Source organism: Mytilus edulis, chromosome 6, assembly GCF_963676685.1.
Source record: "Mytilus edulis chromosome 6, xbMytEdul2.2, whole genome shotgun sequence".
NCBI classification, from domain to species: Eukaryota; Metazoa; Mollusca; class Bivalvia; order Mytilida; family Mytilidae; genus Mytilus; species Mytilus edulis.
Genome location: NC_092349.1, coordinates 52,290,963 through 52,363,051, shown reverse-complemented (window position 1 = coordinate 52,363,051; position 72,089 = coordinate 52,290,963). Strand labels below are relative to the sequence as shown.

Here is a 72,089-nt window from a genome sequence, read left to right as displayed (position 1 = left end):
GTCAGACAGTTTCTGCACCCTACCCATTTTTGATTTTTGATGGTGGATTTTCAGTAATAGATTATAAATGTCAATGTACTTTTTTTTTATTATGTTTCATAAATTGTGCATTTTGTATAAATGAAAGACTAAGCTGAAACTGTAAACTTGTTTCAATTATAAATGATGTAAAACTTCCAAGTTATTTATCTTCAAATTGAACTAGGTATGAGTTTCATAATGACCGGATTTTTATGTAAATTGTTTTTTGTTTTTGTTTTATTGAATATCTTGCGAATATATATATTAAAAAAAAAAAATCATAATTAGCCCAAATGTAAGCTTAGGTTTACGTAGGTTCAGTATTAAAGACTCCAATTTGGCCCCAAAATATAGCAGTTTTGCAAAATTGTGAAAGTGTAATCTTTAAGCTATTTACTGAAAAGTAGAATGCTTCTGTTACATAAATATGGGCTGTTTTTGACAATACAATGCACAAATATCGGGTACTAGCATCCTTGCTAAATTACTGAAATCTTCACAATCTTAGCATTTTTGTTACTTTTTAGACGGTTCCGTCTTAAATGAAAGTGGCCGCATTCGTGTATATTCATTAAACTGAAATGTTAGTTGTATTTGATGATAATACATAACATATATAAAGGTTGAGGATGAACACGGATGCGGCCACTTGCATTTTTGACAAAAAACATCTGAAAAGTGACGTTTTTTGGCATATTTGATAGATGTTGCATATTTAAGCTTGAATCGGAGCGTTTTTAATGACTAAATCAGTTACAATCTTTCATAAAAACGATTTGAATCAATTGAACTAGACACTTAAGTGTTTAAAGTGTCCAAAATCTTTCGTTAGATGAACCTGAATTTTGAGGCCAAAATCGGCTCTTACCTGACCTACTCTTTTGCTTTTTTTAAACTTTATTTTTGATTTGACGCTTGATAAAAACCTTTTCAGATGGCCTGTACAAACTGCGGATTCAAAGCCAAGTTTTGTACAGAATGTGGTACTAAGCTAGAAATTCCCTTTGAAAAAGGTAAGCAAATTCAATTAAGACGGCTCGGGCCTATTCAACTTTTATGTCAGAATTGCCGTATGTTTTGTTATTTTAATCTTTACAGAGAGTTAATCAAATTGGTCGAAATATTACTTTTCAACAGGTCTGTAAAAGGGACCATTTTCCAATGAAATGAAAACGAATTTTTCATCACTTGCCGTCCGTCGTCCGTCGTCGTCGTCGTCGTCTGTTGACATTTACAAATCTACTGAACCAAATTTGACCAAACTTGGCCACAATCATCACCAGGGTATCTAGTTTAAAAAAATGTGTCCAATGACACCCTGCCAACCAACATGGCCGACATGGCTAAGAAAAGAACATAGTGGTAAAATGCAGTTTTGACTTATATCTCTGAAACTAAAGCATTTATAGCAAATCTGACACGCGGTAAAAATGTTCACGAGGTTCATATCTATCCGCCTTAAATCCGCAAGGAAATTTAGCATTTTTTGGTTATTATCTTGTATCTTGTATATTATTATAGATGGAGATAAACTGCAATTATAATGTTCTGCAAAGTAAGATCTACAAATAAGTCAACATGGCTAAAATTGTCCGTGAACCCTTTAAGAAGTTTTTGTCCTTTAAAGTCAATTGTTAACAATTTTTGTAACCTTTTACAAAAATCGTCTCTGTAACTACTGAGACAAATTTAACCAAACTTGGCCATACTCATCATTAGGGTATCTGGTTTAAATAATGTGTCCGATGATCCTGCCTGCCAACCAACATGGACGGACATGGTTAAAAATAGAACATAGGGGTAAAATGCAGTTAAACTAATGCATTTAGAGCAAACCTGACAGATGGCATAAATGTTCATCAGATTTTGATTTATCTGCCCTGAAATTTTCAGACAAATCCGACATCACGTTGTTGGGTTGCTGCCCCTGAGTTAGTAATTTTACGGTAATTTTACAGTTTTTTCTCATTATCTTAGGTATCATTATAGCATCTAATAATATCTAATATCTAGTACTATTACTTTTGTTTTAACCTTATTTTACATGATTTCCATAGCACCAGTAAATACTCTCTTGAGAGCCTCTAGTGTTATTAATTTTTTTTCTATTTTTTGAATGGAGGCGATGAGCATGATGAGGGATAAGGGATAACTAGCTTCCCTGAATTTGTAAGTTTTGCTTAATTACTACGAAAGCTGTATACTGAATAAATGTTAACTTTCATATGATTTAAATTGATAAACATTTATGTTTTGAGCTATGCAATTTCGGTTACAATGAAATCAATTACATTGCAGAATTGTCCAAAGACCACACGGAACCTGATTTAAGTTCAGCAGTTGGTAAGTTTGAGGGATTTTTTTGTTTGTTTGTTTGTTTGTTTGTTTGTTGATTGTTTGTTTTTTCGGGGTAAAGTAGTTTTCCAACAGTTGCAAATGATAAAAAGCTTAACTGAGAGGGTAAACATTCCTAACGACGTCATTAGTGTACTATTTGGTTCATTTACTCCCGTTTATGTTTGAACTTTTTAGCTAATACATGAAACTTTTAGGGAAACAATCACAAAGAAATGTAAGAAATGTAATACTTTATCAGTTTTTGAATATAGCTAAATTCTAATGAATTATCACTAAAAAGATACATGACTGCAAATAAGTTTCCATAAATCCTTTCGAAAATTTAAGTTGACGACGCGCTTCGGAAAAAGACTAGTAATGACTTCCTTTTTTTTCCCAAAAGTTTGTCATAAGTGCCTCAAATATGTTTTATTTACTTATTACTGTAAATTATTTAAAGATTTACGTTGGAAAAATTTACTCCCGTAGCCGAAGATAGGAAATTTGACGAAATAGATAGTGTCGTAAAACTTATTTTTCCCCAACCTTTCTTACTTTCAATATTTTGAATGGAGGCGATGAGGGATACGGGATAACTACATGTAGCTTCCCTGAATTTGTAAGTTTTTGCTTAATTTCTACGAAAGCTGTATATTGAACAAATGTGAACTTTCCTATGATTTAAATTTATAAACATTTATGTTTTAAGCTATGCAATTTCGGTTACAATGAAATCATTTACATTGCAGAATTGTCCAAAGACCACAAGGAACCTGATTTAAATCCAGCTCTTGGTAGGAGTGATTTACATAGGGATTGTTTCGTTTGTTTGTTTGTTGATTGTTTTTTACGGGGTTAAGTAGTTTTCCAGCAGTTGAAAATGATAAAAAGATTAACTGAGGGGGTAAACATTTCTTACGACGTCATTGGACTTTCAATAATAAGGTACTATTTGGTCCATTTACTCCCCTTAAAATTTTGACGTTTTAGACAACTTGGGTGCCGAGACACCATTACGTAGTTGAAATTGGTGGCTCTTTATAACATATGATATCTCCAAATTGCGGAATGCAGTTTAAATGTTCGCGCCTTCGTCCCAGTCAACCTTTATTGTATCTTAATTCTGATGGTATAATGAGATTAAAAAACCTTTTACCTAATAATATAAAATGTTGGACTGTAATCATAAAAAAAAGAAATATTACTGTGTACATTATAGCTGAATATCTCCAGTATATTGGAATGTTTACATTTTAGCTGTACACAGTTAATAAAAAGAATAGTTATAATTGAGACTCTGATAATCTGTATATATTTTGAAGGTTCTTATCTCATTTCCGTCAAACTCAACAAAAAATCTAATTATGAAAAGGGAAGCAGGCTAGAATTTTTTTTATGTCAATTTATTCAATTTTCATGATATCTTATAAACTTAATAAGATATCTTATTTGATTTATAAGATATCTTATTTGATTTATAAGACTCATGATATCATTTTCTTTATAAGATATTTTCATATAATTTGATTTATAAGATATTTTCATATAATTTTCTTTATAAGATATTTTCATATAATTTTCTTTATAAGATATTTTCATATAATTTTTTTTATTAGATATTTACATATAATTTCTTTATAAGATATTTTCATATAATTTTCTTTATAAGATATTTTCATATAATTTTCTTTATAAGATATTTTCATATAATTTTCTTTATAAGTTATTTTCATATAATTTTTTTTATAAGATATTTTCATATAATTTCTTTATAAGATATTTTCATATAATTTTCTTTATAAGATATTTTCTTATAATTTTTTTTATTAGATATTTTCATTTAATTTCTTTATAAAATATTTTCATATAATTTCGTTTATAAGATATCTTATATAAACTATATGAAAGATCATAAAAACCCTATAAGATATCTTATAAATTATACGAAATATCTTAAAAAGCATATAAGCTATCTTATATACACAGTTTTTGGTGGAAGAGGAAGTCCAAGTCTTCTGAAGTCCTATACTGCCGGACATAGCAGGCTGTGTTTGTTGGGACTGCTTTTATTGTAATTCAAGTTACCTTTTATCCAACTTCTTCCACATCAAAGCAATCAGCTCGTTGATAATAAGATATCGAATCAATTATATGAGATAACTTATACACGACATGATTTATTTTATAGACTATATAAAATATCTCACATAATATACAAGAAATATTATATCTAGATTTTATTTGATATTCTATGAACTTTATAAAATGTTTCATATACTTATTAGAATAAAAAGTAAAACGGCTTGTCATATATTTCAGAGCCTCCTGTTTGTTGTTTATGAAAATATACAAACTATACTAGTATCTGCTATTTTTAATATAGGTTTAGAAGAATACAAACTGATAGTTTATGGTTTGACTGGTTCTGGAGTGAGTTCTACTGTCAACACACTTCTTGGAACAGAACAAATGGAAACAAAATTATCCTTTGATCCAATAACCAAGACATGTTGTCTCCAAAAATGCGAACGCCAGGGTTATCAATTAAAGGTCGTAGATGTTCCGGGATTTAATGCAGAAACAAGCAGCAATCCAGAAATTGACAGATTTGGGGGTTTAAAGAATGGTATAGAACTACTAACCCCAGGACCGAACGTACTCATCCTTGTTACTCCGGTCGATCGATATAATGCAGAAACACACTTCTTAGTTAGTTGTCTCCAATGCTTAGAAGGAATTGCAAAGTATACCATTATTGTTTTTACAAAAGTGGATAAGACCGAGAATCCAATCACAAGAGAAGAGATAACTATGAGTGAAAATTTGCAAGATATATTAGCTTTGTCAGAAGGAAGATTTCAACTTTTTGACAACACAAGCAAAGATGACAAACAAGTGCAAGCTTTAATGGATTTGGTCAAGCAAATAACAAATTCCAACGAAAACAAATACTTCGATAACTCTATTTTCTGTACAGGTTACGAAGAGAAACTGCATAGAGTAGTTGCACAACGCGAACATGAAAGAAAAGACGTTTCTGAGGAGACATGCATGCATTTCTAATATTGTTCATATATGCAAACATCTAAAATTGATACAGAACAAGACATAAGATGTTGAACAGCATTGTAGATGATTTGACGTTTAAAACAAATGTTTTATAGCCTATTTTTACAAAATATATAATTTCAAATGTAGCATATGCAATTAAAACACAATTCATTGAGCTTTTACTTTTTGTTTAATTAACTTTGAACTTGCCATGAACACCACGACGGGTGGCAGCAGTGGATAATGTCTGATACTTATCCCTTTTGAAAACATTGAATAAACGTTTGATAGGGTTCGTGATTGAAAGTAGTTTTGCAGACTATTTTATTGGTCTTTTGTGCGTTTTTTGTGCTATGCCATTCATTGTATGAACTTCTCCGACTGTACCTATCATCTCGTATACCTCAGCACACATTTTGCAAAGTAATGCATTGAAGTATAATACATTATATTTGTAAAAATAATCATCAATTGGAAAGAAAAACAGAACGGAACATTTTGAAAAACATGAAGTAACTAGATTTGCCATTGCAAGCAATAGCGGATGTCACCCTTCCCCCATTGCCACTAAGCCGCACCAATTTCACAACAATTTAACAGTGAATGCGGATCTATGAATTGCGTTATATCTTTCTGTGAATTCTCAGTACATTTAGAGCATTGTTAAAAATTTCACATTTCTGCTGTTTCCATGGCAACGGCAGCCATTTTGAAAATTCCAAAGTCAAACGTCTCATCTATACATGCCAGTTAACAACTAGATTTGTAATTGCTAGCAATAACGGATGGCACCCTTCCCCCATTGCCAGGTGAGCGGCAGCCATTTTGAAAAAATACGAAGTCACAGATAACATATACACATGCCAATTAACATTTTTGTAAAGTTTCCTCAATTTTAGAGCATTTTGAAATTTTTGAAATATTTGCTATTTCCATGGTAACGGTTACCATTTCCAAAATTCCAAAGACAGGTGCCACTTTGGGACATGCCATGTATTATATTCATTAAGTTGTAAAAGGTTTGATCTAATATTCTTGCAGGAAATTGAGCTTCAATATGTTTTCCCATAGGGCCAATGTTAAACTTTCGCCCTGTTTCCATGACAATGGCAGCCATTTTAGAATTTCCTGATATTGTCACAACATCTAGGCATACCAAGGAACATTACCACAAAGTTTCATCCAGCTAGGTCTTAAAATGAAAGATTTAGAAATTGCATTTTTTTTCACATTTTATCAGTTTCCATGGCAACGGCAGCCATCTTGATGATGCCATACCCCGTTTGCACAATTTCATATAGTGGTCAACATTATGGTATAGTTCCATCAATATTGTTCAAGCCAATTCTGAGAAATAGCATGGACAAAATGTGTGGAAGAATAAATAAAATAATAACTAGATTTGCCATTGCAAGCAATAGCGGATGGCACCCTTTCCCCATTGCCAGGCCAGCGGCAGCCATTTAGAAAATTTTTGCTGTTTCCATGGCAACGGCGGCCATTTTGAAAATTCGAAACTCAAAAGTTAAGTCTACATAAGCTAGGCAACATTTGTTATAAGTTTCATTAAATTTAAAGCATTTTGAAGTTTTTCATAATTTTGCTGTTCCCATGGTAACGGCTGCCATTTTGAATATTTCAAAATCAAACCCCCGCTGCATTTTTTTCCCTCCATAATCATATATACCATCATATACCATTTAATGTCTCTAGAATAAATTTAACATTGATGTTCTGGAATGTTCTGTGAAAATTCAAAGTTTTGACCTTTTTGCATTGTTTCCATGGTAACAACAGATATTTTGGAAATTCCAACGCCAAATTCCACATCTTCCAATGTTGCTCATCGTTACTGTGAAGTTTCGTGAAGTTTGGAGCATTTTGAAATTTTTGAAATTTTTGGAGTAGTTTCCATGGCAACATAGTAGTTCAAATGAGTGCCAAAATCATCCAACACCTGTATATAGTGGGCACCTACATTGTATTAAAATATGATGATTCTGAGTTCAAGCATATCCAAACAGTTCACCAAAACAAAACACTGGATTTTTTCACATTTGTTTCGTTTTCATGGTAACAGCGGACATCTTGAAAGTGCCAACCCCAAAAAGCAAATCTTCACATGGTGGTTAACATTATGGTATAGTTCCATCTTCTTTGGTCCATTTATATTAGAGTTCCAGACTGGACAAAAAAGTGTGGAAGAAAAATAATAAAGATAAAAAAAACAAAAAGAAACGTAGAATAACAATATGTCACCCAAACTCCGTTTAGGGTGCCATAATAAGAAAAAAAGAAACGTAGAATAACAATATGTCACCCAAACTCCGTTTAGGGTGCCATAATAATATTAAGTTTCATTAAGTTTGGAGCATTTTGAAAATATTTGACATTTTTGCAGTTTCCATGGCAACGGTGGCCATTTTGGAAATTCCAACTTCAAAAGTCTCATTCAGGCTTGTCAGTCAACAATCTTAATAAGTTTCATCAATTTTGAAGCATTATGAAATTTTTGAAATTTTTGACATTCTTGCTGGTTTCTATGGTAACAGAGACAATTCCAAAATTTTAATGACAGATGTCACATTGGTATATTGGAGGGAACATACCATCAAAGATTCAATGGATTTGACCTACCATTCTAAGTGAGTAAATGCTACTTTTAAGAATTTCCCATAGGGCCTAATGGTAAATGTGTATCCAGTTTCCATGGTAATGGCAGCCATTTTGGAATTTATAAATATGGTCAACACATCTTGGCATGCCAGGCAACATTCCAATAAAGTTTCATCAAGCTGGTTCTTATAATGAAAGATTGAATGGATTTGCAATTTTGATTTTTTTTCCACATTTTTGCTGTTTCCATGGTAACGGCTGCCATTTTATAGTTCCAAAGTTGCACTGCAACTCTAAAGTCAGTGGTCCTTGTTATAGTGAACTATCATCAAGATTGGTTCCATTGGATCTGAGCAAACTGCCGGACAAAAGTAGGTGGAAGGAAAATAATAATAAGAATAGGGAAAAAGAAACAGAGGAAAAGCAATATATCACCCGACATTGTCGATCGGGTGACATAATAAAAGATTCATAGACTAGAATACGCAGTAAGTTTACTCAATGACATCATGATGAATGAATATTTATGACTATCCGACTGCCTCATAGAACCTATCAAAGTTGATTGCTGTCTAGTTTATGGTGAACCACTAGTAGTAGGTCAAAGATATTTGGTATGCAGTTGTATTATCATAGGTACATCTCATTACAATGGAGATTATTTGGCCTCGCCCCCTCAGTTATGGTCTATTGACTTTGAAACTTTTGCTTAGTTTTCTTGTATTAGTTTGTGAAAAGGTCAGTTTACTGGGAATCACTGGTAAGTTAAAAATAATTCATATGCAGTTGTAGAAGCATTTGCATTTCTCATTTCCATGAAAATGTTTTGGCCCCGCCTCCTCGGTCATGGTCTATTGACTTTGAAATTTGTGCTTAGTTTTCATGTATTAGTTTGTGATTAGGTAAGTTTAAAGGGAACCACAAGTGGTAAGTTAATGATATTTGGTATGCAGTTGTATAAGCATTAGCATATCTCTTTCCATGGCGATTATTTGGCCCTTAACCCTCACTCATGATCTTCTGACTTTAAAACTTTTCCTTAGTTTTCATGTTATAGTTTGTGATGAGATCAGTTTTATGGCAAACCACTAGTGGTAGGTCAATGATATTTGTTATGCCGTTGTATAAGCATTTGCATATCTCATTACCATGGAGATTATTTGACTCTGCCCCCTCAGTTATGGTTTATTGAGTTTGAAATTTTGCTTAGTTTACATGTATTAGTTTGGGTTTAGGTTTTTTTTAAAGGGAACAACTTATGTTTAGTCAATGGTATCTGGGATGCAGCCGATTAGCTTTGGCACATCTCATTTCCATCAAGATTGTTTAGCCATGTACCTTCAGTGATGGTTCATTGACTTTGATAATTTGTAAAACTACATGTTATAGTGTTGCTATTTTAATTTCAACATTTGCATTATCAAAATTAATTAATAAGCGAGACATATCTTTGTGATAACAGCTTATTTTTATTTCATTCAAAATATTTACAAAAATTTTCTTTTCTAAATAAGTCTAATCATATAATAAAATGAGAGCTCAAAACTTTTCAAATATCTTTTTATGCAGAAAATATAAAATAAAATGAAATAAAAAAAATCATTTTGCTATACAGTGTTGTTTTATTCATTTAGTACGGAAGCGTATAGGTATCTTTTTTTGCTGTTGTTGCTATTGACTAGTTGCGTTATATTATTCTTATCGATACATTTTGTGTCGACTTGTGTGGCAATACCGCAATAAGTTATGAAAAATATTGCGATAAAGTGTGTTATATCACAATAATCCGATATACAAAATATTGACTTGAAGTAAAGGTTAACTTATTTATGTCGATACAAATTATAATCGATTAAAAATGACAATTTTACAGGGTTGCGTTCAATATCGTAGCGGCTACGTAGTGCTACGTAGATTTTTGTCTACTGAACGAGTAGCTAGCCTAGCTGCTATCAACATTTATGTAGCAGCTAGGCTAGCTTCACGTTCAATAGTCATAAATCTACGTAGCCCTTTGTAGCCGATACGATATTGAACGCAACCCCGCTATATGTTTTTTTTTATATTAAGGTATATTGATATACTAAATATGATTTGTTGCATTATTTCGACAAATATCGATTTTAATATATAGGATCATTGACACCAGCGTGCTTGATACGGTGCTTTGGGGGCGGGATCCTTTTTTATTGTAAGTAGTTGCTTTCAATCTCACTAAAGCAGAAAACCTTACATCGTAATTAGCGAATTAGTTCGAAGTCACAGTTTTAAGCCAACCTAGGAGACAGAGCCTCTAAATAGTCATCTAATAAGTGTTAGTAGTATAACGGTATCGAAAATACCAAACTTTAAATTGCTCATCAGTTAAAGAGTTTTGACCAAGACACAGGAGGCAAGGCTTCAAGATAGGCAAACTGATATGTACAGATATTTATTTATTTTTATATCAAATGACAATAATATACCACAAGTAGATAATATGCAACTAACTAAAGCAGAAAAAACAATTGTCGTTGCTTTTAGCGACTTTCTTTGCAGGCGAGACAAAGCCATATCGAAAGATAGCGACACGGTATGTTCATCCCCATGTTTCGCATTATGTAGCTTTCAGCTCAGGCGATTTTTTCCATACAAAGATATAATCAATAATGACATTATAACGATCGTCAAAAGATTCGCCAATACTTCTTTATAACCGTAGCAGACCATTAACAAAGCATGCTTAGCGGTAAATTAAGAACAAATTGATCAGACTTATAAAAAAACAGATACTCCAAATGCGACTCAATTATAGAGAGCAATAAGGTTTGTATTTATTTCAAATATGTCATTTAGTTACGAAACTACAAACATATGAAAATTTTAAAATAGGCATAATGCAGAATCATTTGACAAACAGCAAATCGAATAAAATGCAAAAGTCTCGGACTAAAAGCAAAACGGACCGGAAGTAAAGGACAAAAAGCAAAAGTGTCGGAAGAAAGGCAAAAGTATATGACAAAAAGCAAAACGGACCAAAAGCAACGGACAAAAATCAAAATGATCGGACAAAAGGCGAAAGCTGAAAAAAGCAAATCCCGGACCAAAAGCACCGTACCAAGCGCGCCGGTGTCAATCATTCTATATATAAAATCGATATTTTTCGAAATAACGCATTTTCTAGTATATCAATATAACGTAATATAAGAAACATATAAAGGTAATTTTATCGAAATATTTTGATAATATATTTACAAAGCTGACAATCACTTTTAATCGATATAATTAAATTCGATTATAATTTGTATCGATATAACATTTTTTCCAAAGTTGTGCATAATGATATGATTAAATTTCCTTTAAAATATCAGTTTCTTACATTATGTCTGATAAGGTAATTTAACTGATGTTATTATTTATTAAGTATTTATTTTCATGTTAATATCTGTTATACAAACCAATATACATTATATAGACCTGGTATCTATGATGATTTTATCCATCAATAAGGCTGAAACGTATTTTCATTTTCAAGCTTTCATATATTTGAAAGATCGCATATTTAAGAAATAGTTTTATTTTCAAATGGACTGGGTATAGATATATAAGATGCATATACTATGGACACTTTGGCACCCCACCATACTTAAAGGTGCCATAGGGAACTCTTTACGATACTTTTTACATCAGTTCAATCAGTTACACTCACATCAGTTTTTGTTGCTCAATATTTAGTTTTTGATGGCTTTTATTTGTTGATTGTTACATGTCTTTTCGTTATTTATCGTTACTATGATTTGGTCTTTTTTTTGTACTGTATAGAAAATACCCTACTTGAGTTGTAAAATTACCTAAAATTGACCAATTTGAATACCACATACAGAGTGTGGCCATAAATATTTTCATTTTGTCACACGATAAATACAAATATTATTTTCTGTTTAGAAATTCGCTATATATTCAACCAAATTAAATTATGAAAATTTATTGTATGTGTTCACATCAAGGGAAAACACAAACACCTGAAGACAACTTTAATCAAATAAACAAACATACTGTAGACAATTCTACATCTTTTAAAGCCTTGTCGATAAAAATCCAACCATAAATGCCCTCAAAATATTTGTTTGAAAAAAATGTGTTTTTGCGTGTAAAAAAGTATTAAAGTATTCTTAAAATGAAAACACGTCAGATAAGTTGCGTAGTATGTTCTTAAATATTTGATGGTTTATATAAAAGAAATTTACATGAAAATAAATGCTAAATAAATAATAACATGAGTTAAATTGCCTTATCAGACATAATGTGAGAAACTGCTATTTTGAAGCATTGTATTATATCCTTATGAACAACTTTGGGAAAAATATACCCAACCGTATGATATCAGTGAATTATACATCTCAATCAGACAATATTTATTTAAGATTTTTTTTGTTGTTGTCATTTTTTATATACAATAGCCTAGCATGATGAACAATGAGTTTCAACTGTTAAGTCTTATATAGCCATAAAACGCGCGTCTGGTGAACCAAACGACAAGCCTGTGTTTTTGATTGACAGTTTTTAACTGAGTTATTCTTGCTGCACGTTTTTCATAGTACTGTAACGCAGAATTATATAGAATACACATTATCACAAATTTTGAAGTCTACACTTATTCTATTGATTTAACTTATGCCACAATCTTAATAAATAGTTTTGTTAAAAAAAAGATGTACTTTGTAATCGTTCACTTCTGTTTTTTGTTATTGATTTACAATACGTTGTTGATTCAGATGAATTCTAGTAGTCAAACTTGTAAGGTTTATTAGGTCTGTTTATTCATTTAATCAGTAAAAGACGCATGCTTGGGATCTTTAAAGTCTACCTACACAACATATTTTAAGATAATACAAAAATAGAACAGATTTCTGCAATAAAATCTTTTCTAGGTAAAACATTTTTACATGAAGCTGAGCGTGTTAGTTCGATTAGGGAAAGAAACCACATCGCTCATTATTGTAAACTAAAAAGTTATGACACTGTAAAAAATAGAAAAAAAACGGGTTTTAATATTCAGAATGTATGACAGATGTTTTGAAAGAGAAATAGTATACAATGAACTTTTCAATTTTTTAATTCTGAAAATACTTTAGTTCGTATAAAATTGTCATAGTTCAACTAGTTCTTTTCATAACACAAGTATAAACCCAAAGTGAACCAACGGAATGCCACAGCTTCGTCTCACCATGTAAGATGTATCAAATATCAGCTTCAATAGTAGCACATTCTACCAACTATATGTAAGGAAGATACATAAGGGTTTGTGCTCTATCTCTATTAAAGTAATTGATCTGTTATCGAAACTCAGAAGTTCTCTGACTCTTGTTTACCCAGCTTCATCAACAGATAAAATTGACCGCAAAAGTTAACACAAATAGTGCTGAAAAGGTATAAAATATTTGCCACTGAACGTTCAAGGACCAACAATAAACCAATTAATAAAATCAACAAAACTATACAAGTGTATAGTACAACAACAATATATACGTATGCAACTGGAATAAAATTGCACATTTTCAATTAAATCTAATAAAATCGATTAATCTCAAGAAATTAATCCGTAATAACTACGAAAGGCTCATCATATATGGTGATACACAGTAAAAGAAATAAGGAATTATTGTATGGTTTTATTTCATATTATAAAAATTATAACTGAAATACTCTTATCAGTTTCTTGGATTTATTGAATTTATGACATTTGAACATCAGTAAACATCTGTTGCCTGTATGTGCACGCCAAAAGTGACATTGGTTGTTAAGTTAATTTTTCTCAGAACCGATCGACATTTTTATCGTGTTTCTTAATATGACTAAGATGAAAATATAACACGTTCCAAGGAAACTTGATTGAAAGGATGCACTTTTATAATATATTACCAAGTGTCATAATTTAGAAGAGAATAAGTAAAAAATGTATTGATGGAAACTGTAAAATCCATATTACCAACAAGACACTTATTGTTTCAATGGAAACAGAAGAACGACAGAAATATCATTAATTAGAAAATTCAAGGAGTGATTTAAGTTTATTAAGGATTAGTCCCTTTTGTACAACTGACATCAACCATATTTGAGAAATAAGAGAGTAATTCAGAATAAAACAGAATTATGCAGATTATCCGTTCGACCAATGTTTGCGAATTTATATTTCACTGTCCTTATCTAATAAAAAATATATTAAGATTGAACAAAAAAAAAATATGTCTAAAATAAAGATTTAAATCTTGATTTTTCTAGATAAACAATACATCCCCCTATTTACCATCTTATCAATTACAAGCATTAGTCTTGATTTTTTTTTAAGATAAACGAAAACACCAGACACCACAGCAATTTCAAAACTTGTCATGCTTTTTAATTTTAAGATATATAATTATGTACACTGTTGGATTTCTACATATACACTTTATCATTATTTTGTTTTCTCAATTCCGTGTGACGTCAGTTTTAATTTTCCTGATGTCGTGGTACACCTATCGCTACTAGTGTCTTGAGAGCAGGTGTTGACAAAAACCGTAGGGCATGTATCTGTTGGGCGTGATTGGTCTTAAATTAAATTGTTTTAATCATTTTTTAAATTGTTTTCGGTTATGATATCATAAATTTAATCATGTCTTGGCTTTTCTAAAAAAAATATGACACTCTATTTACGTGAAATGTCTTCAAGAACATGGAAGATTTATAATTTGATCGGTATTTGTATTATTTTCTTCAATTGTCCCTAAGTATTATTTGAAAAGTGAAAGTTGGTTAAGAAATGATATCGGTGATATTATTTTTCTATTATCATAGTTGATAACATATATTAATACCAGTCATGTGAAAGTTGATTCATGGTTACATAGTACCCAGTTTCATGAATGTTTATTATTTGGTATACTATTGTTAAAAATGAATCAATCCAAAATTTAACTGAAAATGTTACAAAGATCTACGACTGTTTGTAGCTACTCAAAAGAATTCAATTGTTATATATTATCTCTTTAATGTTATTTGTGCAAGTATAACTTATAATTCAATAGAATTCAAATGACGAAGTTTTAATCGAGTACAGATCACCGTACGGGTTTCAACATGAAAAAACACCTGATGCCATACAGTCAAGAAAAATGTGAAAAAAAATCGTTCAAGATAACTAACCACCTAGTTTAAAACCATCCATATACGAAAAAAGTACATGAAAAAAGCTATTTTGTTTTTATGCTTTCAAATACAGTGTAATTGGTATTGAAAATTCTTGGTTAATGTTATCCAGAAAGAAGTTTGATCGCCACAAAAAGTTGTTGCATTTTATTTTTAAATTTACAAATATATTTATAAATAAATAAATTACATAATTATATATAAATAATAACTGTCTTCAAGTGCATTTTGAAATATTACTAAACGAAATCCTTAAAAAAAATCATCTGAAAAAAACAAACAAAACTATCATTCCAGTATTTTGCACTTTAATATTGTACAAATGCATTTGAATGGTATTCAAAAAACATCTTTTTTACAGCTCCGTGTATATTTTGTCGAACCCGACACAGAATTAAATTCTACAGTTTTTTGTTATAACAGATTTATAACCAGATCCAGGAAATCAAACTATGTCATGGACTTCTACAAATACATATGACAACTTTGAATTTTTTTCTGATATGTACATTAATTAAAGGAATTATGACGCAAATTTATTTTTATAAAGTCTTGCATTTGCATCTGCCTTTTAATTCGAATAATGTCAAAGAAGTAATATACACCTTTTATATTCAAAACTGAAACTTTATATATACTAGTAAAATGATAAATATTTAATATAATAATAACAGAAATTGAAATGTGTATTATTTGTATGAACTATAACTTATTCGGATTATATACAATAATGTTACTGACACATTCAATAAAATTGAGAATGGAAATGGGGAATGTGCCAAAGAGACAACAACCCGACCATAGAAAAAAAAACACAACAGCAGAAGGTCACCAACCGGTCTTCAATGTAGCGAGAAATTCCCGCACCCGGAGGCGTCCTTTAACTGGCCCCTAAACAAATATATACTAGTTCAGTGATAATGAACGCCATACTAATTTCCAAATTGTACACAAGAAACTAAAATTAAAATAATACAAGACTAACAAAGACCAGAGGCTCCTGACTTGGGACAGGCGCAAAAATGCGGCGGGGTTAAACATGTTTGTGAGATCTCAACCCTCCCCCTATACCTCTAGCCAATGTAGAAAAGTAAACGCATAACAATACGCACATTAAAATTCAGTTCAAGAGAAGTCCGAGTCTGATGTCAAAAGATGTAACCAAAGAAAATAAACAAAATGACAATAATACATAAATAACAACAGACTACTAGCAGTTAACTGACATGCCAGCTCCAGACTTCAATCAAACTGACTGAAAGATTATGATTTCATCATATGAACATCAGGCACAATCCTTCCCGTTAGGGGTTTAGTATGATAAAATTTAGTAAATGTTTTGACTAGTTTGTGATATCGGAAACCTTGGTGTAATAATTTTTCAGTAATACATAAATTTCTCTCGTTAAAATCTAAAACATTGTTACATACACGAGAGAATCGTACAAGTTGAGATATATAAACACCGTAAGATGGTGACAAGGGAACGTCACCATCTAAAATGGATAATTAACGATGGGAAATGAAAAATCATCTCTTTTATCATAAATTTTAGTATTCAGCTTTCCGTTAGTGATATAGATATCAAGATCGAGGAAAGGACAGTGGTCATTGTTAGTATTAGCTTTATTTAAAGTAAGTTCAACAGGATAAATTTCTTTAATATATATACTGAAGTCGTCATTATTGAGAGCCAAAATATCATCCAAATATCTAAAAGTATTATTAAATTTGTTTATCAGATGCTGTTTCGATGGGTCTTTGCTTATTTTTGTCATAAATTGTAACTCATAGCAATACAAAAACAGGTCCGCAATAAGTGGTGCACAGTTAGTCCCCATTGGAATTCCGATAATCTGACGATATATGGAATCCCCAAAGCGAACAATCTAGTAAAAATTCAAGGGCATATATAGTATCAAAGCATGTCCAATTGACATAATTTTTTTGTTTATTGCTACTAAAAAATGACCTAAAAGAGTTTGAACATATATATACACATTCTGACTTTTTAAATGCCCATTTAATTAGGTGTGTGAATTTTTTCTTAATGAGAATGTGAGGCAATGTGGTATACAGGGTAGAAAAATCAAAACTTTGAACAGATTTAAAATCACCAATATAAGCATGCAATTTATCAAGTACTTCCAACGAGTTCTTGACACTCCTAAAGTAATAAATTCCACTATTTTCGAAGGCCTTATTTGAACAATTTATTATCAGGTTTTTAATTGTACCAAGTGTGCTGGTAAGAAGAATAGACAATTTAGTAGTGGAACAATGGCTTGAAGACGAAATAAATCTATATTTGTAAGGTGTTTTATGTAGCTTCGGAAGCCAGTACATAGTTGGGACTTTCATTGTATTTGGCTCTGCTTGTAAAGCGGTAGCTAAAAGTTTATGTTTGTTACAGATGTCGTTTTCTGTAGATTACATTTCTTCAATTTGTTTTGTATAAATAAAAGTCTAAAATAACAAAAATACAAAACACACAGCTTGTCATACTTTGTTTGTGTTAAATGATGTATCTATTTAACGACGAAATATAAATTGTTACCAAAAAAACCTATTTTCTTTTGAATAAAGTATGTTATGAAGTCAACTGTTAAATCGAAGTATACGTAATTGCACGAATTTGGAATACAAACCGTGCGTCAGCGTTGTTAGTTACGCAAGTTATCTCCCATACGACAAGAACGGGAAATCGGCACATAAAAGAAACATCATCAGTTTAATGACTTCGTGCGGTCACGAACTTGAAAAAGTATTCCTCTGTTATCTCAAAATTTCAGAGAAATTATCAGAATGACTCCAATTAGAAATCTGAGTATCCTATTGTGTGTTAGTCTGCATCTTTTGCCACTTTTTTTTGTTTTACTTTTAGATATGCAGGACCGGATACATAATACCCCTCGTATTTATTACAACAGGAATTATAAATTAACAAATAAAACCAGTGACAATTCTGCTTCTAGTCGTGTTATAGTCGTTAAAATCAAATTAACCCCACAATGTTATTTTCAAAAATCATAGTTTTGAATGAAATTCAGTGTCAGTGTAGCGTAAATAAAGGTAACAGTAGTATACTGCTGTTCGAAAGTCATAAATAAATTGAGAGAGAAAACAAATCTGGGGTAAACTTGAATGTAGCGAATAATTACCGGTAAATTGCATATAAATGTGTGTGAAGATGTAGAATCCTGTCCAATCAATAAAAGATGGTGTTTAAGTCTGTACGGTAACTTTCTTTCACTTGCAGTATATTTATTTGCCAATTTGCAATTTTTTGGCAGCAGACATATCTTTATATATTTTTCGGTTTGTTTCCGTATCAATCGATTACGTTTTTATTATTTAGCATTTCCAATACTTAGGAAAATGTTAAACATACTCACGGTTTGAATAACGAAACTGTAAGGTACAATTGGTAAGTCGGTATAATAGCGTTATAGAGTATAATTTGCAGTAACTTTACAGTAGACATTAATAACGTCGCCGATCTGGCGTTTTCATTTATGATTTTCCTCATACATCATTTGTATTGGTTGCGTATAATGCTGTAAGCTTCAACAGTTCGTATCTAAAAACGAAAACGGTAACCCCCTTTTTTATTTAATATTCTGATGTTATTTTAAAAAGCAGCATCCAAATGTAAAATTAGAAAAAAAATCTGTGGAGTAGTAAATTACGTTCACTTCGCCTTTTAAGTCCATAAATAAATGTTAAGTTAATAAGTTTTTATATTTTTGAGCCAAACAAAATAATTGACATTGCGCCATTAATTTGTTTGATTAAAGTCTATTCTGTGTTAAACGTGTGTTAAACTATACGTCTAAAAGGTAAATGACAATTTAGCGAAATCATCCTTTACAGACAGCAAGGTCACATTTCGGGAACTATATATGTTTTGCCTGAATCTCGAATATAGTGAAACGACTACTAGTATATATTTCGTGTTTTTTTTTTCTAACGAATTCTTATGATAACTAGTCTTGTAAAAAACATTAGTCGAGTTATGATGTTTAATGAATAGTGCACTGTTCATGTGAATATTTCTAAATAATCATAAACACGATAATCATACGTCTGTTTACATTTCTACAATTTTATGGTTTTACCGGCACTTCGGTGTTTGAATAACTTGTATATGAGAACAAACTATGGTCTTCGTCGTTTGGTTAAGAACAAAATATTGCGAGAAATGAAGGCAACAGTAGTATACTGCTGTTCAAAAGTCATAAATCGATAGAAAGAAAGCATATCCTGGTTACAAACATTAGCGTTAAGAGGAAAACAACCGAAATACCGAAAAAAATGGTATGTTGCACCTGGTTTTGTGGCTAGTCAAACCTCGCAGTCAATGGCAATGTTACAAATACCGAAGAAATGACAACATTACATGACGAGAATACAGTACAAGTAAATTAACCTAAGATCACTCAGGATAGAAAAATACATAAATAAACAATATAATAGTACATTTCGACAGATTAAAAAAGATGATGTTAGCACCCAAATTGTGAACTTTCCATTTTTTGGTAGAAACATTTATGCAGCGCATGCAAGATGGGTATACATCTCCTGGCTAGTTGATACGATATTCCAGAACTTGCATTTTACTATCAAGATTTCAATTGTAAGTTAGTAATTACTCCTGACAAGACAGCTCTTAAAGAAAGAAGAATTCCAAGTAATGAAGTTGAAATTATTCCTATGTTTACAAACAAGTTGGTTGACTGTTATGGAATATCTGTTTCATAGACGGATTAATTTCAGTGTTATAACCGCAATGCCGTCCTTATTACGACTTATTACCTGGAGTGACTTACATCAACAACACAATGTGTGCCAATGAGGATCAGGATATACTTACTCTTCCAGGCACCTGTAAACCCCGGTTATTGTTAGAGTTTCGTGTTTCTTAATCTTTTTTTTCCACGTCAAGTTTTATATAATGTTTGTTTTTGGTCTTTTATTTTCCTAATTATTTTGCTATAGTATTGGCAGATTACTTTGACATATGAGTTTGAATATTCCTTTGTATTGTTGTAGGACTTTAATCTGTGGTGGGTTCTAGATCTTTGGCAGATTCCGAATCTATGGTAAATATGACGTCATGCCATCCTAAATCTATGTCAGATTAAAAAAAATGGCAAGGTTAATAATTTCCTATTCTATGGCGGATTTTTGTTGTTTCCAAATCGATGGCAGATTTTGTGCAAATGTAGAATAAGGCAGTACATATGTAATCAATGACTTCACTTAAATAAGTTGAAATGGTCGAAAACGGCAGCATATATATATATATATATTGTGAAATAAACATGCTGTAATGGTCAATCAAATCGGCACGTCAACCATAAACAAGTGTAGAAGTGATATACCATAATACCGATAGATATCAGGATTAAATGATTTGCCCTGGAATAAATAAGCATTTCTTAATTTGTGCATGGTACCTGTTTAATCCATTGATTGATCCAACTAGAACAATTGAAGTCTCTTAACAAACAATAAAGCAGTGTTTTTATAAAAAAATTTAAACAGTATGACTTTTCACATAGTATTTATTTCAGCGTTAATCAAACTGTTTTTTAACTGATGACGATTGTTAACTTGTTCTTTGGTGTAGAATGTTTTATTTTCGATTTCATATTTAGTATACCGAATTATATCCAGAAACAATAAATTTGTAGCATATTGTACCATTTCAAGCATATGTTGTTTACTTTTTGTTAAGACGGATTAAAATATTTCATTAGGTATTGGGATGTAAAAATTGAAGGTTTCGATATATTTATTTTAGGCATTGACTGAAGATGCAAAATTTCCTAATATTCTTTTAAGATCTTAATACTCCAAAAAGTGTTGATAAAAATAAACAGTGTCACAATGTTCGTCTGTAATCGCTCGTTCACTGCTGAAAAATGTAGGTAAGCTTACAAACAGTTCTATGTGACAACATGCAGATGAGGCAGCAATGTACCGTTATATGAGGCTTTGTCAAGGTATTAACATCCAACACAGTATTTGTTTATTCTATACGTTTGTTTTTCTGCGTTTTTGATTGCCGTCTCATTGAACATCGTCCACCTTTTTCAAAATAATAAATGCCCATTTTGTTTGAGCGCACCTGGCTTTATTCCAAAAGTTGTTTTTCGCCAACTTTCTTATCACTCAAGATTTCTGATTCTACTTGAACTTAATAATTTTAAACGGTTCATTATACATATAAGATTTGTATTTCAAATCAACATTTATCATCGTTTTCACATAATTTACCCTCAGTATAGATTATGAAAAAGATACATTTTTTATATTATATAAAGATTTTACAAACAGAAGCGGGGTTTGTCGTCAATGTTTTGTTCAAGATGCACTTGTCTTTCAGCAGTTGTGCAAACTACAATTTCTCATTTAAACAGAAATTATAGAAAATAATTGAACTAAAACAATTTCAGATGTATGAAACTGTCAAGGTGATAAGCGAGATAGTTCCAATTTAATTGGAATAGAATAACTAAACATTTATTTTGATAAGTTCTTAGTGTTTTCTATTGTTTGATTTCAATTAACGACAATACATACCAAAACGTCAGACAATGAGTGTATCTTGAACTGTTCATCTCCATGCAACTTTTTTCGTCCGGTGGACAATGAGGGTCGGTTAAAACAAAGCTTTACGACAAAAGAGATGATTTCAGCTTCCCAATTGTCAACTTTTCATTTCTATGTAGCAACATTCAAGTAGCGCCTGATTACGGAGTATATATCTCCCAATTGATACGAGATTCCCTTGCTTGTGTTTCCTATCATTATTTCCTTGAAAGAGGGGTGCTACTCAAAAGGAAGCTTTTAAACCAAGAGTTCCAAATGGTGAAGTAGAAATCATCCCGTCGTAAATTTTACGGACGCCATCGATTGACTGTTATGGAATAACCGTTTCACAGGTGATATAGGATATGTTCAAAACGTCGTAACTACAATCCCCTTTTCTTTTCATGATTGTGACCTACCGAATTAGACTATTTGCCAGGTTTTTAATAACATGAACAACACAACGGGTGCAACATGTGGAGCAGGATCTGCTCACCCGTCTGGAGCACCCAGTTATAGGTTGGGTTCGTGTTGCGTAGTCTTATGTTTTCTATGTTGTGTCTAGTTTACTGTTATTTGTCTGTTTATCTTTTTCTTGTTTAGCCATGGCGTTGTCAGTTTCATTTTCATTCTATGAGTTTGACCGTCACGCTGGTATCTATCACCCCTCTTTTAAAAGTCGCCAACTTCTGACAATAACCGTACGTAATCTATCATGATTTATAATGTGACCACTACCATACCTTATCAGAATAGCGCTACTCATTTGGTTCATTTGAATGCTAGACAATATTTACTTGGAGCGAGATAACAGAATAAAAATTTCTAAAACACTATCCTGTTAACGAACCAATGATGGCAGGCTAAATATCTTGCTCAGAGGGTATCAACTCATTGTCGTTAGTGTACGAGTTTTGTTTTACATTTTAATTAAGACGCAAATAATTTTAAACTTTATTCAAACAAATCTAAGAACTATATTCATTAAATTTTCTGATGCATATATAGCTAAGGTGGTGCAACAAATATTAATAACGCCTTTCAAATACAACAATTCTCTCAAAAAACGAAATATAACTTTGTTACCATTTTTAAAAGCTACAAGTGTATCTGGGCATAAATTTCGAATTTTTTACTGTCAAAAATCAAAGAAATCATAAAATGTTACAGGCGCGGGCAATTCTTTGCAGCAGACTGGGTTTGGCACCATACACATTCATCGCATTTTGCCATTCCTCTTGTCTTTTGTTAACGACGGCATTAACTTGATTAATTGCGTTTCCGCTAAAAGTGCCTTCGGTAAGAATGCTTGTATGATTTGTTCGAATTAAATCATTTGCCATTTCAAAGAAAGTTTTGACCTGCATATCATCAGTGGTTGTATTATCAAAAAGAACGAAGCGCCGAGAAGAAAGCTGCAATAATTCTCCTAAAGTTTCACTATCATTTATATGCTTCATTGTAGTAGACCTTTTTTCAATGAGGCAATCAACGCGATTGAACGCAACAATCGTGAATTTTGAAATGTCTTGAAGCTGTTGCAGACATTTAACCATGAAATTATGGTCTTCCGTAAACCTCTCCACCGACACGACGAGGAGGAAAATATTAGGGCCAGGTTCTAACATCTTGACTGCATGTCTAAGGTTACAAAATGTTTCGTCTAGTCTGTTTTCATCCAAACCAACTGGAAATCCAGGTGTATCCACTATAGTCAAACGTTTCCCTAGTCGTTTGGTTGTTTCAATATTACAAGAAGTCGTAACTGCAGAAAATAATGTACCTGTCTTAAATTTTTGGTACCCGAGAATAGTATTTCCTGTAGAACTCACTCCAGATCCACTTATGCCAAATACTATGATTCTTATGTTAGAACTCTCTAGAAAAAAATATAAAAGAAAAGCTACAGTACATTAATAGATTACTAACAATAACATTCTTTGATTTTTGAATTTTCTGCATTGTCAATTGTGTTCGTTTGAAAAGTGCATATTACGATAAAAAAAACTTATTAACTATTCTATGAAATGTTTACATGTAAATTAAAAACAATATTACGATAATCAGATGATCTCAATACTATTAATTAATGAGTGTTTCGCAAGTTAACCACAAAAGTGCGACTTTACAACTTATTTAAATCGGGTTTTCCAATCGCCATGTTTCCGATTTTTATCAATACTCTATTCATAAAATCGTCTGTTGCCTCGTATATTTCGGAAGATATGTCAATGACATGTAGCGTTCTATTTACCATTTCCCTCAATTAAACGCTTGCCAGATTAAATAAAAATATTTATGTGTCATTAATGTAAATAATGAACTGTGAAAAATAATTAAAGTGCTAAATTCATGATTTATAACTTCATAAATTAATTACAAAGATCATCTAATTCCTTACATGTTTCATCGAACGGCAAACTCTGGGAGATAACTTATTTGTTTTACCTGTCATCTTCTCAGGACATCTTTAAATGATGCATGAAGCATATCAAATAAACGAGAAAGGACAAACAAATTGTTTACTTATGTTACAATTTGTGTACAATATGATATGAGAAATGTGCATCACTGTCCTTTTCTAATGACTATAAGGACATGTGGTATGATTGCCAATGAAACAACTTTCCACCAAAGCTCAAATGAAGTGTTTTCATTTCTTCCTCCAAATATAGTTGTCCACAATATGGGACATTATAGAATGTTGTAATAAAAACAATAGTTTTAAATGGGGGTCGGAGAATAGGAAATTTCCAAACAAGAGTGTGTTGATTGTAAAACACTGCATAAGATATTATTAGTAATCAGCATACAATGAATATGATGTAAAAAATACTTGTTTTCCGATTCCCAACAATGTTGAACTCAAACAAACGGTGGCATTTGAATGGATGAAATTAATTTGAAAATTTTACTTTTCAAAACAAATGTGTTAACATGTAAGATTTATTATAACATCGTTGCATTAATAACGGCGGAGATGACAATTTAAGAAATGTAAACGACCTGCAAACTCCGTATCATTACACTAGCTCATTGGTAAGCTTTAATCGTGTTTTTAGGAAAAGTACGTTTCATAACTATAAAATAAGTAACATAACAAAAATACCAAACTCCTTGAAAAATGAAAGTCCCCAATCAAATAGCATAATGCCTGAGATATAAGTCAAAGGTCATCACTTAAAATAATCCTTATTTCATCTAGAGAACTTTAGATATTTGTCATCAATACCATTTCTTGACATGATTTGCATATATTTGAGAATAATTTATTTATATATATACATATTAATGAAGTATCCAAAATACAATGTCGATAAAAACCTACAACTCTTGCAGGTTATGTTTTGTATCAGTTTTCCAGGATTCGACATATGACTGAGTTTTAAAAAAAGATAAATACCCAGTGTTAGTCTCAATACACGATAATTTTTCAGAATATGTAAGCCGCATGCTTTTATTGAAGTCACAACTACAATTAATTTTGATTTGAGGGTACTTTATCATGTTTATTAATGCTAAGAATAAAAAATATGGCATGACCGTTTTCATAAACAAAATGAAACGACAGAAATAATAAAGAAAGCCAAAACTCAAAAACCACATGACCAAGGAACACCCAAAGTAGTTCGTTGATTTTTCCAATAAATAGTGTTCATAATATGTCATCTGTGATAACAGTGTTGTCGCCTAATACGGAATGAACAGTTTTACTATACTATCAAAACACAAATTCGTGCAAGGCAGATTGATTTATTAAATTTGGTTGCTTAATGCCCAATGGCAAATATTTCATGTTTTTTTAGGACGAGAACACATACGCAATAAATTAAAAACCTAGGTCGTTTAACAAATGACGTCCGGGACAAAGGTCGGGTAAATTTTGATTGCCACAGGAATATGAGGGTATATTGTATTGAATAGGGACAAAACGTTGTAAAAGCCACTGGGCATCACCTTCACATGAAATCCTAGGTCGAAAATGTATCTAAAGTTATACTGAGATGTTCATAACTTACGAGTATTTTTTTTCGTAATTTTGTGTTAGAAACGAGTCGCTGTTCCTTGTAAAACGAAAGTAAGTGATGAATAATTTTCCATTTTGAAATGGTGTACAACATCCGTTAACTATAAAATGTTAAAAACAGTTTTCTTACAAAAAAATTGTCAACTACACGATCTGACATTTGCGGAAAATATGTCGTAAATGTAAACACCAGTTATCTGGCTCACCAAAATATTCAACGTCAGAGTTATGATTTGCAGTTATACATAATGATTGACGCTGCGATGTTTGAAGACAAATGAAGTTTATTCAATTGATTTATATATTCTCTGAATACTTATTTGTCGGTCTGATATTGAAAATAATGAGTATTTATTATTTTGTAAAGAAACAGAATGTCAAAAGGAAGAAACCGTCATTGAATTGTTCATATGTATAAGTTATATGTCTAAATATGTTGATGAAAACTTCGATTTCGAACGTCTTGGATGGAAAGAACATGTTCGATGAATATATCTAAATGAACATGCAAAAGTAAAATCACAAAAATACTGAACTTAGAGGAAAATCTAATCGGAAAGTCCATAATCACATAGCAAAATCAAATAACAAAACACATCAAAAACGAATGGACAAGAACTGTCATATTCCTGACTTGGTACAGGCATTTTCAAATGTAGACAATGGTGGATTAAACCTGGTTTTGTAGCGCTAACCCTCTCACTTTGATGACAGTCTCGTCAAAAATCGTCATATTTACAATGATGCGTGAACTAAACAGACACAATAAATAAAATAGTCAAAATATGGGTACAGCAGTCTATCTACAAACACATTCATTGATTCGCGTGCCTGACGTCAGAAAATTTTATACCTCACATAAACTTGTCGTATTATATTCAAACAATTTTAAAATTAAACATAGGCAATGATAGCATACAGGGTTAACAAATCAAAAGTATGTAAGAATCAATTTCAGAAGTAGACCAAGATTTAAAATAGTCCAAAAGTTATGTAGAATTTAAAAGAATCCACAAATAGTTAATTCCACTACGCGATAGAATAATTTTGACGTTTGTGGTTCAACGTATTTTGTAATTCATAATAGAAATGTATTATAATGACATAAAATAGAATAATATCATACTGACGGGATCTTTTTAAAGTACAGAAACACGTTATAAGAAACACACCAGTAAAAACTGAGAGACAATACAAACACATCGACGGAATGTATAAGTACCGAGCCACGCCTGAAGGATATCACATAAAACAATCTAACAACAAAAGTAATATTAATAATAGAACAAAGACAAATGAAAGAACAATAAAACACGTTGTTAAGATGATAAACAACATCAGTACGCAGAATCTATACATCAAGACCATCATGTATTATTTGTGAAGTTGACACGGATTATTTATCAACAAGGTCTTGGTACCTTCCGATGAACTTTTTTTTAGAAAAAGGACGAGACGTTCTTTGACATACCCCTGGTTCATCAACTTTCTACTCAGACACATATTGGTCTGATCATTTTTATAACAAAATCATACGAAGCTAAAAAAAAAAGAAATCTTTCATCCTGATCCATTTAGACAAATCTTAATGCAGAGTTATTAAATGTTTTGATTTCGGATATTATAAAATATTTTGGCTGAACAAAATATTGTTTAAAGTCGTATTTTTTACATTTACATGTAGTTAATTCACGATTTAAAGTTCAATACATTATTATATTATTTTACTTGTATTTATTCACAATAAATACTCAAGTGAAATTTAAATTTAGTCTAGCAGGCAATCATATCACATCTTCGTTTCTATATATGGATTTATTTACGACATCCCAGCAGGTATTGCAGAGGTATTAAGTATAAATGCGAACTTTTACAGTCATGTTTCCCCTAACAGTTCTTTCCTCATCCGTTCTCAATTTCAAGGTCCATCCTTGACAAGCAGGAATTTTAATTATGTGACCGCAATCAATAAGTGTACAAAAACTGCCACATTAGAATGACTGAATGATGGCTATTAAGAATAAGAGTAAAATAAAAGTCTATGCCTCATCAACACCTTTATGCCATCAAGTATGCTAACACGGTAAGATGCAAACAAGATTTACTTCAAGTCAATATTAGTTAAAATAATGCAAGACACTTTTTTCTATCCAAATAATCGATTTTTTGGTCGGAATCCGACCGACCATTTATCCTCGGCAAAATGAAGACATGATTCTAATATGACGAACTATTATAATAGTCAATCAGTATAATCACAATCTATCTACCTGTAGCGCAAACGTTTGTATACACAAGAACGGCTGTTCCGCGTTACGACCAACTTATTTATACTTCCAAATATTTTCAATTTTCGACATTGAAACCCCAAGTTTATGTTGGCAAAGTTTCAGATACAATATTTTTATCTCTATTCTACAGCAAATCGAATAAATCAGTCCATTTCAATTTATTTTTCATAAAATTTCATAAAACGAAAATTCCGTGAAATGATGTTATTTTCTTGGCATGGCAACGAAACAAGGTAACGCCACAAGTGTGATTCCGTAAACAAAAAACTAAATGTAAATACCGGGCGTTTTAAAGCTCCTTGTACGCCTCAGACCGAATAAAATTTCAATTGACAAAAATATATAAGTGAAAATTGCAATTATAAAAAAATAGTCATTGAATTATATAATATTACTAATACTATCAAAATTATGGAAACGGAACAGCCAAAATAGTAGTGTATGTATAGGGATTTCACGGTTAACAAAATTGCCGAATTTGTCCTAATAGAATCGCTAACGCTCAGGGTAAAATAATCGAATATAAATGCCCAAACCCATGGTTAAATGAAAACAAATCTACGGCTGTCATAAATTATTTCTTAATTAATAAAATCTACATATTTAACACGTACGGTTTAAACTTGTCAACTTGTCAATGCATGCCCTAATAATATATATCATAGCTGAACGAGCAAAGACGTCGAAAAGTTGCATGTGAATAATTCATCATTTATATTTCTTTGCTTCTTTTGACAAAATTAAACCATACTAGTTGCTTATAGCAAACTATTATTTCACTATTTCACTTACAGTGTTGATTGAATAAAAAAAAAAATCATAATTTAAATATTTTTATATATCTCGTAGTTAGCGCCCCTGCAAGGCACAGACACTACAATTGTCCATATGAGAAATGTTTTCGAGGGACACAACTCCTTTAAGAGTTGTTAATCGGTACTGATTTTCAAGTTGTCAGAGTCATTTTAACCCTATGATACAAATTTATAAAAAATCTTACAAGAATTGTATACGTGAGATTCTAAACAATACCGGGCGAACAGATTGACCGACAGACGCCCGGTACGTAATGCCATGTCCCATGCCAGGTGTCGCGCGTGGACAAACAAATTGTGAATGACGTAGAAAAAAGAGGCGAAGATACCAGAGGGATATACAAACTAATAAGTCGATAACTAACTGACAACGACATGGCTAAAGAATAATAATAATAAAAATAACAAACAAACAAAGAGGCAAAGAGACAAACCATATCACACAAAACATAACATAGAAAACTAATGAAAAATGGGCAGCACACCTCCCCCCCCCCAAAAAAAAAAACCAAACCAACTAGGGCTGATCTCAGATGCTTAGAAAGAGTAAGCATATACTGTTCCACATGTAAAGGATTCGACGGAGCTAGCAAAGCTTATCTTATGTGAGGTAGTTCTACAGTAAATCTAAATACAAAAAAAAAGTAAAAATTCCAAGGTAAATTAAAACAGGGAAATCCCATAAAGCCTGACAAAACAAAATGCTGTAAATACCAACAAAACGGTTAGAATAATTTTATACCTGACATGGTACAGGCATTTTCAAAGGAAAATGGCAGTTTACACCATGTTTTATAGCTAGTGAATCCTAAACTTGTACGATAATTGTATACATATTCGTTTACCGACAACATTATGTGAGTGCCCAAAACCGGTTTTGTGGGTTAACAGGACAATAGATGGGATACGGCTGGAGGGAAGTGTGTAATAAAGAAGTTGCGTATCGAATGAATACGAAGAAAATGGAAAAAATAACAGATATGTTTTCGAAACGCTAAAACAAAACTCAGTTGACAAACAAAATTGAAAGAAATAGTTTTTAAGTTCCTTCAAATAAATAAATACTGACAGATCTTACAATCAGACCAAATACGTGAGGCTGCATATGGGACACGATATAACAATGATAAGAAAAAAAATCCATGTTCTTTTCATGAGACGTTATGAGACTTAATGATTTGCAACAGCTGTGTTCATTGCCATTTCAAGGATTTATCAATTATCGAATCATATACATTTCATCGTAAACCTAAAAGCATTTTCCAAAACTATGTAATGCAAAGTAAACTTCCTCTTCCCTATCACAGAAGCTGCAGACAAAACAAGTACCAGATATGTATGTTAGCATAAGTGTGTTAGAGAAAAAAAGCTTTTTTCTAATCTCTTTATCTTCCTATTATTATATCCAGATTTTAACTGGCATTGAGATAGCTAAAGATTGAAAATTCAAAACAAATAATGAAAAAAATCCAATCAATTTGCAAATCACACATATTTATTAACTAATCTAAAGCTATGAAGCAAAATATCCGTATACAAAAAAATACAAAAACAGATATTTTTTTTTTCTGTGAATAGTGTCCTTGGTTCTTTAACGTTTTGATAAGTAACTGCAGTATAAAAATAGTACTTTTACCAACGATAAAAAACAAGCAGTTAGAAAACAGCATCAATAAGTTCTCCAAAAAGATAAAATGGTCCCCATATCGGAGCTGTAAGGACTTTTAACAATGTTCCACCAAACGAACCTTGCTTAGGAGTTGCGTTCTTTTCATTCAATTCCCTCTCAATTTCTTTAAAAATTGCATTCGAATAATGCATGCCACCATTTCGTCTTACGTTAACCTCAATCATTTCAATTAGTTCCTTAACCTGACCTGGACTTGAACTATTGTTGTTAAAAGCGACAATTCTGCCAGAGCTATGTCGAACAAGCTTTTGTAGTTCTTCTTGTTCCGTGTTCTTAAGTAAAGTGTGGATATTTTGTCCGCCAAGTTCATCGCCTCCTGTAAAAATGACAAAGAAATGGGATAACATTTCTTTTCCGAAGCGTTTGAGAAATATATTTGCAGTATCACGATCTTCATTCCCATACCTTCCTATTCTTTTAACGAGAATAATAGCATGTGGTCCTGGTGTCATCCTGATAAAAGCCGTTTTTATTTCTTTTAGAATTGCTTCATTCTTAACGGTTTTTTTAGTATCAAAAAGACCCGGGGTGTCAACTACAAGAATTTTCTTCCCAAAACGGCTATTTTCCTCAGCCTGCATCACACTGGTCTGGGAATCAAATGCTAGGCGTGCAACGAATTTTTTCACCCCAAGAATGGTATTCGCTGTTGAACTTTTTCCTGATCCCGTCTTTCCAATTAAAGCAATTCGCAGTTCATCTGAAAAATATTAAGGATCAATAAGATATATATGTACATAGTACTTTCTTACATTAACGTCCAAAAAATTCTTACAAAAAGACTCAAATGATCCATTTATCTATCCTTCGTGTAATAACATAAACATTTTGTATTAATAAAGGGCATCACATTACAATTGAAAGTTTTGTAACCTTCCAAAATATATATAATTATGATCTGAATATTCTTGTATTCCTGAGCACCTGTGATCAGCCCCGTGTTTTTGATTGTGTTCGTGTTGCTTTTTCGTTTGTTCGCTATCTTTTGGTTTGTTAACTATTATTTGTCTTTGAATATTTTTTGTCTTTTATATTTATATTCGGCTTATGAGTTTAAATCTTCTTTTGGTATCTATAGCCTCTCTATTCTAACCTTTGAACATGAGAAGATGCCTAATAGTTATTTGTTATTTTACGTAACAAAGGATGCTATTCGACTTATATCAATAATATAATCCCGAAATAAATATTTGTTTTAATCAACCTTTGTATTACGTATTGAATTTTTAACTAATAAGGACTCCTGTAGCACTGCAATACATTTAGTTGTGAAATGCGAACATATTACCGGAAAACCGTGTTTTTACTTTAATTAAAATAATGAAACTGACGTCAGTGATCACGACATGCTTGAAGGGAAAACTGTTGTAAGGTGAAATCGAAAAAAACACATTAAAGAACCAATATACAGAAAACATGTAAAAAGTATGATAATAAAAACCAAATTCCAAGGAAAATTAAAAACACAAAGTTCCATATCAAATGGCAAAATGAAAAGCACAAACTCTTCAAACAAATGGAAAACAGCTGTCACAATCTTGACTTGGTACAGACAGTTCATTAAATAGAAAGAAAAAAAACAAACACACGCACAAATTAAATAGCACCATATAAAGAGATTTAATTCCATTTTTTTCAGAGCAAACCGACTTTATTTTCTTTGATATGTATCTATTTCTGATTATGAATTATTTTTAGGGAATTGATATTTTTACACTAACTGCATCAATACATCTATCTGTTTGTGGCGATATTTCTTCAGTAGGTTAAAATTCGATACCCACATGATTCTATAACATATTCTACTTTCTAAAATTGTCCATTAAAATGCTAGAATTATTAAGAAATTAATGTTCAAGTTTTCTTCTCGACACCAATGACCGTTTTTCAAATGTTGCCAAATAGCTACAACCTTTTATATGTATATGTATATTCGTGGTACCAAAGACACAAATTTATAAGTTACAAAGAATTCATTGCGTGGTTTCTAAGCAGTTTTGTTTCCACAAAGCAGATCACTGTTAAGACGTGTAATTTGTCCCCAATGTCCATGAATATGGCGTCCATAATGATTTTATTGCGATGTCAATACATCATAAATCAAAAGATTACCCTTTAATTCATATTTCTTCATTACATACATTTTTTATGAAATTTTTAAAATATTCTACCGATGTATAGGATAAGACAGTAGGTAGTTGTAACGTAAAAAAAAACGTTTTTTCTCCTAAAAGAGAACCTAGAAATCAAAGGGTCATTCAAACTAATAAATCGAAAATAAACTGACAACACAATGGTTTAAAAAAGGAACAACATACAAACAGTGGTGCAAAAACACAACATAAAATATGCATATTTATCATTGCTATCAAACTGAATTATCATATTAAAGGTATCATGATTAAATTTTGGCGGGAAAATATTCTCTCTTGACTTTTCATAGCTTTATCATTGACAAGTTTAAGTCCTCAAAAACTATTACAAAATAATAAAATGTTATAAGACTTTAACAGACAGCTTATCATTATACATGTAAAAGAATTATAAAAAGAAAAATGGGGGTCACCGGGCAAAATTTGTTAAGGCATTCAAATGGATAAAACCATAGGATTCCGAAAATCTTATCAAAATTCCAAAACACAACAAGCGAGCTTCCTTAAGATACATATGCTAATACTTTCTATGCTTTTAACATGTTTGATGCAGATGGATAAAGATAACTACAAATGTTTGACTCGTCAAGACATTTCCACGCTGTGAAGGCATAATTAGAAAACGTCTTTAAGTCTTCACGTGAGGTCTTTAATTAAGTTTTGATACATACGAGTTAATTTTTATTTTGCCTCTTCGATGGCTCAAATTTAATGAAACTACAGTTAAAAACTTTATTTTACTGTCGCAAATATCCGTTCGCTAGGTGAACTCAATTCGCAATAGTAAAATGTACGTTTTAATACAATACAATACAAAAAAGAAAAATCACAAAAATACTGACTTCATCATACAGTTATCGCCTTAGTGACATTATCAAGATGCTTACAGGTTTGTGTGACAGCATATATATGAATTTTCCTATGGTATAGACAAACTTATTACTTTACCTAGGAAGTTCATTTAAATAACATTTAATACTGTCGTAAACTATATCAGACTTAAACTTTTACCACAACAGACTTCACAAATGACGATTGATATTTTTATCGAGCGTAGTCATCATAACGCCATTCTAACGTCATCATAATCATTAAATTTGTTCGACCATTTCGACAGGAACTTACAGTCAATTTGGACTGTTCATTTTTTTCTGTATAAGGTTTTGTTCACTGACGTTTGTCTATTGAAATAATTCAGAAACCAATTTGTACATATCTACGGAAGCGTATTAGCGCCACAAAACTTTTTTTTAAATATTTCTTCCTATGTTTGCGTTATAACGCAAATATCTTGAATTCAATTATTCATTAATTTTTGTATATATGTCCGTCTGTCATTCAGTTTGGTTGTGATTTACTAGTAGATAAAAACAGAAACATACATACATTGCCAAATCATTATAATAAATATGCATATGAATAATGGAATACTTGAAGTGGAATTATACTAAATTAAGACTGATTTGTGCATCAGAAAAGTATATAATTTAACCAAAAAATAGAAATAGTATCGTGTTATACAATTGTGAAACTTCAAAGTCACATAGACAAAATGACCTTTCTGCTTTAAAATAAATTATTTTAAAATAAGGACACATTTTTTTTAAACACATAGCAAAATCAAACAACTATTAGACAACTTATCCCAGAAAAGCAAAAATGATAAATTCTCAATCTACATAATGCATTTCAAACGGAGAGTAGCTCAAAACCTCTTTTTTGTGAATAATTGTGGATTTCGTGGATAAACGTGATCCACGAATTTAAATGTTCAACGAAATACTCAATGCTTTGAATGCAGAGATCAGCAAAACAACGAAAGTAAATATCCACGAAAATGTAAGTTTTCATCAATCCACAAAAATTGAAAATTGATACTCACGAAAATAAATCAACAAAACCATTTATTTATATATATTTACATAAAACATGGCAGTGTGGAATGTTGATTTATGTATTTTTCGTACACCGGTTTGTGTAGATCAGATTTTCCTTCCTACATCTCTTTTTTGAAATGCACAAATTCAAATATTTAGGTTAATTTTAAAAAGAAACCAAAGGATTATCTAGAAATAAATTTAAAGGATTTTTTTTCAAACAAGCTTAAATATTTTTCTTGTATTTAAGTGCTATAAAATTATCATAGGCTCTTTATGGAATGTAGGCTACTTTTCACGGGTTAATGCAAGCGGATGTAAAGCATTAAAAGATGAAATAATTGTTTATCATACACTTTCTTATTCAAAGTTATTGTAGAGCTGTATGGGGTCTGTCAACCTTTGAATAGAAATGTCAAATGTATCGGCTTGCATTTTTATTGTTATAATTCGTTCACCATTGTGTTTTCACTGCATGTAATGCCTACTGTTTTCGCAATATTTCTGTCGAATACTTGATACACGATATCACATCCCTTAAATGAAAACACTTGAAAAATATATATCAACATTGAAGGTTGAAAAAGAGCTTTGATGTAATGAGGAAACTATATGTTGTTCTTCTTCGGACATAGACTATGAAATTTCCATAGAAAAAAATGTGTTACGGCTTAAACTTTGGAACTTTTACTATAAAATTTCGTAAAGATTGTAAGCTTGAATGAAAAGTTTATATGCACTCTAATACTTTTCTATTTCAAAACATACGCATGCGCGTCATATTTCAATATGTATATGCCTTGAACTTCAAGGAGTTTAAACTTGTACTAAAGTTCTGTGCTACCCTTCTCTTCACTTTTTGTCTTCCTTATAATTTTATTTTGCCGTTATCCATGTGCATCTTAACTACTGAAATTTCAAGGTTGTGTCTCTATCCTATCTTGGAACCAGTGAGTTAACCAAAATAATATCTATGAGCATGAAATATCTCGCAAAAGAGGCGTGGTTTGTTAAACGCCTGTATTTACAAAGTGCAACCTAAATTTACATTTTTCAAATACCAAAAATCTTTTCTCACATCAATACTTATTTATCAAAAACATAGCACAAAAAGAAGTAACTGTATGACTAAAATTTTCTTTTTCTGTAGACTTAATACCGTCACTTCAATTAAAATATATTTTGAATTATTGTATGCTTACGCTATATGCATGTTATTTTTCATAAATTGGTTAGAATTGGTTGTCAACTATACTGAAAACAAATTGAATGCATTTCAGATTACTTTGAATGTAAAGTTTAATAGTTTATCATTATACCACATTATATACAGTATCATATTATGATACGGTTTCCAGTCCATGCACATCTTACTATATGCCAATTGAACTAACAAAAAAATCTCCATTTCTGCTTCGTAGTGTCAGTTAAGGAATCTTGTCACAATAATGTAATTTCTTACCAAATATATGTTGGCAGTGATAGTGCAATTGGGCAATAAGCTTAAATCAAAGGCAATAAGCTAAAGCCTAAACAGTAAGTTAGGGTCTGATATTTTCAGGCATTAAACTTATTTCCTGAAATCTGATGATAATTATTCAACCTATCACCGAACATAATTTTAGGTAATAAGTTGACTATGGAACTCATGTATATACGGTGAGTAATTCTTTTATATAGATACAATTTGAAATTATTGATTCTTGATGACAAAAAACATGAGCCTCGAGGGCTAATCAAGGCTTATCCATTGTATCTGTAACCCAAACACTTGTGTTATTTCTTTTTCTTAATTAGAAGGTAACATGAGTGAGTTTAAATAACCATGTTATCGTGTTAAGCGATACATTGATAAATCTTAAATCACAATCATTTGGTTGAAAAAATACAAATATAACACAACACGTAAAGGGGCACTAGCTACGAGATATATAAAAATTCAAAAGTATGATTTTTTCTTCTTCAATCATTAATGAAAGTGAAATAATGAAATAATAATTTGCTTTTTATCAGCTAAAATGGTTCAATTTTGTCAAATTAAGTTAATAAACATTGAAAATGAATTATTCACTTGCAAGTGAATAATTCGACCTCATTAAATCCGTATGCATGTGAACTCCAATTTAACCCCGTAGAAAGTGATAGAATAACGCATGCATTGTCCGTGTACGGGTATTTAAAGGAAAGGAATGTCAACATTGAAAGTGAAACAAAGGTAAAATTTTGATTAACTGATTCGATCCACACAAAATTATTATTTTAAAGGCAATAAACATACATTTTTAATCAATAATACAAAATTTAATAGACCTATTAAAATCTAATTGCACGAGTTGCTTAATCTATTTATAGCTATGTTTATGTTTACATCGCTTATATAGTCATAGAAGGTCAACTCGATAGTTAATTAGATGGCGTCTTGGCTAAATTTCAAACGAAACAAAGCTACATCTTATTGAGGCGATGTCCTGTAAATTGTTTATTTCATACGTTTGATAGTTTGGAAAAATGTTTTACATTGTTATAAATAAAATATGATAATTTGAGTCAAATTAGTGAACATGAATTTTGCAGCTAGTGCCCCTTTAAAGATCTTTATACAATTAGGCATTATATTCAAAATTATTTCTAATACAATTGAGATAGGAAACGTGGAATGTGGAAAATTACACGAACAAAAAGCATATATAAATAGATATAGGAAGATGTGGTGTGAGTGCCAATGAAACAACTCTCCATCCAAATAACAATTTATAAAAGTAAACCATTATATGTCAATTTAAGGCCTTCAACACGGAGCCTTGGCTCACATCGAACAAAAAGCTATAAAGGGCCCCGCAATCACTAGTGTAAAACCATTCAAACGAGAAAACCAACGGTCTAATCTATATAAAAAAAAGAGAAACGAGAAACACGTATAAATTACATAAACAAACGACAACTACTGTACATCAGATTCCTGACTTACGACAGCTTAGTTTTAGGCTCATTACGATTTCTCGCAAAGGATTTTCCGAATGGACATTTGTAAAATGATGTTGTAAAACAGATTAAATCATACTTTATTCATAAAACAAAAATAGACAAATTGTTACAGTTTTCGTTTCAAATATTTGAAATAGTCAATATTAATTTAGAATAAACGTTGAAACTCGCTATTATTACAAAAACATTCATGATAACATAGAAAACAAGAAAACAACAGGAAAAGTCAAGCGACAACAAGGAGGATACTGGGATTAGAAACTACCCCAACAAGTCCCTACGTTTAACTCATTAATCTTAACTATGCTAACCTCGAGCTCGCGGCTACCAATTTATACTATATGATTGTCTATTATAAATAGACAAGCCCTGATTGGCTGTTGTACTGACGAATATTACATGTTAATATATATATGTAGGACTCTAAAGCGCGATGGGGACGCTAAAGTGCGATGGTCACGCTAACGTGCGATGGTCTACGCTATTTAGTGTGATGCCTCCATACGTTAAAGCGTGATGGTCCGCAAAAGAATAGACGTAAGAAATGTTGTTCGATTATGACGTTAACTGTCGTTTATACAAAATAAAAATGAACACGCTGGAAGATAAATTACAAATATTTGATTAATATGTCAATAACTTAATTAATTTAACCTAACCGTTTTTTGTCGTCTTAAGCAAATGTGTTTTTTCGTTAGCCAGAAGAAGAAATTATATCCTTCGCAGCAGTCAAACATTTTACTATTTAGATACATATTCGCATAAATATCATGTATCCTGCTTTTATTGGATGCGAACGGATACATTGAGATTATTGTTTATGTTGCAGTTTAATTTGCGGTCACCGTTAAAATACTGTCGCTTTTTTTGAAAAAAAAACGTAGGTAAAATAAAGGTACGTGTTTTCATGCGTAAATTTTAAAAATATTACTTTGTACATTGTAGGTAAATATAAGTGTATGTTTAGTCGCTCTAAAAAGTGAATCCTACAATGCATTAGATGATAATGCCTGTTACATATGGTATACCTTAGAATACTAGCCTTTGAAAAAGAACTATATTTATATCAAATCTTCTTTTTAAAAGCCCTAGAACCTTACCCTATTGGTCCATTGTACTTTAGCTTGATATACGATCGTAATTTAACAAACAAAAAACCATCGCACTTTAGCGTGAGACACCATCGTACTTTAGCGTAAACCACCGCTCTTTAGAGTAACAATCGCATTTTAGAGTACCATCGCACTTTAGAGTCCTACATATGCATGGGTTCGAATCCCGGCGAGGGAAGAACCAAAAATTTGCGAAAGCAAATTTACAGATCTAACATTGTTGGGTTGATGTTTAGACGAGTTGTATATTTATAGATTATCGTTGATCATCTCAACGAGATTGATTTTCTCGCTTGAGCTGGAACAGCGAAAGTGAGAAAAGCAATCGAGTTGAGATGACCAATGATAATCTGTTTATCGCTATTTTACCTATGACGACGTTGTCAATTTCATGTCAATTTCGTTAGCAACGCCACGTGGCCTCCTTAGTTTCTAGCGATAATTTTTCCATCTCAAGCGAGAAGCATGATATGAAAATTATCACAAAAAAAAGATCAAAAGAAAAATGCACAAAATAGCGATAATTATAGATTATCGTTGATCATCTCAACGAGATTGATTTTCTCGCTTGAGCTGGTACAGCGAAAGTGAGAAAAGCAATCGAGTTGAGATGACCAATGATAATCTGTTTATCGCTATTTTATCTATGACGACGTTGTCAATTTCATGTCAATTTCGTAAGCAACGCCACGTGGCCTCCTTAGTTTCTAGCGATAATTTTTCCATCTCAAGCGAGAGGCATGATATGAAAATTATCACAAAAAAACATCAAAAGAAAAATGCACAAAATAGCGATAAATATATATATATATATATATATATATGCGGAGAAGTTTCGTCGATATGATGTGTGCCATACATTACAGATTTCAAAAGACGGTTTGGATTTCCAGTGAAGGCATATGGTAATTACAAAAATTATAGGTTAGTTTTAAAACAATTCCATTAGTGGACAGAAATAAGAAATTAGCCTATTCAAAATTAACAAAAGTAGGCACACAAAGGAAATAATTGAAGATAATTTGTGTAGTCCATTTCAGCGACAGATTTCGGAAGCGTTCATTCTAGAAAAAAGAATTCACAGTGAATGAGAATGCTTATGTCACTACAATCGTTTAATGATATAAAGTATTTTTTTATTTGGATGGAGAGTTGTCTCATTGACACACACACCACATCTTCCTATATATTTTTAATTATATTCCTAATATTACATGCATTAATATAAATTCATTTGACAGATCTTAAACCTTAGTTACTTTATATATTAATTTTAGCAGTCAAAAACAGAATTAATTTCTACATTTTTGTGGTATTATAAAAATTAAAAACATTTCTAAAATGTATTGTATCCAATAAAAAAAGGGGGAGACTCTATATAATGATTATTATAATTATTTGAAAAATTATACACTTCAATAGTGGAGCTGGTTTGAACTGGTCAAAAGTAGATAAAATGAAAATATGTTTTTTTTTGCTCACACCATTTTCCAATTTTTTTATTCGAAAAGTAAAGCAGAAGGCCGGGAAAGACCCTTTTCTTGCCACAAATTTGTTGAAAAGAAACTGTTTGCTCTTTATTGAAAGGTAGAACTATTGTGTTCCTCAAATATGGGCTGTTTTTGAAAATACAATGCACATGTAACAGTTAATATCATCATAAATTCGTGCACAATTACTAAAATATTCAGAAATGTAGCATTTGTGCTAATTTTAAGACGATTTTTGAATGAAACTAGCCGCATTTGTGTTCAGACTTAATATTTAAGGGAGTCTAAAATAAAAATGATAGAATTTGTTCATACTTTGCCAAAATGTAGTATCTATTGATACATGTTCAATAATATTATGAAAATGATAGGTCACCGCGCATTTTCGCAAGCTACAGGTTGTGACAAAATGACACATTTTGGTATGGATTATACAGGAAAAAACACAATTTTGTGAATAGAAACTAAACAAAATGATAGAATTGTAAAATAAATTAATAAAAAATAGCTTTCAGACAATGCTTTGAGAATATCAAAAGAAAAAGTAAGGTCACCGTACGTTTTTTCCGGCTAAAAGACAAAATATGAAAATTCCATGTTGATCCCGTCAGAAAATGCACTGTTTTAGAGTTACCTTCCCTTAAAATGCCAATTTGAAACATTGAAAAACAACCAAAAATAATCAACATTTGTAAAAATATTAATATTTATAAGTTATGTTCTTATACACTGGTTCTTTTAAGAGAAAATTCACATTATATATCTGCATTCCCGAATCAAATTTTGCTAACTTGATAGAAAATATGGACCTTAGATTCTCTGTTTATAACAATCCAAGATGGCGAAAGACATCCATACCACCTTAAATATATGTTGTATATTATGCTAATACTTACTATATATAAAGGTTCAGACTGAACACGAATGCAGCTAATTCAATTTTGGATAAAAACCATCTGAATAGTTATCAAACGTACCCGGATAATAATTTAGTACGCCAGACGCGCATTTCGTCTACATAAGACTAATCAGTGACGCTCATATCAAAATATTTATAAAGTCAAACTAGTTCAAAGTTGAAGAGTTTTGAGGATCCAAAATTCCAAAAGGCATATTTGATAGATTTTTCATTTTAAGCTTGAATGACCAAATAATTTCAAATATTGTACATTAACGAATTGAATCAACTGAAGTGGATACTTAATTATAAGTGTTTTGCCTAGGATTTAAGCTAAACGCCCTATTTTGTAAAATATACCGAAAGGTGGCTAAGATAAGAACTAGGATGTTAAAACAAAGCCATATTTTGCAAAAGTCGTATGTATGAAGTTACTAGTTTAAATACAATTTTTATAGAACTGACTGGTAAAATCTGTTTTTTATAACTTCATTACGTTGTTGTTATATAATCAAAACATCTTTATCAAAATAAATGCAAAGCCTTTACAAATTTAATTATTTGTTTTGTGATCCAAGAGACTCCAATTTGCTCAAAAATTTTGTGTTTCGTTTTAAGATGGGAAACTCTGATAGTTTTAAAGAATCGTTCATGTATCCTTATTATGTTTTTGTTTATGTCGCGGTCACAATAAAGCACTGTCAGGTTTTACGGATTACTTACGTTTTTTTGACAGGACATCACTCACCAGTAATGTTAATCAAGGATCATAAGTTTCAATGACAGCGAAGAGTTAAAATAAGCAATTCTTAAAAATTTGAATAACATATTATTTATGTGCATATTACAAATTTACTTTGGATACAGGGCTTATTTTAAACTGTACGAACTGTAAACGTCATAAAAATACCACCTTATGATTGACCGGGAATATTCTTAGTAATAAGTATTTTGAATGCAGCTCACTATTGAAGGTAACTAGTTATTTGTAGCCTACTTGTTCGCTTTTTTAGTTTATGATGCAATATTTTAGACCATTTTAAATGGATTAATTCATCGAGTGAGGAGGCCTCTTACTATTTTCTATATAGACTTTGACAGCGTTTAAGTTTACGTAAACTTACCAAACAACAATAACAAGCGATAAAGAAATTTACAGTCAACTGTTCAATCCAGTTCTATGTAATGTACTAAATAAGGGCGTACTTATAAGTTAATCCTGTAAAAGATGAAAGTATACTACCAGAACAATTTTAATGTGAAGACTGCACATTTACAAAATTAATTGTAAACAGGTTAACTGTCAAATCGTCAATGTAAAAATCCGATGTGATATGACCGCCAATGAAGCAACTTTCAACCAAAGTTCAAGAGAAGTGAAAACCTATTTTTCTGTACGGATGAGAAGTTTGAGGAGTCAGCAATGATTATGTTATCGAAAGGTTCATCTTCAATTTTGAAATATTGTTTTCAATGCACAAACATTAACGCAAGATTTCATAATATATGAAGAATTTGGTAGATATCCTTTATGCCCGCGTCACACTGTCCCGATTTTTACATACGATGGACACCCGGATGCGGAAATTGTAAGTTCGTACGAAGTTGGTCCCGATCTCGTTAAAATACCAAAAAGTGACCGAAGCAAGTACAATGAATAACGAAGTCTATACGATGGTGCCGAAATTATATACGATAGCAAAAGATAGACATACGAAGGTTAACCGAAAACGGGTATTTAAGCTTCATATCTCAGCCGAAGCCTACACGATGGATCACGAAGGCTACACGATGGATTACGAAGGCTACACGGTGGATTACGATGATGGCACGATGGCCATACGATGTCTTAAAGACGTCGTGTACAGCTTATAGTCCGGCCGATCGGTGAAAAAATTGCTCAAATAATGAGGAAAGCACCAGTTTTTGCATGATGGTACATTTTTGTGTACTGAGCAATATTAGCTATGGACCCACCCTCAAAATTCAATATGGCGGCTTATTTCAAGATGGCTGCCGTACGTTCTAAAATATTTTCCAGTATTACACAAACCACAGTGGATTTGATGCTGGAAGCACAAAAATCAACATACATGTATTTGAATGACTTGGTGTACTCTTGAATCTTTGATATACAAAATGGTGGCTATTTTCAAAATGGCCGCCTTAAAAAGGAGCAAATATTCATTATTGAGAATTGACCTGAATATAAGCATTTTATTGATATATAGTGTCATTTAGTATCTGTCCTTTTTTATTTTGCCGTGCTCGTCATTTCATACACAAAGTAGAAGCCTTCATAAAAAGCTGCAGTAGTATTATTTCATTAAAAGCTGCACTATTTGTTGTCTTGGGTCACACATAAAAGCTGTGATTTGAGATATCAAACTGTGAATTGAGAATCATTTAAACACATATCAGTGAAATGGCAGGAATTGGGGACAACAAGGACAAGAACATTGAATTGGCAGAAAATTAATCACTTGGGGATATGAAGAAACCCACAACTGAACTCGGACGCTTTAACAGAGGACAGCTCAGAAATGACTATTAAACAATTGTACCAAGAATTTTTAGCAGGTAGTAAATTTAATGCCCAAAGAACAGCTGAGATTACCGCAATATAAAACAGAGCGAATCATCGCGAATTGATAAAATATGTGTTGGTTACGTTTCAAGCTGAACAGAAAGAGGCAATGCATATTAATAACGAACAGATGAGAGCAATATCTCAGCAACTTCAGCAGTCTGAAGACAGGATAGACCACAATAATTGCTTGGCGGAATTGATGGTCAGACCAATAAGATATTCAATGCTGTTGTGAGACGAATGGACAAGCTGACAATTCCTGAGGAAGTAGACACAGTTCAATTTAAAAGTGCAGTTGAACAGCAGGGTACCTTCCAACAACTGGCATATGTTGTAAATGAATTAGTGGACAATCGAAATAAAGAAGTTAAAATTCCTGCAATGGACACATCATCTAAGCCAAAATTTGACCTTAGCCAGTACAACGCAAGTTTACCAAAAGTACACAACAAAATCCATGCCTTTGGTCTTTCCCAAATTATAGTTCGCACGAACCAGCAACCGCGCCAACTCTGTTGAAGGTGTCTTCACCTTAAGTCAAAAGTCCTATGTCAGGGTTTTTGGCCCTGCATGAAACAGTTCAAATTATTCAACAACAATCTCCAATTAAGAACATACTAACACTCTAGTACTTATCAAGGATACCAGCAACAGGCTTATGTGTCGTCTTACGCACACTTACCATCTACTATGAGTCAATAATATTTGGTTCAGAGCAGCACACCATTACAGAAACAATTAGCTGCAAGTGGATCCTATCAAGTTTCTCTAATGCTGAATGCAGTGCCTACTTACGGTATCATCCCCGTCGAGTCAATGGCAAATCCAACATTTATCACTCCAATTATGACAACCTCCTCAGCTCCTGGAACTCTAACAGGCTTCCCATAACAGCAAGCTGACTCCACTGGCCGGTCTAGGAAAGGGCAGAGGAAACCAAAAGAGTGTGACAACACCTCTTCTTCAGACTCCTCATTGGAGAGAGAGATATACCCGATGGCAAGAAAATCTTGGTGCAAGGGACCGGAGACGAAGCCCACAGCTCCCAAAAATTCAGAAAACTCAATTAGAGAGGATCCATGACTTGGGAGGCGTTCATTTACCAATTTGAACGATTTACCGGTAGATGACAATGGGAAAACAGAAAAATGTGTGTAGGCCCCATATCGCAGGCCGATGTTGGCTTTGAATACGCTCGCACATATGATGATTCCAAGGCCTTAAAAAAAAAGCATTCATTTGGAGCAGCGCTTCAGCAAGAAAGACGATCAAACCAGATTGGAACCGAAGTATTCCGTCGAGAATGTAAAGACAAAGATTCTTCAAGGCATGTAATAAAGAGGAACCCAGAAAATTTCAACAAGGCGTTGAATCAACTAAAAACCTCAATAGCAAACCAGATGGCGATATATGAATCAAAAAGTGCCAATTATAACCATCGACAAGTCTACTTTGCTGATGGCGCAGTATCACCGACCGATAAAGGAAATATGAGCAGACCTTTGGATAATGAGGGGCATTACCTCGCACAAATTGTCACAAAACTAGTGATATTATGCTTTCAACTAATCAGCATAGCCGTGGATTGGCCGATCAGTATAACCTCGGATCTTCTGATCAAATAATCATGGAAGATCACCAGTTCAATGGAAGATCACCTGACCAATATACACATGAAGGATCTCCTGAGCAATACATTCGCGGTAGATCGCCTGATAGATTACACCCAAGCTTAATGCCTATCGATCAGCAACACCCTCACTAAGGTAGAGATCATATAGTCCCTAAAGACAACGGTTAGCATCTCCACGGGCAAACTCCAGAAATCCCGGTTAGTTCAGACAACGATCACCTTCACAAGGATACGGAGCAAATCAACGTGCAACTCCAACAATGGAGTCTTTAAACAGCAAAGGGTCGGGCCAGTAGGCCAACGCACGATTCCAAAGTCCATTGGCCATGAAACATCACCTCATCACAAAATCGAACAGAGTCCCACGGCCTCGTCCGATATTGTCACCAGACGAACCATTTGAAAGAGCTTAGCAGTACGAGGTACTATACATGACCAGAATATGAGCATGATTGTGGACACTGCTGCAATGATAACATTAGTAAATGAGAAATTAATTCCGGCAGAAAATGGAGATTTTGAGAACGTAACGCTACGTGGTTTGTGTTAACAGCTTGTTATTGGGAAGACTATAAAGAACGACTCTCGACATTAATAGAGTAAACAGACGATGTTATACTTAGGCTAGATATTTTGGACACACTGAGCGCAGTGATAAACCTGAGTACTCCCACAATTACCATCAACAATAAAGTGATAAATGCGGCATTTGTTAACGGTGGAAACGAGATTTCAACTCAGCAAGTTTGCTTAAAACGAACCATCACAGTTCCACCAAACTCAGAAATGACTGTTACCATTAAAACTAATAAAAGTGCTGACCAGGAGTGCATTTTAGGACCATGCTCGCTGAATAGTTGCGAATTGGTTTCGCACGTCGTTGGAAAAGAAAATAGTTGCCCCTTAACCATTTTAAATGATGGCAATCGCCTATTTCGCCTGAAGAAAGGTACACCTATTGATTACATAGAACAATTTGACGATGTAGTGGGTACGGCAGATAAAAACGCGATAAGTGACATAAGACGTTACATTGAAGAGACACGAGACAGGGTGCCATCGGCACTGCCTCAAAGTTCAGATGAGTTACCTACTATTCCACCACATTTAACCGACCTATATTAACGTTCAATCGACTCGTTTCAACCTATTTAATTCCAACCATAAAAACTGAAAGCTTTAAAGAATAACATGTAAAATATTGATTAACATTTTGAATTTCACTATTTGTTTTTGTATATGCAGCCATATTTGCAAATGTATGTGTAATAGAAATAACCAAATTTTTTTTTTATATTTTAGAATTAATTGATAACAAATTCAAGAACATGAAGTCCATTTTTGAAGAATCATAACTTTAATTTCCGAAATTATATAGAATACCTTTAGGACAATCTTGATTTTTATACCGTTTTTCCGCCATCTTGAAAATGGCAGCCATATTGTATTTTTCAGAGTGGGTCCATAGCTGAAATCAAAGGGTATATAACCAAGAACTACTATGCAAAGTTTCATGCTTTCCTCATCAAGTGAACAATTCTGCTCTATATCTGCACCAATCGGCCGGACTATTACGATGCATTTAAATTATATGCCGAAGGCATCACGCGTTTTAGATTGTTTGATCAATATTGAATATATATTATATTGTACATTTCATTTTTGGTTTAATCATAAGACGGAAGACCTTTGAACTTTTTAATGATACGAATAGAATTTCGACAACATATCGTTTCTGTACAAGTCTGCCATGCATGGCGGGAAGTCGATCTTTTTGTCTAATTTTTATTATCCCCTTGCCTACTACATGTAAGTTGCGTGAAGATAAAATTGTTATGGACACTCTAGAACCAAAATGCTCAAAACTTGGTATAGTGTTACTCGTTACGAATATCTTAAGCGCTATTGACTTTAAAGTTCAAAGGTCAAGGTCACAGTAGCAGTTGTAATACAAGGCAATATCACCCTTGTGGACACTCTAAAACCAATATGCTTCAAAAGATTTTAACCACATTTGGTATATTGTTCCTCCTTGTAATGATCTGACATTTTTTACGTTCAAGGCCAAAGGTCAAGGTCATGCAGATGAACTTGTTTTTTTCTCCTTGAAATAGCATAATACACAGGAAATTGGTTGCTCATTTTTTTACCTGCTGGTTCTAAAGACAATATTAAAGGTATTTCCAGTTACTGAATGTTTTGGTTGATTTCTAAAAAAAAAGTTTATGTATCAAATATGCATATTCAATTTACCATTTTTTGCATGTGTCATATACAAATATAGTGTCCATATTTGTCCCCAATATGTTACATACGAGGGGATGCCACGCTCGGCATTGCATTGTTTGAACTGTAAAATGTGTGCACTAGTCTGAATAATCACCCATAATTATGCCCATGTTTACTGATCTATCTTAAAGGTAAGGTAATTGGTTCGTTGATCCCTTTTGTTCATAAAGAGCTCTTTCCAGGAGAATATCATAATAATATAGACAAAAGGAAGGATGTGGGGAAAGCAACAAATGCGGCAAAATATGACATATAGAAAACAAAATGGTTATGGAGTAAACATTCGTGTGACAACAACTCAGACGATACATAAAAAATCAGAATAATGAAGAAAAAGTTGGTTTCCCTATATACGTGTACCTGCAGTGTTGGTGTACGAGGCGCGTTTATGATTTTTATTATGTTACTTGATATGAAAAATTGACAAAAAATAATATTTTACTTGTAAAAGTAAATCCTGAGCCTATAATAGCTGCTCTTCTTGTTCCATTTGAATTAATAGAAACAACGCTGTCGCCTTTCTTGTTCTCATAGAATCATATGATATGAGCTCCATGTTTTGTGAACGTCTTTCTTAACTGTCGTATTAGACTGACCAGTGGATATCGCGCATGGCACTTGAAATGTATTTTAGCGCGAAAATTAACTTACATTTAGCTGGATTTATTGCCGTCGTAGTTCCATCTTGTCGCCTTCGTACTTTTATTTGATGGCAACACGACGGGATTACGAGGTCTTCACGAAGTCGTGTTGCCATCGTAAGACCTTCGGGTAGCTTCGTGATTTATTCATGTATACATCGTAATGTCAAAACTGCCCGATGGAAACGATGGAAACACGAATGCAATACGATGTTTAAAGATGCATTCCCGGTGACATTACAATAATGAGGATGGTGATACGAACTCAATGCGAACCCTCAACATCAGACGCACCTTCGGGGATTTTTTAACGTGTTAAAAAATTTAGAACACTTCCCGAAGTTGTCCCCGAAGGCTAGAAAAAGTGGCCGATGATTCTACGATGGTTAAAGATGGCACTACAAAAGGAAGGATGTGGGGAAAGCAACAAATGCGGCAAAATAATATTTTACTTGTAAAAGTAAATCCTGAGCCTGTAATAGCTGCTCGATCTGGATACGATCAGTCCCGATTTTGAAAATTTCCATAATCGTTTGGCCATCGGCGTAAAAATCCGGAGAGTGTGACGCGGGCATTAGAAATTGATATTAAGTTGCACGTTTTAAATTACTGGTCGACACTTTTGTTATGAAAGAAAGAAAAACTTTTTGATGTTTTGTTTAATTATGCATATAACCATGTGGGCTATATATATTCAATGGGTCAATGATATCAAATCATTTTTAGATAGTTGTGGATTGTCACATGTGAGGCTTGCCCATTTCTTTGTCAGTTGTACCTAGTTATATTACAATGTTTAAGCAAGCTTGTGTTGAGATTCAAATTTGGTACTCTGCCTTATCAGTATCACCAAATGCCATTAGTTATCGTATATTCAAATAATGTAAAAATAAGACGTGGAATGATGCCAATGAGACAACACTCATGAAGAGACCAACTAACACAGAAATTAACAGCTATATGTCACCGTGCGGTCTTCAACAATGAGAAAAGAAACAGTTTTCCAAACCCTAGTTAATAAATACATTATAACTTTTTGTAGAATGAGGGCCGGTGGTTATAAACTTAATATCGAAAATGGGATGTGACATAATGTGCCAATTAATTTTGAAAACTTTGAGATTTAGGAGATATGTGTGATGAATTTTACTTAATTTCATATGTTCGACATTTAATAACGAAAAGATTTTTTTTCCAAACCTTGTTATTGCAATACACCAACATTATTAAAATTTTTAATTATTTTAAAATGCTAGAAACATCAATAGGCTGCACAATTTGTGCAAATCGTTTATATAATATTGTATACATGTATATTGGTTTTTATATAATCTTGAATCTTCCTTTATTTAGCACTGTTGATCATATATTCGCATTGACTTTCATTATGTTTATTTTGGCATGGATGTTTGTTTATGGGAATTTTGAGATATATATATATATAGTGCGCAATTTCTTGTGTGAATATGTACGTAGTGTCTTATGTGACATGTCTCATAGTCGATATATGATTGCCATACAATTGTTAAAGACTCGATACATTAGTTACGTTTCTTTTTTTAAGGGTTTTCTTATGTTTAAATTGATCAAGGTTTCTTCTAAAATGAAAATGCATACTTCAAATTTTGTTTAGATTTAAATTAAGGTCAGTGCGGGTATTACAAATCAACAAAATGTACACAATATTTCTGGACAGGTGTGGGGTTAAAAATTAACTGAATACATTTTTGACATTCCTAAAATATATTAAAAAACATGTTAATGGGATGAATTGTGTCTATTACTCACAACAGACGCTAAACATGTGTCTTTAACTTGCAACAGACGAAAACAATGTCCAATATTTGAAGTGACTCCAAAATGTGTCCGTTTCAATTGTAAGAGATTGATTTCATATAGTATGATGCCCTCACATGTCTATTATCATGATTATGGTAATCAGACATTTATACAATACTATGTTCATATTCCTCTTTAAATTTTACCGTGGTAACCGTTTCTTTATAAGGGAGTGGTATTTATTCGTGTTCATTGTGTAGAAAATTTTGTTCCTCCTGAATAATAAAGCTGAAACCTTTCGGTGATGAACACATTTTAATACATTTAGTTAACGAATTACAGATAAAGCACCTCAGATACACAGTTTATTGTAGATTCCTGTTCAATGCAATGCAGTATGGTCCGATTATCGAAATAAATGAATATTAAGTAAATAAAATACATACATGTAGACACTCATTGATTAATTAAATAAAACATGTGTTTTCTAAATTCCCACGTAAAGGTATAGAAGTATCGTAATATCTCACCTGTATATATAAAAGATGGTTTTATTCCATGGAAGACAACATCATCGTTCCTGACAACTAGATTCTGCAGTAGAATTGACGTTTTTCTCATATTTAATCGACTGCACAAAACACGAAAATACACGAATATGCTGTAAAACTTTAAATTTTTAGCATGACAATAACTTTTAAAAAGGATAAGGTTCAGTAAAACCCCTTTTTGGCCCCAAAATAAATCAGTTTTACAAACTGGTTAAAATGTAAACTTTTAACTATTAATTGGAAAGTAGAATACTTCTGTCACTTCGGGTACTAACGTGATTAAGTCATGCTAAATTACTGAAATCTTCACAATTTTAGCATTTGAGTTAAAGTAGACGGTGTCCGTCTAAAATGGAAGTGGCCAGATTTGTGTTCATTCTTTATATTGAAATGCAAGTTGTATTTGATGTTTATACATCTATAATACTAAAATTACGAGGTCTAATTTGTCAGTCGTCATCACGTAAAAACGACGAATCAAAGAATTCAACTTTATAACTAATATAGTACAAAGGTGTAGATTAAAAATTACACCCCTCCAGGCCCTTCTGTTTTCCACGTAATTAATATTGCCAATAATTAAGAAGTTCCGGGTCGAGTCCGATACCGATACCAATAGTATATTCACCTGTTACCGATTACCTTATCTGTACGTTCCGCATCTGACAGGCGCACCACCAAACGGTGTATTCAGGATTTATATGCTATATAGTATTACACGGGTCATAATCACAGGGTTGACACTTCTCAATTGTCAAATTGTTACCTATTGTAGTATTTTAATCAGTTAGACTTTCTAAGATAACAATACGAATACTAAAAATCTGGACTTAAATAAAGCGTATAGGTACAGTTTTCAATTTGTTAGCGGGCATGACGTAAAACAGCGAATCAAAGAATTCAACTTTATTTATAAATAACATAGGACAATGCTGTTGATTAAAAAATACTCCATTCCAGGACCTTTTGTTTTCCAAATAATTAATATTATCAATAATTGATAAGTTCCAGTTCGACGAGTTCAAGTCATGTTTCGGATACTCTACGTCTACGATAGTCGAACGGCATAACATTGTTAGTTACATAGTGTGCTAGTGACTTTTTACGATATAAATGGGGTAAGTGAATTCCGTATGGGGTGAGAGCGAAGCTGAGGGTATCACAGTAGTCAGCACTTCGATGTTGACATGAATACAAATTATATGATCATTTTTTTTCATATAAATCTACTGTTTGCAAAAGTATGAATTATTCGAAATAATAAGGATTTTCTTCTCCCAGGCATAGATAACCTTAGCCATATTTGGCACAACTTTTTTTGAATTTGGGTCATCAATGCTCTTCAACTTTGTACTTGTTTGGCTTTCTAACTATTTTGATATCATTGTCAGTGATGAGTCTTAGGTAGCACTCCACAGTTAGAAAATGGAATTAAAAATGAACCACAAAATGTTTTATCATCTCCTATTCCTGGATTTCTAATACATTAACCTAACTGTTTGTGATGTACATGTGCATATGTATGTAATCAGTATGTACCATAGATTTAATTTTCAAAAGTTAAAAGGTTGAAATAATATTCCTTTCATGTGTATCCATGGCAACATTCTGCATTTATTTACCATAAAATATTGCAAAAAGGGGGATGAAAATGTCACATATCCCCCAAAAATTTTGGATCAAACTAGAATTTCAGTGCCTTTGAGTGATACCTTTTTAGAAAACTGTTGACATTAATCTTCCTAATGATCAAATAACAAATGGGTGTTTTTCGCCTCATCTTTTTGTAAGATTTAATCCCAAAGTTCGTGCGACAAAAAGTTGGAAAAAAAACATTCCAATAATTGCTGGACCAATGTATGGTATGGATATGCAAATACGGACTACATGTATCATACAGAAAACAGCCTATATTACAGACATTACATAATCTTAATGTTCATATAACCCCAATATGAAGGCTATTTTAATCCTCAGCTATCTTAAAATGAATTTTATTGCACACTAGCTCTCATATTTGAAAAATCCACAGGGACCAAAAATGCTACCTTATGTAGACGAAACGCGCGTCTGGCGTTTTTAATTATAAGCCTAGTACCTTTGATAACTATAACTATTTCTCCTATGTTTCCGCAAAAAATTTCAATGGTTTGAAACAAACCCAGTAATTTTTGCGCGAAAGTATATGTGGTCAAAAGTTACTAAGACGGCGTTTACTATCTAAACACCAGAGGAACAGATCAAGATTTTCGATAAACATTCTTTCAGTGTAGATATGGAGCTAAAACTCGAAAATGGAGACTTTTCCTGGAGTTGAACCAAGAAAATATGCAAATGATAGTGATTGTATACATTTGTTTACTGGAAAACAGTGAACACAATCATGAAAGTGATGAACGTAAATGAGAAAGATTAAAATTATACTAATGATACTGCAAGTGCATAAGACAACGTATAGGGATAATTGCACTATTACATTTCCCCAGCATTAAGTTGGCCTTTTGTTTACCCGAGGCAGGTTATGAAGTAAGCTTAGAAGCGCTGTGATTTGATGTAAGGGTACAATAGAATTTGGTATTTATGTAAGAATAACTGCAGTGTGTATATTTGCAATATAAATTTTGGAACCCTTTGAAATATTTTCTAGAGAATTATTCGAAAACACTTCCAAAATTTCATAAATTTCGTGTACAATTACGGTGGTAATGGATAACATAAACAAGCTCCGTTGAAAGTTGGTAATGGCTGTTTAAAAGTACTTTTGTTGGAAATGAATTCTCCCCAGGGACATAATTTAGCTTTTTCATAGACTGATGCAGACAAGAAAGGCAACTTTACAGCTCAGTATTTTGCATATTTAATGGTTTAAGTGTTTAATATCCTTGTTTTTATCATCTCAAGAGAGAACAATGGATTTTATAACAAGTTCCGAAATTTTGAACAACAATATTGCATATACTAAAACATTGAATGGAGAAAATCTTGAATTTTTGCTTATGCTGGAAAATTGATAAATTGAAAACAAATTGAATGGAATTGACATTTTTATCAGTTTTAATGATGATGTTTATTTTTCTTTTTGAAATAAGATAAGATATGTTTGTATATATGTAGATTGTCAAGCCTTATCTGAACGAAGTACAGAAAGAGGTATGCCAGCACATAGGGGTGGGGACATGAAATTATTCATGTTTTTTTTTAAAGTAATGGGGACATGGGTACATTTTTTGTAAATGTATTATAGCCAAGGTTTTCAGAACAACCTAGTATTGCATTAATGGTGTCATAAGAATTCTTTATATCTTTATGTCACAGTATAGGGAAAATAGTACTATTAAATTTTCCCAACATTAGGTTGGCCTTTTGTGAAGGAAGTCAACTTAGAAGCGCTGTAATTGGATGTAAGTGTACAATATAATTTGTTATTTATCTATGAATAACTGAAGTGTGTATATTTACAAAATAAATTTTGAAACCCATTGAAATATTTGTTGGAGAATCATTCGAAACGACTTCCAAAATTTCATAAATTTGGTGTAAAATTACGGTGGGCATGGATAACATAAACAAGCTCCGTTGAAAGTTGGTCATGGTTCTATTTGGCTTCAATTTTTAAAACAGAGTAATAAAGTACTAACACCACACACAACTTTTTTGTCCAGGTTTTTATTATAAAAAGTTGTAAATTTTAGAAAATGTTAGTATTGTCGCCTCAGGCAAAATAAATAACATCGTTTCCGCTATATTCAAATACGCACTAGCGATTATCCAATTTGTTTGATGTACAGACAAGGAAAAATCAATTCAACAAATCATGACTAAACAGGACCGTACGTACTAACAAGCCTGTTTTAAAAGTGATGGAAATTAAATTTTCGGAGAGAGGTCACATCAATGTAGAATTCATATGACAATAAATTGTTGTTTTTTTTCAAATGATTTTGATACCGGGAGATAGATGGTCTCATTTTAATTTAACCCATGCCAGCTATCTAGTTTTATCTACAAAAAAGAGAGTCAGTTTTGTATTCTTTAAGTTCAATTCTCCATGAAGAAACAACAAATTTTTCTGTGTCAAGTATTATCATATCTTCTTAAAATACTTTCGCACAATGTCTGGACATCGGTGGACATGCAGCAATGCCAAACCGCACACTTACAAATGAAATCTACACTTAAGACTGTAGTAATAAAGAAGGACAATTAATGAACAGAAGACAAATCCGGGTACAGATAAGACACATAAGTACAAACAATAGAAAATCAACACTGAAAACTAAAAGTAATGTAGAAACATAAATCTTGGATCACGAAAGAGAGTAAAGGGAACGTGCTTCTTGTAAGACATTCGCCGTGAAAACAATTTGATATGAAGACAAGCTTTTGTTTCAACTTTTTTCCAACATAAGGCATTTGCCACATTTGACTTCGTTCAGGTACGGCCCTGCTTAGCATTGTTGAAACACAGGTAAACACACAGGTAAATAAACTCATCATAGATTCCAGGGCTAAATTATATATACGCCAGACGCGCAAACGACGAGCACTTTCGCGAAAACGTAATAGGTGTCTTCCTCGAATGCCAACATTTTATTTGTTACCTATTCCTTGAATGCCAACAAAAATATTTTAATGGATGTTTATACAATAACAATAGGTGTTTTTATAAGTAGACTAGTTTACTGTTAAAATAATCAGTGAACTTGACAAAAATCGCTTTTTGATAAAAAAAAATAGTAGATTAGCCATGGGTTAAAATTATTATGAATTTTAAAAAAATAAAGAAAACATTTTTATGACTTTTTATTGAAAAAAAGATAGTTTGAGAATGGAAATGTTTATTAACATAAGATATATTAGAAATATAATAGATTTAAAAAAAAATAACAACAATTATTTCAAACAAATTAAAACAAAGTAATCGGACACATGATAAAAAGTTTCAAGAATTTCCATCAAGTAATATGGGATAATATTACAGCACACATAACTATAGAAATATTGAAGAAAAAAACTTCAAAGTCCAAAGAGGCTATTTATTGTAGAATTTAAGCAAATTGGAATTCCTGACTATATGCACATGTTGACTTTGTGATGAAACACTTTTCAAAGTTTCATTTTAAGAGAATTCATAATTGTTTAAGCAGTGACAGCAAAAAATGAGTTTCAACAACATGAATTAGATCTAGCTACCTGTTATTTACCTATCTGTTTAATTAGTACGATTGTTTTGATAAGTATACACTTTTATTGTGATAACTACTTACACCTATTCCTCGAACGCCAACATTATTTTACAGCTAAACTGTTGATAGATCAAAGGATGTTGGCATTCGAGGAATAAACCCGTTATACCTTTCAAAATTCAGATTCGTGTAAATGTAGGACGCTTCTTAGTGAAATAGTTTGCATATTCAATGATAGATAGCTTAATCGAAGGTTGTAATTATACACATTATATATGGTGACGGTTTATCTAATGTATCCTAGTATGAGGGGGGGGGGGTAGGAGGGGTCCTGATCCCGAAATCCCGGGCTTAAAAACACGAAATCCCGAGGTCCCTATTTAAAAAAATCTAAATCCTGAAGTCCCGAAATTAGAAAAAAAGAATTCCCGGATCCCGAAAGGGTCAATCCCGAAATCCCGAGCTTAAAAACGCCCGATCCCGGAGTCCCGATAAAGGTCTTATCCCCCTCTAGTATCTGTAAAACAAACATATCTTAGGACACGTTTAGGAATGAATGTATGACTGTCCTGGAACATGTCTAAACATGCACATCTAAGCTCCTTTATTATTATCTCACTAAGGATTCCCCAAGTTGGAAATGTGTAAGTATAAAATAACATAAAATGAAAATCATATGTATTAAGATTGAACAGTGTGAACTATTTCTGAATGAGTTGAATTCAAAGTCTTATAGTTTCATTCATAAGTCAAATCTATTGCATCTGTCATATATATATATACCATTGTTAATCTAGTTCTGCAGCGCCAAAAAAACCAACCCGAATGAATGAAAGCAAAAGGAGAAATCCTAACTTAGCAGATGTCAAACAACAAGCTCTGCGGAAAGCATAAAGTGTAACTGTTCTGTTAAATTTCCAATGGTGCAAACATGGCAAGTAAAAGAGTTTCAGCTACAAATAAGGTATAATCCTAAAATATCATAATCTTTAGAAATCTAAACTGGTGTCCTTAAGAAAATTTCCAGGAAAAGTCCTAAATTGCGACACGTTTGATATACCTACTAAGGACAAAGACATATCATATTTCCTGTTCGGTATTTTTGTTATTTTAGTCTCTTTTATTTTTTATTTTTTAATGTATTAAAACGTGACACTTCAAGTTAAAAACACTCAAAAATATATTTAGGTTTCACTTTTTACAAATAAGCTGTTCAATTCTTGTATAAAACGTATTTACAATTTATATTTCGGATTTTTTTAAGAAGCATGAAAGTACAATTATTCGATAAATATCATTTATTATCTTCATAACTTTAATATTTATCCTAAATTTTTTACTAAAATCTTTAAAAATATGAAGATTTCAAATTTACATGATGGCAATTTATACTGTTTTTTTTTTTTTTAACATTTCTTCGAAATGTGATACCAACAAATCCATTTACAACTACTACAATGTACTAAGAGTAAACTGTGTACAATCGAATGATGCGACTCTAATTTAGAGATACTGAAAAGGGGAAATAAAAGAAAAAACAAATGTAAATGGCAAAATCAAAGTTCAAACACATCGAACAACTGCCATATTCCTGACTTTGTACAGGTTTTCCCTTATGTATCAAAAAATAAAAGTCAAGAGCTCAAATTCGACTAAAGCACAACAACACAATAGCAGGATGTATAAGTACCGATCCACGTCATAAGTATGTAATAATTTTTTTTTGGACAAACAACAAAGAACAACAATATAAGAGGACAAAAAAGAGTAACTTTAACACGTAATTAAGATGATAAACAATGTCAGTTCATGTATAGCTAGAATCTTTACCTAAATACCATCGTGTATAATTTGTGAAGTTGATACGAAATATTTATCTACAAGGTCTTGGTATCTTCCAATGGTTTTTTTTAGAAACAGGAGGATACGTTCTTTGGCATAATCTTGGCTCATCAATACCCCACTCCCTCACACACGGGTGCCTTGGCTCACAACGAACAACAAGCTATAAAGGGCCCCAAAATTACTAGTGTAAAACCATTCAAACGGGAAAACCAACGGTCTAATAAATCTGTTTTATATGAAAGACTCACGAGTTGTGCCTCCAAATTGTATGAAACTGTTACATTTTGAATCAAACCCACTTAAAAATATAAACTGAGCGTTACCGATTTCATTTCTCACTATTTACAACTAATTCACAGTGGCGGATCCAGGGGGGGGGGGGGGGGGGGGTTCCGGGGGTGCGCACCCCCCCCCCCCTTTATTTTTGCCGATCAATGCATTTGTATCGGGACATATGTTTTGCACCCCCCCTGCACCCCCCTTTGCCCTGGGTTAGCACCCCCCCTTTCGAAAATTCCTGCATCCGCCCCTGATTCCATAAACGATTTGTTTATCTAAAATAAATTATATTTTTCTTCTTTTTATTGTTTCAATAAAGTTTGAATGTACAATAATTAGATAAATATCATTTTTCATGTAAAAAATAATACACAAAATACTTACAATTCAATTATTAAAGTTATTGTATTAAACTGGTGAATTTTTATACGTTGTATTTTTTAAATTCAAGATTTGTTTTACGCCAACTATTAGGACTGTCACAGTGCTTAGGACAATCTAGCTAAGGTAGCTCTTAGAACATAAACGTCGTAAAGCTGTCCTAACTGTTTATCTTAACCTTTTTCCTAATTTAATCGAAATATTTGTCTTGAGACGGATTGTAGGATAACTGTGATAAAAGACCCAGAGCCTTTGCATGCTTTTAGAGACTATTATCAAGAAACTTACCATCGTAGCGTCCAGCCATTACTACCTGTAATTTAAGGAAACATGAATTTTCAGTTATATATCAAATCTTATCATTCCGTTTGCAGAAGCAATTGCAGCTAAACAAATCTATTTATGCAACTACACAAATGGCTAGGTGCCCGTGACTCAAAAGAATATTGAAAACATTTGTTAGGGCTTGAACTTAAAAGTGTGTAATTCAAATAACGTTTTAATCATGTCGGTAGCGAAATCTGGAACATACGGAAATCATATTTTGGTGTTAACAAAGATCTTTGCGATAATCATGAATGATTTTTTTTAATTCTTTTTGAATCTTAAAAGAAAAAAAAAAGAGTTATATTGCCGCCAAGAATTTAATTGTTTTCAAATAAGGCTACCGCATTCAAGCTTTCCATTGAATTTACGTGTTTCTAATTTTATCAAATTTTTCTTTATAAAAAAACATCGGCACGTTTATCAATTTGTGTTAACATGTAAATATTTTTAAAACTTACCTCATTTTGTAAAATTTATTTCAATATGCATATTATAACAAAAATAAACATCGTATCAATTAATATGCATTTTCTATGCATAAAAGCGTGCATTTTGTGCTTTTGATATACATGGTACATTGTATAAGGAATGCATTTATCTAACATACCTTAAACAAAGCTTTTGACAGTAAAAGTTCTATCAGCTGCAAGCAAAAGATATGAATGCCACAACTTGAATTTGTCGTTATATTTTGCTACAAAATGAAAGAAAGCATCCAATAACACTTCAAAATGTCAATCATATTAACTGATAGCTGTGTATCTAAAATCGCGGACCAATAAAATTCAACGAATTTGCATGTTATTTTTATGATTCTTTCGAACAAAGGGATATTTTCTGAAAAGATATTATTCGCGAAATACACCAACGCATCGTTTGTTGTGAAAGGTATCCCTAACAACATATAAATTAGCATAATCATAAACATGCACTTGATTCTTTAGAATAATCTAAAAATATCATGGTTTTACCATCAGGTAAACCAAGTTATGACATGCACTGACATATTAAGTTGACAACGCATTTTTCAGCCTTGCCTTTGATGTTTCTAAATTCTTTCTAATAAGTCTATATCAAGTTAAATTCGTAAGTCACAAAAACAACATTTGCATGTAAAGAATGCAACGGAAAAAGTTCGAATTAAATTAAAATTGCAGGAAAGCTTAGGCATTCACTTGAAGCGTAATATTTCAAGTTCTCTAGAAAGTTAAATATAGCAAATAAAAACAGACAGGGACAGTGATTCAAACAAATGATCAAACTGTAAGTCTCTTCTCGTCTAAAGTTGTTAATTATAGAGAAACTAGCAAAGATCTACCATTAAAGGCCAAAAAACCAACCCAGTTAAGATGTGACATACAAAATGCACGACAAATGCAGAATAGAACAGGTATGAAGAAGTGTGGCGATATTCAACTTAATTGTTTTTTTTTAAAGATCTCAAGTCTCCCTCCATCACGATCAGAACATTATCAAAGCGTACATAAACATAATGCAATAAACACCATTACACGGAACAAAGCCCTTAACCAAAAACAGATAACGATATAAAATATAGGATCCGTGTTGAAGACAGTACTTTAATCTATAATGGTTTACTTTTATAAATTGTCACTTGGAAGGAGAATTGTCTCATTGGCACTTATACCATATCTTCTTATATCTGTATGTAGGTAACACAACTTCACAATCACTAAAAATTCACTATTTTTTACCATTTAAAGTTATAGCGATGAGATGTTTTGAAAAAAGATATACGTTTTTGCTGTATCTACCCAATAACTCAAAACACAATTTATAGTTGTAACAGTCTTGCTTTAACGGACTTCTCCTATTTGAATTTACATTGGAGTTCGTTATGTTTGTTACTACATATATTGTGCTTTGCTGTACGTATATAATTAACTTAACTAAAATTATAAATCATGTAAAAGAATCTCTTGTCCCAAAAAAAGATAATACATAACAATACAGAACAAATAATTGACATTAGCATAGCTCGCCCTAAATACTTTTCAAGGTGATGAAAATTTGTAATTATTAGTAAATATAACTTTAATGAAAAACATTGTATAGAATACCACAAAGCAAGGTATTTGAAGATATGTTATCACCAGCTGTCAAACTTTAAACAAAAACAAAAAAATGTGATTTAACTTTAGAGGTTGTTTATCGTCTTTTGTGGTCTGCCTAATAGGTGCACAAGGTCTTGATTCAGGTCAATGGAAATTCTGAAAACAAACTACATATGATACCCACTTTGTTATCTTATAATCTTATGATTGTATTAATTTACTAGGTTAAATTGTTTTTAACTCGCTACTATCCCACTTGTTTACATAAGATTGTTGTTGCATGCACTGTACTTGCAATACAAAAAAACTGTATGTATCAACTTAGAGAAATGATATACCAATATAAAAATTGCAATTAACTATTCTCAAATGAGACTTCAATTTTTCTAATATATTTTTATATATTTTTATCCGTGGATGCGACTTATACTCCGATATTTTCCTGGGTTTAAGTTTCTTCTGCAATTCCCGACCGGTGATCTGCGTTTCGTCTTATCTTAATGTCGTGCTGTACATGCATGACATATTTGCCACTGGACGTTAAGCAACCAACAATCAATCAATCTTATGTTAATGGGATTTCCTGTTATGTGGGAAATTTGGTGCTGATGGTAGTGTTCAATTTACTCAGAACTATTATTTCAACGGGACAATGAAGATTCTGATACTAACAATACAGAGTGTTTATTGCTCTCAAGCTGCAGCGTCTATATACGTCCAAAAGTGACGTGTGATGGTAAACCGTTGTTTATTCGCCCGACCATCCGTACTTCAACACTTTGTACAATAACTCAAATTAGCTACAAAAATGTCCTTGAAATTTCAACAAAACGTTTTAAATGTCGGAAGAAAACTCCCCTTCGATTTTGATTTTTTTAGTCCGTCTTTCCAGAGTTACATGTACTGTATGTACACATTATTTTGACTGATAAAAGAAATTTCTTTTCTATTTTGAATTTTTTAAATTATATTTGTCGCACCAGACATGCAAAGCAACTAGACTTTACCTATCAAAATCAAGCCATTTTTTGTATAATGCAATATTTACATGTAACTAGAATATTCTTAGATTACTCAAAAGCTGTTATTGCGATTGATAAAAGGAACCTTTCGTTTTGATTTAGATTTTGTTTCCGTTTTGTTGTTTCAGATTACCAGGACTTGTTTTCATGTATAGTACACTAACTAATTATAACTTGATTACGCTACGATATATTCACTTGAAATGTTTGGATATTGGTATTGTAACTACTGTAACAGTAAGGTACCTTTTGGTTTTGAATTAGATTTTTTTTTCAATCATTGAAATTCAACCGTCAAATTTTAGGTGCTAATGCTGTAGTCAATTTACGACATCTTTATATTGTTGTTGGAATTAGTGAACGATACATAATTTCAATATGCAAGGGGCGAATCATTCACTTTTGGTGCAATTGTTTAGTGTCGTTGGGTTGCTGTCTCACTGACATAAAATCAACACCGACTTTTTTTCAGTGTTAACATGCTTATTCGTATTTTACAAACCATTTCCACTCCCAAATTGGCCTCTCGCTCGATGTATTTTATCAACAACGTATTTTATCTACGTGGACAATGGGAGGTAATTCGGTTAAATTTATGTAACTATATGAAAATTGCAACTCAACTGAAATATATACTTCGGTCGTCGCATTTTGATATCTTTCTCTTGTAAATAGTTAAAACATAAAAATATACTTTTGATATAAAAAAAAAGAATATGTGGTATGATTTGCAAATGAGACAACTCTCCACAAGAGACCAAAATGACAACTATAGGTCACTGTACGGCCTTCATTTTAAGATTTTTTCTTGCAAAAACCGCATCATTCTAAACACGATTTTTTTTAACTCCGCTGATGATAAATGAAGGAATTTTAGTACTTTTAGCAACAAATGTTTCAGGATTGCTTCGTATTTTGGCCCATCAAAGGAACCAGTAATTTCATTTAAACTATAATTTTCCTAATCTTTCCAGTGTAAGACTTAATTTACCTTTTCTACTAGTCGATCATAATTGGATAGCTTACATATTACATGCATGATTCATTTGTTCTCGACCTTATATACATGTAATATTTGCTGCTGGACTATAGCGTAAACGAACTAATCGATCTTATAATTGACATTCCAGTTTGTTTAACTTTATATACTAGAAAGATCTCATTTTTTCTGAATTGGAGTACCATTTTTATCGATAAAGATTAGACAGTGCTTCAAATATGAAGGTACAACTCATGTTACGAAGTGGACATTGTGATGAGTTTCATAGGTGATAAAACCATTTCGTAGTGGACAAAAAAATTTCGCAGTTGACATCAACTCTATTCTATACATACTGAAAACTACATGAAACTAACCTTGTTATTTGTTTTGCACGAACATAATTGAAAAAAGAGTAAAAAACGACTGCATGGTAGTGGTAGTGTCCCCTACGAAACGTTTTTCTCCCATACTAGTTTCGTAGTTGACCGAGGTTACGTAGTGGAAATATTCACATGTTTTACCCCCCCCCCACGCCAGACACAATCCCTATATTGCAATAGTAACAAGAATGATTCTATTCATCAAAGCACATACTAAGCTATACACTGATATTTTTTTTCATAAATTTAAAACCAGATACTGAAGGAGATTTGACCCGTTTCATAGTGGACATTAGTTCTATTATGTTGTACTGTTATACCACTGTCCCAGGTTAGGGGGAGGGTTGGGATCCCGCTAACATGTTTAACCCCGACACATTATTTATGTATGTGCCTGTCCCAAGTCAGGAGCCTGTAATTCAGTGGTTGTCGTTTGTTTATGTGTTTCATATTTGTTTTTCGTTCATATTTTTTTATATAAATAAGGCCGTTATTTTCTCGTTTGAATTGTTTTACATTTTCATATCGGGACCTTTTATTATAGCTGACTATGCGGTATGAGCTTTGCTCATTGTTGAAGGCCGTACGGTGACCTATAATTGTTAATGTATGTGTCATTTTGGTCTCTTGTGGACAGTTGTCTCATTGGCAATCATACCACATCTTCTTTTTTATATTAACCAAAATACGATATCACTCTGGTCCATTTGATGTGCTTTAATTTTTTTTGCAAACAATTTAACTGCCGTTATAAAGGCATCACTTCTTTTGTAAGAGACCCTTATGTTTATATCTCTTGCAAACATTGATTTTAAAAAACTGTTTATTAACCAAATTTAATGACTTCGTTTCGTAGTGGACATTTTATCAGAAATGTCAGTAACATACGTTCTAAAATCAAAAACTGTTTATTAAAATATGTTGGCTCTAAACATACTTTTGAATATTTTAAGAACTTATATTAAGTAAAAATAACATTTATTTCTACCATTTTTTTAAAACAATATTTTAGAGTATGAATGTTGAACAGGAGGTCTAGGTACATGCTATTTTGGTTATTTTGAACCATTCAGGAATCAATAATTATATCTTAATAGAGGTTTCTCAACATCTTACGAACGGACGAAGCTCGACGAACGTATCGTTAGGATGCTGTAATTTTATGTAGTAAAAATTTCTACCGATATTGCAGCGTCTTTAGAGACAACAGTAAACAATTCAATATTCATTTTGCAACCTTGGAGTTTATTGTTGTGGTTCAATTGGTTTTGTGTTGTTAAATGTTGCGTAACCTTACGTTGAGTTTCGTTTATTTACATGTCACATATGCGTTCGATTTATCTCCCTTATCCATTAAATGGTTTTGGTAGTCTTTGTTAAAAAAAAATATATCCGCATTTGGTTCGCATTTGACTGAGTGATTGTTGGATGTTTATTTTAATAAAACGTTCAGTGGCGCGTATTCCATGCGACGATATTAACATTTGATAAAGGATTGAAAAGTGATTAAGAGGACACAGCTTTAATATTTAAATTTCCAACTGTGGATTAAACGTCTCTAGCGCTCGACTTTAGAAATACAGCGCTGGTCTGTAAAAACCACAACTCTATATCTGCAGAGACCAGAAAATCACTGTATTATAGAGATGGTATGCGTTGATTTATAGGCCACACAGACTAATATATCAGCAGTGCATATGGCCTTAGCTAGTTCAAACACAATAGACTAATCTTTGTCTATACTTATTTGTGGACAAATAATACAGATTGAATTTTGAAAGTCACAGAGAAAAGGAAATTTGGTCACTTCATAAACAAATCAAAGTTGGCAAGAAAGGTCTAACACAAGAACGCGTTACATGTAACCATAACCCATTTTTCATATATTCTGATTAATGTTTGTTCATGTATAAGTGTAAAGCAACTTCGATATACATATTGAATAAAAACGGAAAAAGAGATAAAATGTCATTTAAGACAGTTTAACTTTAATTTCTTCATTTATCTCCAAATTTATTTGATAGTATTCAATAATAAATATTAGGATCCACTCCTAAAAGCAAGAAAAGGCGGCATTTTGTATGCATCTTTCATATATGGGCGTATTCAATAAAAACGTATCTTCTTGTCCTAGCCACTTTAAAAAAAATGTGTTTGATCTTTGCAAGTAATTTTTTGTGCAGTCAGTACATTGAATTAGATTTAACATTTTTAGTCAAAGAAACAGTTTATTTTTTTAGAGGGATTGATAAGATATTGACTCCTGAATGGTCCAAAACAACCAAAATGGCATGTCCCTAGACCGCCTGTCCAACATTCTTACTCTAAAATATCGTAAAAAAATTAAGAAATTAATGTTTTTTTTTACTTTACATAAGTTCTTTAATAATTCAAAAGTATGTTCAGAGCCAACATATTCTAATAAACAGCTTTCAATATAGGTTTTTTTAATTTCAGAAGGTGTGTCCCTCACAAATTGTCCACTACGAAACGAAGTCATTAAAATTTGCCAATAAACAGTTTTATAAAATCAATGTAATTTTCGTTTGCAAGAGATATAAACATTAGGGTCTTACAAAAGAAGTGATGCTTTTATAACGGCAATTAAATTGTTGGTAAGAAAAATTGAGCACATCAAATGGACCAGAGTGATACCGTATTTTTGATAATGTCCCCTACGAAACGGGTCAAATCTCCTTCAGTATCTGGTTTTAAAATTATGAAAAAAATATCAGTGTACAGCTTGATAAATGCTTTGATGAATACAATTAGTCTTGTTACTATTACAATATAGGGATTGTGGGGAAAAAATAAAGCATGCGAATACGTCCCTTACGAAACGGTCCCCTACGAAACAAGTATGGGAGAAAAACGTTTCGTAGTGGACACTACCACTACCATGGAGTCTTTTTTTAATCTTTTTTCAATTATATTCGTGCAAAACAAATAACAAGGGTTAGTTTCATGTAATTTTTATTATGTTTTTATTAACATATAATAGGGTTGATGTCAACTACGAAACTTTTTGTCCACTACGAAACGCATCAAAATGTCCACTACGTAACATGAGTTGAACCTTCATATGTGAAGTACTGTCTAATCTTTATCGATAAAAATGATTTTCTAATTGAGAAAAAAAAATGATATTTTTCTAGTATTTAAAGTAAACAAACTGGAATGTCTATAGGAGACATTTAAAATTGCAAAAAATATGTGTGTTTAGAAGAAGTTTCGTAGTCCCCTACGAAACAGTACACAAATTATGAAAATAATATCATTTTAAAGAATATTTAAGATTGCACTTTTTGTTTACAAACAGGTCTATTATAGAGGTATTCAAAATAACTCTTGAAATTAAATTTTAGACAAGTTGATTTTCCATTTTTTTTTAGGTCTGAAATGTACGCTTTTATTGAAAAACGCCCATATATGTCGTTAAAACCGCTATTAATTCATGCTTTTGAATGTTTTTTTGGGGGGAATCAGTAAATAATAGAGTTGTGTGTATTCTAATGGAAAGTATGAGTGCTACAGCACCAACAAAATGATTGTAATATAGTTATTAAAATGTACATTAAAAAAATAAATTATACTAATAAACTTACATTTTTATATGTGTACGATAATAAAAACATACTAGACAAAAAGGATATATAAGAAAGGCTTTAAAAATAAAACAAAAATCAACAATACATTACAGAATATCTTTTCAAGTGAACTTTTTTTTCTCTCAAATATCTTTTGCAGTATTTCTTTTATTTTTTTCCTTCTTGCTAATTTAGGTAGAAAATAGTTCAATAATAGTTATATAAGGTGAATAAATGACCATTTGAATTTTAGTAATTTAAGGCAAAAAAGTTATCTCGGACCCAAGGTTTTTAAAAAAAATTAAAAACCGATTTTTTTCTTTTTTATGTCTTTTTCAGAACTCTTTTCCTTTGATCTGAGCCTAGATAAATTTCAAAAATATTCATTGCCCCTCCAATCTTAAGTCAAAAGGACACTAAGGCACTAAGTACACACCAGAGAGAACTCGCATTCAATACAATAATATATGTCCACAACTCAAAATGGTTTAAAAGAATCCTGCATGCATATCGGAAAAGAATTAAGACAAAATCCCTTTAACTGTTCACTGAAACATAAATATTTCTGTATACTCAAATCTTTTAGAAAGTTAACGAAACAAAACAAAAACGAATATAAAAAGAAAATCTTTGATCAACTTTCAGATTCGATGAATAAAAATCCTCAAGAATACTGCAAAATACTAAAATCACTAGAAAAAAAATTATAGATGGAGATGATGATTTAAAAGAAATGTTAAAGGACAGTGAAAGCACAATTAAACATTTCCAAAATCAAGGAAAGTTTTCACAAATAAATAATGATTTTCAAACCAAAATTGAGCAAAAGCTGAAAAAATATTTAAGATACTATTTCTTTTAACCCGGAGACAGACAGACCTATTACTTGCATGCTCTGAAATTAAATGTATTGTAAAAAACTTAAAAAATTGAAAAGCGGTCCAGATAGTGTGTTGAACGAGGTTATTAAATTTAGTAGTCTAGTAACTACCAAAGCATATGCTCAACTATTTAATCTTATGTTGAAAACAGGATACTATCCAACTTCACGGAATTCTGCATACATAACTTTAGTACATAAATCTGGTGACAAATGTAAGCCAAGCAATTACAGAGGAATTTCTTTAACTGTATATCCAAATTATTTAGCAGTATCTTAAATCAAATAATGATTAAACCTATGGAATAAAAATTAACTAATGCTCTGTTTGGATTTAGAGTTAATCGCAGAACTGCAGACAGTGTATTTATCCTTAAAACTTGGATCAATACATAAATTCATAAAAGTAAAAGAAAACTTTATGTCTGTTTTGTAATCTATACACTAGGCATCGAATCTAACGTTCCATTCGGACCGGATGTGGCTGCATCCTCATACATCCCGCACATCCGAAATGGATTTGGCAGGATTTTACTGTCAACCATGAAACGATCTGAAATTACCATATTTCTATTCCCTGGTCACCCTTGTGGACTGGTAGATGAGAGAAATGAACAATTGCGTTTTACAAATTCGGGTCAAGTTAACAATTTATTTAATTTTTATAATGGTAACACACGAATAAACACCACGAAGACTGAACCGGACACTTGGATATGAATCGTGTCATTTTGCTGTAACGTTGCTACGCCTGCAACACCGCTAGTAAAGTGAGCAGGAGTACTGTGCCATTGTGTTCCAGAAGTAGACAACACATCATTATTTTTTTTCAAGTAGAAATTTTTTCCAGAGGTTGGTGATCTGAGAAAAGCAGATACTTGATATAAGCCAGCAATTTCACAAATAAACTTTCCAGTTGACTTAAAGGAAGATGTTTTATTTATTCCCACAATGCTGTGTAACAAAGGGAATTGGACCGACTCATCATTGATGTAAGTTTTATCCGCTTGACCACAAGCTGTCATCGCGACTGAAAATAAAATACCGAAATATCAGTACAATATTTTAAGCATAAACTTTTACACACACAGATAATAAAACATATAAAAGAAATAGATAAATGACATAAAAAGCTTTGAAAACCAATTCATTTTTATTCCACTTTAAATAAACTGTTCGTTCATCCGTTTTAAGAAATTTTCCTGACGATCAAAGGCATTCTTCTTAAGCCCTTTTTGTGATAAAATAATACAAGTAAAACATTTCTTAAGGAAATAATCTGTATAATTGTAATCATTGTGGAGATTTTCACTTCGAGTGCGGGATGTCGTGGTTGTGATCCCGGTAACCCACTTACTTGAAAAAAGGTGTTTGCTGCATCTCCGCTTAGCAAAATACAAAAAATCAAAAACACTAATCTTCAAGTAAATTAAAAAACAAACAGAAAGTTTCTTAACAGCTGACAAAATCAAAAGCTCAAACACACCAAACTATTGTAAAACAACTGTAACATTCCTGACTTGGTACCGGCATTTCCTTATGTAGCAAATGGTGGATAACACCTGGTTTTATAGCTAGCTAAACCTCTCACGTGTATGACCGTTCGGTTGAAATTCCAGCAAGCGACATTTAAGAGTGAGAGAAAAACTGGTTGGCTTGGAGTCAGGATAAGGTGTCCGTGTAAGGTGACATGTGTTCTTGCAGACCATTGCCATGTGAATTATCGCGTAAGTTTTCCGGCTCGGTGTATTAGTCTTTTTACAAAGCTTCGTTTTAATTCATTTCACATCAACATGACGGGACCATTACACAATGGGGTCGTTTTGACGGTTCTTGCAGTATTGATATAAAATCAAACGTGTAAGAAATCATATTATAATAAATTATTATTGATATTGCCTGATATATGACAGCTATAAGTATGTCTTGAGAGCATCTGGAAGATGTACATGTATTTGACGAATTTATAATATTGGTAAAATTGAAATCACGAGATCAAAGAATTTAAATACCATACCTTGTTTACTATTCCTCGACACCTTTTCCTCCATTATCGTAATTTCACTGTATAAATTTGACATTCGCCCGTCCAAGGTCGTTATGCTTTTTTCTGAATGCAATGTAACATTATACAGGGCAAGGAAATCTTGATCTCTTGCATACTGATTATTTGAAAGTGTGTTGGTTTTTTCCACAACAGTTTTTAGCTGATTCTGAACGTTTTCTAAATTCAAGGATTGATTAATACTTTTTAAGTGTTCAAGTTTGGAGATTTTTTTCTCCATCTCAATAGACTTGTTCCATAGCGCCGAAAGAGCGGACTCCTGTTTGTTGTAAATTTTTTGTAGTGTAGCGTATGTTTTACTCAGTTGAACATTATTTTCCTCAATTGCAAGATATCTTACTTCCCATGTTTTTATTAGATCTAAAGTATCATTAAGACTGAGACTTGCATTTATTTTCTCATTGAGAATAGAAAACTTGCGCTGTATCTGTCTTGTTAACGCATTAACTGTTTGCTCGCTGTCATGTTCTAGCTGGTCTATTTGATGCTTCAATTCCTTCTTTTCGGCTAAAAAGTCATCAACTAAAAGGCATGGTTTATTTGTATTTTGACTAACAGTTTGTTCGGAGTCCAACAGAAATCCAAGTACAAAACTACAGAAGCTTAATAAACATGCAAGGTGAATCATTTTACTTCAACTGAATCAGATTGAGATAACAGCAGTATAATTGTAAGTTCGCGTGCTGAATATATTTTCGAATGTCTCAAGATCTGTACGCAACAAGCTGCATCGGCCTTGTGTAAGTTAACTGTTGAAGGCCGTACTTTAACCTATAATGGTTTACTTTTTAAATTGTTATTTGTATGGAGAGTTGTCTCATTGGCACTCACACCACATCTTCCTATATCTATCTTGTTGATAAATAATATCACCTGTCACAAGTCTTATTTGATTGGCTTTCTAACACAAATAGTGTGACATATTTTTGGCACCGAAATTCTTACAAAAATTGAAGAAATCGCGACTTCGAGTCATGCCATACTGACAAAGTCAGATAGATTTACAACAAGAGGCTCTCAAGAGCCTGAATCGCTCACCTGAATTTTTTTGGTTTAATCTCTCATCAATGATTATTTTGGCTTTTCAATTTATTTAAATGTTCTTTGAATCGTCCTATTTTCTTCAAAAGCAAAAAAAAATCATTTTCTCCTATGTTCTATTTTAGCCATAGGAGCTATGTTTCTTGACATACAAGGAAATGAAATATAAAATTTATACTAGATACTCTGAAACTTTGAAACTCATTTAGCCTAAATTTGGCTGAAATTGATACAGCAGTTTCATAAGAGAAGATTTTTTAAAGTAAGTCAACATGATGAACAAATTGTGAAAAAAGTCTTTAAAGGGCAATAACTCCTAAAGAGGTCAATTGACAATTTTGGTCAATTGACTTATTTGTAGATCTTACTTTGCTGATCATATTTGCTGTTTACAGTTTATCTTTATCTATAATAATATTCAAGATAATGACCAAAAACTGCAAAATTTCCTTAAAATTACCAATTAAGTGGCAGCAACCCAACAATTGGATGTTTGATTCATCTGAAAATTTCAGGGCTGATAGATATTGACCTAATGAACATTTTTACTTCATGTCAGATTTGCTCTTAATGCTTTCGTTTTTGAGATATAAGCCAAAAACTATGTTCTATTTTAAGTAACGGCGGCCATGTTTTTTGACGGATCAAAAATCAAAGCACACACTTTGTGCAGGATAATCTAAGGAACAACCATGCTAAGTTTTAACCAAATCCATTCAGTAGTTTCAGAGGAGAAGATTTTTTAAAGTTAGCAAATATGAACAAATTGTGAAAAATTGTCATTAAAGGACAATAACCCCTTAAGGGGTCAATTGACAATTTTGGTCATATTAACTTATTTGTAGATCTTACTTTGCTGATCTTTTTTGCTGTTTACAGTTTATCTTTATCTATAATAATATTCAAGATAATGACCAAAAACTGCAAAATTTCCTTAAAATTACCAATTAAGTGGCAGCAACCCAACAATTGGATGTTTGATTCATCTGAAAATTTCAGGGCTGATAGATCTTGACCTAATGAACATTTTTACTTCATGTCAGATTTGCTCTTAATGCTTTCGTTTTTGAGATATAAGCCAAAAACTGCATTTGACCCCTATGTTCTATTTTAAGTAACGGCGGCCATGTTTTTTGACGGATCAAAAATCAAAGCACACACTTTGTGCAGGATAATCTAAGGAACAACCATGCTAAGTTTTAACCAAATCCATTCAGTAGTTTCAGAGGAGAAGATTTTTTAAAGTTAGCAAATATGATGAACAAATTGTGAAAAATTGTCATTAAAGGACAATAACCCCTTAAGGGGTCAATTGACAATTTTGGTCATGTTAACTTATTTGTAGATCTTACTTTGCTGATCTTTTTTGCTGTTTACAGTTTATCTTTATCTATAATAATATTCAAGATAATGACCAAAAACTGCAAAA

The 72,089-nt window shown here is 32.1% G+C and overlaps 3 protein-coding genes across 4 annotated transcripts in view; 1 reads left to right on the top strand and 2 right to left on the bottom strand.

Moving 5' to 3' along the window:
* LOC139526120 (GTPase IMAP family member 9-like) overlaps positions 1 to 5,585 on the top strand; it is a 6,086-nt gene extending 501 nt beyond the window's left edge. Inside the window, exons 2-5 of one of the 2 annotated variants that reach the window (XM_071321261.1) lie at positions 956 to 1,034; positions 2,320 to 2,364; positions 3,108 to 3,152; positions 4,742 to 5,585. In XM_071321261.1, coding sequence (XP_071177362.1) covers positions 956 to 1,034; positions 2,320 to 2,364; positions 3,108 to 3,152; positions 4,742 to 5,421 — 849 coding nt within the window. In that variant the 3' untranslated portion in view covers positions 5,422 to 5,585. The remainder of the gene's footprint in view (positions 1 to 955; positions 1,035 to 2,319; positions 2,365 to 3,107; positions 3,153 to 4,741) is intronic. The other variant, XM_071321262.1, reaches the window with a different exon arrangement.
* A 24,810-nt stretch (positions 5,586 to 30,395) lies between these two features.
* On the bottom strand, positions 30,396 to 59,354 carry LOC139526118 (GTPase IMAP family member 7-like). The gene is made up of 3 exons (XM_071321260.1): positions 59,236 to 59,354; positions 58,590 to 58,614; positions 30,396 to 31,312 (listed from the first exon to the last, which is right to left on the bottom strand). The coding sequence occupies exons 2-3, from the start codon at positions 58,606 to 58,608 to the stop codon at positions 30,579 to 30,581; spliced, it is 753 nt and encodes a 250-aa protein (XP_071177361.1). The 5' UTR covers positions 58,609 to 58,614; positions 59,236 to 59,354; the 3' UTR covers positions 30,396 to 30,578.
* Positions 59,355 to 66,043: 6,689 nt separating this feature from the next.
* LOC139527849 (putative leucine-rich repeat-containing protein DDB_G0290503) lies at positions 66,044 to 70,368 on the bottom strand. Its single transcript, XM_071323527.1, has 2 exons — positions 69,572 to 70,368; positions 66,044 to 68,584 (listed from the first exon to the last, which is right to left on the bottom strand). Exons 1-2 carry the CDS (start codon positions 70,245 to 70,247, stop codon positions 68,217 to 68,219), a joined length of 1,044 nt encoding a protein of 347 aa, XP_071179628.1. The 5' UTR covers positions 70,248 to 70,368; the 3' UTR covers positions 66,044 to 68,216.
* Between the last annotated feature and the right edge of the window lie 1,721 nt (positions 70,369 to 72,089).

What these genes read in the sequence shown, in the direction of transcription:
- LOC139527849 (XM_071323527.1), bottom strand. Translation starts at nt 70,247, where the DNA reads ATGATTCACCTTGCATGTTTATTAAGCTTCTGTAGTTTTGTACTTGGA. An exon ending in GTCGAGGAATAGTAAACAAG is followed by an intron (nt 68,585 to 69,571) that starts GTATGGTATTTA and finishes TTTTATTTTCAG; the next exon opens with TCGCGATGACAGCTTGTGGT.